The sequence below is a fragment of the Schistosoma mansoni genome (genome assembly GCF_000237925.1).
Source record: "Schistosoma mansoni, WGS project CABG00000000 data, supercontig 0224, strain Puerto Rico, whole genome shotgun sequence".
Taxonomy (NCBI): Eukaryota; Metazoa; Platyhelminthes; class Trematoda; order Strigeidida; family Schistosomatidae; genus Schistosoma; species Schistosoma mansoni.
In genome coordinates, this window is record NW_017386090.1 from 3,782 (window position 1) to 75,870 (window position 72,089).

Genomic DNA, 72,089 nt, shown 5'->3' on the forward strand with positions numbered 1-72,089 from the left:
GCCCATGTACCTTACTCTAGTTTCTGAACTGGGCAATTTATCTATTCTTTTTGAGTAATGTTTTGACCTTGTTAATTATTCACTTATCAATCTTGACTGTTTTTGTATGGGCGTTTGTGTATGTACACTTCTTATCCTATTCATCACATGTCTATAATTCATTTTTATTTGACTATAAATATTGATCAATACTTGATTAAAAAATGGAGTTGGCACACACGCCTTCTCCACCGCGTGTCATTTCTCTCCGCTCTCTTCTATTCGCTTAATCCCTCTTATTTCTTGTCCAGATCAATGAGTGTACAAAATATATTTATTCAATAATCCATCCCCGTATTTGACTTATTTATTTTTTAGATTTGGTGTACTTGCAGACAATTGAAGCATCATTTTTGCTAAAATGGTTTTGTAAGTTTATGAACTTCCTGTAGTTCAAACGGTTTATATTCGATCCATGTATCTTTATTTATTATTTGAATGTGTGAATAGGTCCGAAATAATGTTTTAATGAAAAGCATTGGAAACAAAAATATTAAGAAGCTGTCTTTTATGATATTCGTTGCTATAAATGCCAATTAGTAACTAGGTGAATGTTTTATTAAAGAACAAATGAAGCATGAATGTACTGAAAGCGAAAACAACATTATAGTGTGAAATCATTTATTTTTGATCTTCGATTACCTTCGATTGATTTTGTCTTCTTTATTTCAATACATGAACACTGATTTGTTGTTCATCAGAATAAGGGTAGTGACAAATAAATGATAACTGCCAATTCAATGTTTAATCAAGTATTACCTGTTTTTGCATATGATCATACACAACATGAGCTGCGATTGTGTTACTATTAAGTAGTGTATCTTATTAACCTTTGTAGAAATGTTTCATTATGATTATAATCATCTGGAGTATTCAAAACATCCTATTGAAAGGAAACAATAAATATATGTGTAACTGATAATCGCTACTTATTCAGAATAGGATATTGTTATGATCTGAGATCACAATAGCCTTGACATTCTCATCCTTAGCTAAAAGTATTCACTATCATCTCATTAGCATGTTACATACTACAACTTTTAATTAAAATGACCATAATATCAGAAGTGTCTTTGTGAATATTATAGTCTTCAGTGTCTTCAGTGGGTTACTATCTCACAACAGACGTAGTTGAACTCAAATGGTCACTACTTCTCATTAGAACTCCAGGAAATACCTCTTGAAGCCAGTCACTAGTGAGCATATGTTGATCATGACCAAAAATTACAAACTGGTGATAAACTCCTGATACAGAATGTCCCCTGAGAACACGTATAAACGAATGTCAGAATGGTGATTTTCTTTCATCAAACTGAAAAATTATGTTTAAATTTTGTTGTTAAAAATTGTTTGCCATTTATGCAGGTTCAGCAAAACAACGTTTAACTTCTATTTATTAAAAGTTTATAAGCCAAAAATGAGTGTTGGTTATCTATTTTTATAGGTCGATTCGCAGGAAATAGTTCAGTTTGCAAATGTATGTTGATTTCATTAGTCAGAATATTTTTTTTCTATTATATCATAATGTTTCGATATCATTTGTTGATATGTGAACAAGCCAATTTAATTTTGCAGTATCCTGTATGAGATACCATTTTAGTTTACTGTGCGAATATTTAGTTCAGATGTTTGGTACATGAGAGTGAAGTTAGAAAAAATTAACGTGAACAATCACATATCTGGAAAATTATCCAAGTGGACACATCAATAAGCCTAGAAATACAAATTCTACGAAGTCACATTGTTTAGTTTTGACAGTGAAATATCAATTCTCAGTAATCAAAATTTATTATCAGAAATGGAGTTTTGTGGAGATTATAGTAATTTAATAGTTGAATTCATGAGTCGATTAAATCTAAACTACTATGGGGAGCCTGAAAGCACTGAATGACTGTTTCATCCTAGTATTGAACTCCTCAGCAACTCACACTCACGATCCCTCATGTAGAACTCGAAACCAGGACCTACCTCTAGAACACTGATCTGGCATCCAGCGGTATTAATATCTGACTTCAACCAATTTTATTATCCATTTACGGTTGGATAACAAAATTTAGATTATTTCATATTTTCGCACTATACTACAAAACTACTCAAACATTCAGGACACCGATTTTCTAACTGTACAATTTAAGCAAATGTTCTCATTTGTTTTAGATTTATCTGAACTAATTAATAGTGAATATGAACTCTGAGTACAAGTTATAACGATTAAAAAAACAACAACGAGAAACTCAACCAAGAATATTGTACTATCTATCATATTTCCTTCGTTATTTATCACTTCAAGAAAAGCGAGTCTAATGGAGTGAAGTCAATAGTTCTGGTATGTGATGGGAAGAAATAAAATATTCATGACAACTGAACTGGTAGATAACCATCATGACTGAGAATAGGTGCATATAGGAACTACCTAAAGACAAAGTATTTATTAAGTACTTTTTTAAATAGTTATTCTTCGATTATTGATAATGTTTTCTTTTGCATACTTATTAGTGTTTGAGTTGGTGAATCTGTAAGCTATTTTTGTAATTAATCACCACTATATTCGTCCAATTATATAACTTATAATTCTGTTAAACATGCTCCTTAAAGATACTATAGAAATCTTCGTTTGTTAATCATTTGCATTAATAGGCTTTGCATTCATACTTCTATAAAATATAATTGAAAATATGATTTCCAATAATTCACTTGTTAACTTTAGTAGGTGATGAACATCTCTGTCAAAAATTTATATCTCAGAACCCATGTGAAATATACATCTTTCCTTATGTCATTGTCCGTGTTTATAGTACAGACTGACTCAATGGATAAGCTGGTTTCGAAATATCTGTTCAATATTTCGATGGTCATGATCTTCCACTCCACTATTTATTAGAAAAGCACAACGTCGTAGATCAGAGATAAAGTGACATTTGAAAGGAAAAAATCAACTAAGATGACAATTTAGCTCACGAAGGATGTAAATCAACCATCAATCAACAAATAAACAAGAGGACAAACGTACAAATTCAAGGATTTCAAGTTTCATATGTATAAGTTACTTAATGGCAGTTTAAGAATGTTTATTTTATAATATCATATAGTGGGTTTTAAAAGTAAGACAATGTTCTTCATTTCTCCCCTCCAAAAATAATGGTAAATTTTAACTGTCGTGCATTGATTCCACACTATTCAATCTCAGTTGACTGTTCAAAATGCAAATATTGGATTAAGCCTTGAGATTCACAGTTTATTCATGTGCAACTTCATATGGATTGACCATGTTACATTCTTGTTTTTCTCTAGTGCAAGAAATGGTAAGTTCATATCATTTGGAATTTAACTTGAAATAGATCTTCATTGTTATATATTTGTCTCCATCTTTCATTCTTGATAGTCAGTCATTAATGTCTTTATATTATTACAAACCATCTATTGGATCCATTCATCTCATGAATCGTAAATGACCTACTACATATAAGCACCTTGAAAATGTATGATGGTAGTAATAATCTATTATATAATCTTATTTCAATTTTCAATAATCTATCCGAAAGTTTGAATGACAGTAATCAATTCTGATGGGATATTTATTGCATTTCTTATATTTTCTTTCAGTTTCAGCGCTTCCGCTGTTTACAAGTGTGTAAATTAGAATGTGACAGTATAATTCGAAAAGCATGTTGAATGTCAACCCTATAATGGCATGTAGGATGCTCATATGTTGTACTTCAAAGTTTAATTTTATGTGAAACAAACCATTTAATGCCCAATTATTATTGAATTACTTCAAATCAACTTATAATATACGATTATTACCGTCTACTGAATAATATTCGTACCTATGCATGTCGATTCAGCTCCTTTATCGATAGTCTTTTTCATGAATTAATGAAAATGATTTGTACTTGATTGTATTTTTAGTTTTTGTTTAATATAAAAATGGAAAGAAAAAGGCTTGCTGAATCCTACAATCCTGTTGTCTTCTTCGATGGACACGCATGAATTGTTATTTTTATATTTCAGATATTTACATTCAATGTGAATGCATTGTCTTTAGACTGCACGTTACTGGTTGTAATATTCACCTTAATGTTCTTCAGAGGTAGATGTTGAATTAGGTGGAATTACTCTGACTAAAATAAACACTTGACAGCCTGCTTTTTGTAGGCTAATCCTGTGAAGAATAGCATTTTAACAATCAAGCATATGATAAATGAACAGAGTTTGAACCCTTGGACCTTCAGTCGAGCGCGTGAACGCTGAAGCTATAAACTAATGAACAGGGATTTAATGGTGTGCAAGTCTAACTTCGATCAATCTGAAATGTCACGCAACTATCTCCTATTGTCTTCGTTGGATACTTTCCTCATATATGCTACGGTTGAATTTCACTGTTGACTGTTTCACACTAAAACTGCGCAGATTCCTTGTCGCAAATAGTCACTAGCAAGCACGCGATATCAATTTAAATATATAATTGTCATTCCACAAGTTTTAGACCTCAATAGTTGGAGCAAATAGTAGGAACTATAAATTTCGGAAATAAATAAGATTTAATAATCTAGCTTTAAATTTTACCAAACTGTAATATGAACGAATTCTATATAATTGGATTGGTGGTTTAAATCCTTTAATTAACACTTTGATTGACAAACACATCTTCAATACTCCACGTACATTCAACTCCAAAATAAATGAGCTAATCCAAAAAGCGAACATTCTTCAATAAACGATAAATATGCACGAAACTTTCGAACCCGTTCTCGTAGCTAATAAAAATCAATTTTACTCTAGATGTGCAACGTAAACAAGCTAAACCGTTTCGAAACAAGACACTTAACAAAAATCTCTACCTCAATATGTAAATAATAAACGTAGTTGACCTTCAGATTTGAGGAAAACACCTACTAAGCGGATTATTATCATACTCCAATAAACGCCTCTACTTTTATATCGCCGCTCAATCTTTTGATTAATAAACACATTTCAGTAATGCGACGTCCTTGGGAGCAGTTTGAGTTAAGATATCATCCATTAGAGAATCAAATGTTGTCTTTGTCGGAATCAGAGAATTTACTGTACAACATCTGAGGCTATTTAAATGTTTTCCTTACACTATATGGTGATTTAAATAACATATTGTAATTTGTTGACATTATCTATAAACCTACCTAAAGAATAAAAATCACACTTCTACAAGTCGTTTTACTCTTCTATTGAGCCGTAATTACTGTACACATATTTCAGTGACGTACCGTTTTGTTGAACATTCTCGATTTAGGCAGTGATTAATCAAATGGAAAAAAACCCAGTAACTTTGAAATCCGACAAATGTTTACTCATCGAATCAACAGTAAGTTGTGTGAAAACATGAATGTAGTGTAGCCCAGAATTGATTGGATATTTGCATGTATCTGGGGTGTTTATTATGAATTGTCTGGTAGAAAAATGTTTGAATATGATTATAAAACATTCTGTCGAAACGCAGAAATATGTAGTTACGAATTTATAAACATCCTTCACACAGTGATGATAATATCGATTTCTGATACGACAGTTGATAAAATTCATTCATTAACTCCATTTGAAAACAATGATTAGATTAAAGTTTTTCTGATCATCAATTTCCTTGTTAATTTCATTGGATGAGAATTATGAAGTTTATTTAGAATGATCCGCTTGTCCAGTTACCATATAGAAGTTTGTGATGGAAACTAAATAAAATTATTGTGATTTTTTTTTAATACTATTTACCAATTACAGTAGTATCATGTGATTTTAAGATTATTTATGAATTGTAGGAATACCATATTAATCATGTGCTCACTAGTGACTAGCTTCAAGAGGTATTTCCCGGAGTTCTAGTGAGAAGCAGTGACCACTGGAGTTCAAACCAGGTCTGTTGTAAGATAGTAACTCATTGAAGACAAATGGTGGGCGGCGGCGCAATTTTGTGGATTGGTCGAAGTTAGACATTAATACAGCTGGATGTCAGATCAATAGTCTGGAGGTTAAGCGTTCGTGTGCGAGACCTATAGATCCTAGGTGGAGGATCAACACCACTGAACGCTTTACTTCAATAAAAAATATTGACAGAGTTGTTGAGTGTGATTACACTCAACTAAATGTCTAAGGATTTAATTTTATAACCACTTTCCTATCACCCAAATGTTGAGAGTGATAACTGACTACGGCCTATGTAACTTTAACAGCTGAAGGAGACGAACCGGGAGATATACATGATGACGACCTAACGAAGAAGTTTATCTCTTAAGGAGATTGAAAATAGTTTTCCACTTGTAAAAGATAGTAGTAGGATTGATGGCACATATGTCATTTTAACCCGGAGAAATAAGTGTTAGATATGTAAACCAAATGTTCGTTCATGTTTAGATTTGTGAATAATTTAAAGTTATGCCTTGAGAATAGATTTTTTAAATTCATTGCTTAGCCTTGATTTCATGTTCTTATCGAAAAAACAATTTGAATAGTTCATTTCAAGTTGCGTTATTCTTACACTATCAAGTTCTTCCACAATGTATCCTGCACTAATTTTGTTACATTTTTAGTAATATTATAAACAAGCGATATAAATTACAGACCTAAATATCAATAGCCGGAAAAGTTTGTCCTTCACATGAAAACTGAATTAGTAGTAAGTGAACATATTACTTACTTGGCTGCTGCTACACTGGTCGTCTTCTTCTGCATTCGTTGTTGCGTGTGGGATATAAGAGACAGATCATCTGTTAAGTCTAGATCGTCCAGCTGCATCTTAACTGTCCACTATATCCCGTGTTTCCCTCCAACAGATGTTGACGTCTTCATAATCAAGTCGTTCACCAGGAGAAAGAGAAATGTTGAGAGTAAGCAACCTAGCCTAACAACGGTTTCTACGACGAGCGAGTCAGTGACCTGTCCTCCATGAACGATTTTCCAATTTAATCCATCATAGGAATTCCGTATGATATTGACTATCTTTTCAGATACACTCTAGTGTCGAAGAAGCCTCCACAGTGTTATCCTGTCCACGCTATCAAATGCTTTCTAGTAGTCAATGAAGTTGATATAGAATGATGAATTTCACTCAATTGATTGTTGCACAATGATTCGTAGAGTTGCGATTTGGTCTGTACATGATCGATCCTTACGGAATCAAGCCTGTTCGTCTAGAAGTTGGGCGTCTACGGAGTCCCTCATTCTGTTTAACAATACCCTGTTGAAGACTTTTCCTGATATTGAGAGAAGAGTGATGCTTCTGTGATTCCCACACCTGCTGAGATTGCCTTTGTTTGGTATCTTGATCAGGTGTCCTTCTTCCCAGTCTGTTGGTATCTGTTCTTCATCCGAAATCTTGCTGAAGGGAGTGTTGAGTTTCTTTGCAATTTCTTCTCCGTCTGCTTTCAATGCCCCTGCTGGAACGTTGTCTTTTACTGTTGCTTTGCCGCTCTTGGTTAGTCTGATGGCCATCTCTGCTATGGTGACTGACTACCCATCTTATAACCATTGTTAATTTTAATCTTTTTATTTACTTATTCGTTTATTATTAGCTTTATTCAAAATTATATTTTGGTGCAATATAAACAAAGTATTTTGACAATTTACCGTGGCGAGACTATAATTTATGGACGAGCCGTTTACGTTTCTTACTTCCTAGTGGATCTTGACGATAAATATTGAATGATCGCCAGTTAGAAGTTAGTAGTCCAGTCAATCGACATCTGAACAATGTAAATTCTCTTCTCTGTATATTGCCAACAACCACGATATCTCTGATTGGGCCTTTTGTAACTTGTACAACGAAAGGTTGTACACTTTTCATAAGCGCACCTGAATAGGTATTAAAACAAACAAAGTTAGATAACATGTTGAAATACCGAGATGTCTCTTACACCATCTGACTGATGTTCACATATTTGTTTATTTTATTGCGTTGAGTGACTACCCAATCACTTAATAACTTTATTACTCTTACATAGCCTCTAAATGATTACTTCTTAACATAACTATACGCAGATCTTAACTATGTATATTCACAAACTTTGTATCCCTAATCGTCTTTTTATTATGATTTCGGTTATTTCGAATGTGGCTGTAAATAAATCCCCAAAAGCAATAGCTCTGTAAGTGTTCGACGGGGTGGCGAACTTTCGTGGTTCCATCCGTGTCGTATAACAAGCGGCTATGTTCTCCGGCTACGGTTGGCGTTAACGGGTGCCGGCTGGGAAGTTTCCCGAATTTTTTTCGTGTTGGTGGATTTGAAGTTCGGAGAATTGCAGGGTTTTCTGCAATTTCTGGAGGAGTTTCCATACTGCTTATGATAACAGCACCAGTCGGGGTTATCCTTCTCTCATGGTCTAGAGACAGATCGCCTACGTCAAGTGATTCTTCGAGGAGTATGTGACCGATTACGGTCATTACGAAACCGAAGGAAACGTGTCAGTGTATGACAAAGATCCGAAATTTCATTATGTCTCTCTTGACATTTTTCTTGGACTGAGAATACCTCGAGGTTAGAGGTCTTAGTGATTTCAAGTATGCGGTTGTCAGATGCAGCCAGCTCGTCTACAGCGTTGTTTTGAAACGAGACGAAAACTGATTGCACCTGTTACAGAAGTTTAAATAAGTAAAGTTGTTTGAATAGGCCTTCGTCGAAAGTTCATTGTCCAATCACCTCTCTCAGCCTTAGCAACATATATGTTGCGGAGCTATGTTGTAGGCCGATATTATTAAGGAGTTGATCTAACCTTTGTCGATCGGTTAGCTCTCCGCGTTTAGGAATCGACCGTTTCAGAGATTCGTATGGTTCCAAAACATCACCAGTAAACATACTAGGTGTTACGTGCCCGGTAGTTCCTTGACAACCGTGAGGAACTGTGCGCGTGCATCAGTAATGCCGTACTCATGAAAGTTGGCTTCTGCGTAGTAGAACCAGGCTTCGATATTGTCCGGCCAAAAAGGCATTAGTTGAAAAGAGGGTGGTGTATGAGTCTTAATCTTGGAGTTTGGGAGTCTGACCAGTCATGGTGAGTTTAAATTATAGGAATGAAAGAGGACAAAAATATCTCGAATAACGAAAAATATATCAAAATATATAAAATTAAATAAAGCGAAGTAATGATTTATGAAGTTCCAAAAGGGAGCGGACTAACAGTTTATCATTTGGTGTACCAGATCACGTCGGCCTCACCAATGAAGATACCACTAATATTGTAGTTTGGCAACTCTTAACCAGTAACGACTTCTATAATCGAATCGCGTCCACCCAGTTAAATCAAAAGTCAGAAGCAAGGAGGTGTGAAGATATATTTGAAGGGTTATCAATATATCGAGAAGGCACTGATCTAATCTGGCTTATGATCGTAGGAGATGTTTCTCACGCCATTCTGAAACCTGATCTGGTACGGATGAATGATCGAGCGCCTTCAGCTAAATGAATCCACTAAAACTAATGTGGTAAGCATCCAGTATCGGACACTTAGAGAGCTATTGATTTTGGGGATTTATTTACAGCTACACGAACATTTATGTAAACTTCACCAACTGAAGTATGATAAACATTTGACAATAATAATTTTCGGTTGTATGAAGATGGTGAGAAATCGTGAAAGAGAATAAATTCATTTTATTCTTCAAGCCTCATTGTTCTTGCTCTGTTCAGAATCCAGAAAATCGTGAAGGGGATACTTGGAACTTGTGAAATTATTATAATTCATTATATTACGATACAAACAGACGATGGTTCCACAAATTTTCCAAGGTTTCAGATCTCTCCAATCAGTAGTACGAGTATATGAGACTGAACAACATACGAGCACGTGAAATTCTTGTGTTACGAATATACTACTTACTAGTAACCAGTATTGATCCTACTTTCCTAAAGCTTATTGGTTAAATTAATTAACGACAAGCTGACTATTCTCTGATTGCGTTAACTCAGTTTTATTTTATAGTTGAGTCCATGAGTCAATTGAAGCTAGACCGCCATGGAAAACCTGGAAGCACTAGACGACCGTTTCACCCTAATGGACAATTATTCTATAGCCATATGAGTGGATGAATCACGCGCCAAAATCTAAGACCTACTACCAAATTATAAGCTGATAAAGCAAATACTTTATCTAAATTACTTTTCTTTTTACTCAGATAATGATATTTACGAAATAAAAATATCCTACATGGTATTAAACAATAACAAAACGATTGTTAATAGGCTGCTTGTTATATCCTAGCGAAGACATAAGTACGGGTAACATCTAGGACCTATTAATAGACGATTATTCTATATATATTCTTATGGTTCAACTGATGAGTAGTTAGACTATGTATATCTATATTCATCTTATTAAAAGCTTCATTTTGATCTATAAATTAATATTTTACATTTTACTGTCCATAAATTATATTCAGTTTATTGATTATTGTATCCCACGTTCATAGCCACATTTGGCTGATCTTGTACAAATATTATTTTCTATTTTATGGTGTGATGCGGTCTGTCTGTCCGGTATATAAACAGAGTATGCTTGAAATAAGTGATTCTCATAGATTCGCATAGCAGAAGCTGCGATTGGTGTTTTGAACTCTATTGGAAGGCCTGGGCGAACAAAGGACCAATAAGGACGCTAGACTGCTCATACCGGTCGAAGTCATTGTTTCGGCGCAGATTAGACAAGTTGTATTTCGATTGGTGGATAAATCACGCGGTAAGAAGCTGGGCATAAAATCACCACAAATTGGAGACGGCCCTTTTTAAATTCATAACAAAACTCATCTGATTTCATATGTCAAATAGTTACTAATTCATCCGTTAAACATTAAACTAAACTGTTAACATTAGATTTGTAACTTCCTGATCTCTCGTCTGATTTTTTAATCTGAATTGATTATTTATCAAGCGATCATCTTTATTTTCCACTTACATTACTCGATTTTTAGAATGACAGTTGATCTCTGCATCTTAACTCTTGAGAGAGAGCGGCTGAGGGTTATATCGAAGTAGTAACATTCTGAATTTCGAGAATTAGTTATCCAAACATCTCAAACTGACAATTGTACATTCTAATTCTCAGTCGTTCCTATTCAGTATTTAGTTGACCAATCTCTATCATTTTATGGATACTGTAGTATCGGTTGTCATGTTAAGCCCATATACTTTATTCTAGCTACTGGCCGAGCTAATTCACCTATCCATTATGAGCCATATTTTGATCTTGTTAATTATTCGTTTATTAACCTTGACTATATTTTTATATAAGCGTATATGTGTACCCTTCGTATCCTATTCATCATATGTCTGTCATTCATTTTTGTCTGATTATAAATATTGAGTAATGCTTGCTCATAGCGTGTTGGCTTCCCAGCCATCTTCACTATGCATCATCTTTGCTTCACTCGCTTACACTTGCTCATGTGCCCAAAGCTTTCTGGTCTGCATCATTCATCAATAAAAATGTAGTTGCCTCTTCCTTTTGCCTTCTGATTTTATACACCGTTAAGATTGGTATAATAACGGTTATCAAAGTGAACTATTATTGAAGCACGGCACTACAGATCTGGCGAGCCCGACGATACCTAGATATTGAGATCATTTAATATTTACTTAGATTTTGAATAATGAATGGCAGTAAAGACAGAAATACTCATCTTACGCAATTTAAGATTGACTGTTTTAAGGTATTAGATGACCATCTAGTTATGGAAGCGATATTTACCGGGATTATGTCAAATTAACGAATAAAATACATGTCATAAATTTCGATTGGCAAACACCATTCATATTATATTTAAGTACATTATGCCGTTATTAAGGTGTACCTGTAATCTTGAGGGAACTGATGCTTCCTGACGGATCCAATCCCGTGTCATCCAGCTTCACATTTAGAGACGTTAGCACTGACCTATCTGGGTCACGGCCGAGCTTCTGTAGAATTGAGATTTATTTACAGTTGATTGATCACTAGGCGGTGATAAATGTCATATGTGTCAGGTCCTTCTCAGTGCGAATCGAGTCCTATCAACATTACTTACTTACTTAATAACGGAGCATAGGCCGACGACCACCATTCTCTAAAACACTCTGCCTTGGGCCTTCCTTTCTAGTTCTATCCAATTCTTGTTCATTCTTCTCATGTCTGTCTCCATTTGTCAGAGTAATGTGTTCCTTGGTCTTCCTCTTCTCCTTTGATCTTCAGGATTCCATGTGAGGGTTTGCCTTGTGACGCAGTCAGCTGCTTTCCACAATATGTGTCTGATCCACTTCCAACGCTTCTTCCTGATTTCTTCCTCCACTGGAATCTAAATCGTTCTCTCCCACAGTAGATTGTTGCTGATTAATAATTAAATGCTTTTTGAATATCCGTTAACCTTTTTTCAAAATCAAAGCCAGTTTATAGCATTATACATTAAATAGTTAACTAATACTAATCATATTTTCTAAGTATATTTGTGATTATCAATCGATTCTGTAGAATTTCTTGCCCAATTAACTAACTATATTCATTTAAATTGCGGGTTAATTGCATAATCAAAAAGTTTATTCCATTCAAATGGATAGGAACGTCTACTTAAAAAAAGTAGTTTCTATGTATCAGTAAATGATATGAAAGCTTAAAATTTATAGTCATTCGGTCTTTTAAAACAAAAGAACTTTATTTAACTAAGTAATGAAAATATTAAAATTTGTTATGAATACATTGTACTTCTAACAAACGTTTTTGATTGAGATCATGAACCGATTGATGTTAGACCACCATTGAAAATCTGGAAGCACTGAAGGGCTGTTTCGTCCTATTGTGATGCTCTTCAGCAGTGCGTATCCACGATCTCGCTTGCGGGATTCAAATCCAGTGTCTTCGGTCTCTCGCGTGTACACTTAGACTCTAGTCCACTGAACCGGTATCCAAGGGTGTTAATGTCTAACCTCGACCTATGCACGAAATCGCGCGACCGACTTCCATTGTACTGAAGTACCTGTCTGTCTCTACCTGACATGGATTAGTTCCACTGGTCACGACTTCTCTCTAGAACTCTCACTTTCACGCGCAAGACCGAAGGCTCCGGATTTGAATCACGTGAGCGGGATCGTGGATGCGCACTGCTGAGGAGCCCCACAAAAGGATGAAACGACCGTCCAGTACTTCCAAGTCTTTAATCTCGGTCTAACACCAGTCAGTTCATGATCTCAATCACAAATTAATAATCTCCTGAACCGCTACTGACAATCTAACAAAATCGTTTGATTATTTATTGATGTATTGTTATACTCATGAAATAATTTAAAGTAGCATTTCTGTTCCTTAGCACTTTTTTAAATTGAAATTTGACTCGTGATCTCAACTACTGAAATTACTATAATGTCCACAAAACCACTTCTCATATTATTCAACATGTGCTCACTAGTGACTTGTTTCAAGAGGTATTCCTTGAAGTTCTAGTAAGAAGCAATGACCAGTGTAGTTCAACCGGGTCAGTTGTGAGATAGTAACTCACTGAAGACAATGGTGGATGTGTGGCTCAATTTTGTGGATCGTTTGAAGTTAGACATTAACACTGTTGGATGCTGGCTGTCTCAGTGGTCTAGAGGTTAAGCGCTCGCGCGCTAGTCGAGATCGTGAATGCGTAATGCTGAGGAGTCCCACATTAGGACGAAACGGCCATCCACTGCTTCAAGATTTTCCATAGTGGTCTAGCTCCAATTAACTCATGATCTCAGCTATTAAAAATATAGTGTTATAGCGTCAAATTATGTACACTCATGATCTCATACAAAGGATAATAATAACAATCAGTAACTCGACAAATAAAATTTGAAAACCAAAAAAAGGTTAGGAGTGATTCTGTCTTTTCTGACAGGGCATTCACGTGACTTATGGAATCATATTGAATTCAGCTGTCAATCTTGATAAATCCTAAGTGACGAAAAGGCTGATTAGCAAGGCGAGTTATATGTTATCTTCATCAAGAAATTGTAAACCACATTTAAATAATCTCGGCTATACGAAACAATAAGTGCGTCGGAAAAAAACATATTCCATTCACATGACACTAAACTTTGTTATATAAATGCGGTCACTACTTTCCGAGATTTATCTGAAACATGTAAACTACATCTTAAGTAATGCATTATGATTCATAGTGGTTTCGCGATAGAACTATGTATGGTAAATTGGAAGACTAATCAATATGAATAAGAACATAGCCTATATATTCTTATAATAAAGAACGTCACTTATCGAATACAATGGTGAAGATATAAATTAGTAATTTCGCGGGATTTTTTGTGGTAGCCTAAATCTTATTCCTTTTTGATCGCATGAATGACTGTTGTCAAAATATACATCCTGACTATCTTCGTATGAAATAAATGACTTAATCCACGTTAGTGAATAACAGAATTATATAAGTCAAATACGACAATGGATTTTGAATATATATCGTTTGAACACTCATTGATCTGGACAGGAGATCAGAAGGATGAAGCAAATGGAAGAGAGCGAAGCAAAGATGACACGCATTGGAGATGGCGGGTAAGCCAACTCGCTATTATCAGGCGTTAATCATTATTTATATTCAAACGGACAAGAATAAGTTACAGACATTTGATGAATAGGATAAGAAGTGTACACACACATACGCTCGTGTAAAGAGCAGTCAGGGTTATTAAGTGAGTCAAAACATGACTCAAGATGGGTAGGTACATTGCCTTGTCCTGACGCTATAATAAGGTATATGGTCTTAACATATCAACCGAAAATACAGATTCATCTATGGTCAGTTTGATGGAACTACACTGTTTATTCATACATGAAATTCTTGTATCTAAACCCAGGTGATCTTATGAAATCTCGAGTTATTTTTATACTACTTACTATATTTATATAGTACGTGAATTTTTCTTAATGGTTTTCTTGATATGACATGAAATCGATAATTGGTCTCTGTTAGGATGAAACTCTCATTTCAGGTTTCATCGCTATCCATACACCAAATACACTTGAAGAAACAATTATGATAATTAAACTTCACTTAGTATAAACACTTCTCTATGATTGAAATCATGAGTCAGTTGAAGCTAGACCACCATTGAAAAACCAGGAAGCACTGGACGGCCGTCCCACAATATGACCAAACGACCGTCCAGTGCTTTAAGGTTTTTCATGGTGGTCTACCTTCAATTGACTCATGATTTCAACTATATATAAAAATTACTAAAAATCTCCACAAACGACCCATTTCTCCATGAGTTGTACTGGAAATCTATGAGACAATAATTAATTGCCTTATATAATCTTAGAGTTCTATGTTATGAAAGCTACTAATCTGCCATGGAAACATGAAATCGGAACTTAATTTTAATGGTGGACAGTAACATTATTACTCAAGCAATTTATGCTTAAACACTGGTTTACTCGGAAAGTACAAAGTCTATGGATAACAATAGAATTTCTTTTATGTAACTATTTACTGCTACAAATTGAACTAGTGAATTGTGAGGATTGACATATTAACAGTGGTCTAATATGGTTTGAATTCAAACAAAATAATCAAGACAAAATACAGTGTATATGATCCTTCGTTTCTGTAACATGAAACAGAACAACAATATTACTCTCTGTGAAGTGAAAAGTCAACAATAGTATAGAAATCTATGACAAGACTTAGGGATTACTTTCAGGTTTCTAGTATGAGTGACGTTTTGAATGGACCTCAACTTGTATATACAAGTTTACTTATCATATTCATAATATATAAAACAAGAAATTCAAGTAATAACAGTGTCATGACTTTATAAAAAATATATAGGACGTATGCTAGTTCGTTATTGACTTTTATGTCCGGCGTTTTATCATGTGAATTATCCACCAATCGAAATACGACTTTTCCTTATATTAACACTCACAAATCAATGACGTTCGACCAGTATGAGTAGTCTAGCGTCCTTATTGGTCCCTTGTCCACCTGGCCCTTCCAATTGAGTCCAGAACACCAATTACAGCTTCCGTTATGCTAATCATTTATTTCAAACATACTCGGTTTATATACCATACAGACAGACCGCATCGCACCATAAAACAGAAAATAATATTTGCACAAGATCAAGTTAAATATGACTATGAATGTGGGATACAATAATCAATAAACTGAATATAATTTATGGACAGTAAATCATCTAATAATAATAATAATCGATAGGTCAAAATGAAGCTTATAATAAGATGAATATAGATATACACAATACTCAATAGTTAAACAATAAGAATATATATGAACACACATTGAGGAAGTCACCCAACTGCGTCACAAGACAAGCCCTCACATGGAGTCCTGAAGGCCAAAGGAGAAGTGAAAGATCAAAGAACACATTACATTGAAAAATGGAGACAGACATGAGAAGAATGAACAAAAACTGGATAGAACTAGAAATAAAGGCCAAGGACAGAGTGGGTTAGAGAGTACTGGTCAGCGGCCTATGCTCCCTTGGGAGTAACAGGCGTAAGTAAGTAAGTAGGTAAGAATATATATATATATATATATATATATATATATATATATATATATATATATATATATAGAATAATCGTCCATTATTAGATCCCGGAAGTTACCCGTACTTATGTCTTCGCTAGGATATAACAAGCAGCCTATTAACAATCATTTTGTTATTGTTTAATACCATGTAGGATATTTTTATTTCGTAAATATCATTATCTGAGTAAAAAAAAGAGGGATTTAGATAAAGTATTTGCTTTATCAGCTTATAGTTTATCGAACAGGCTAAGAATATTCTTCATTCTATATGACCATAATGAATAAATAAGACTTATGAAGTAATCACGACGGGACTATAATTTATTGAAGAACCAATCAGATTAAAGGTAGTAGGTCTTAGATGTTGGCGCGAGATTCATCAGCTCATTGGGCTATGTACCATTTCGGCATAATAGCTGATGTCAGTTCCTAATGAAAACATTGAATAAGATTTCTAAACCTAACGCTCAACTATAAATCCTAATCCTAGTTCCTCACACTAATTTATAACCTTCATTTCACCCTAGTAAGTAGATGGACATATTCAAGGTTATTCTAGCGTTGCTCAAAAGTCGTTCATAAATTAAAGTTGCATCATAATTTTTCGTAGCTTAACACTATAAAACCAAATACTCAATAGAAGGTTCACGATGTAAAATTCATCTTATTGGGGTTGTGAAAATAGGAAATAACAGTGCTACAAATAGTATTGGCGTTAAAAAGTTATTTCAGAAGGGGTTTTGTAGAGATTTAGTATTTTCATAGTTGAAAGCATGAGTCAATTAAAGCTAGACCACCAAGGAAAACCTGGAAGGACTGGACAGACGCCGGCTCAGTGGTCTATCAGTTAAGTGCTCTGACGCGAGACTGGTAGGTCCTAGGTTCAAATCTCGCGAGGCGGGATCGTGGGTACGTACTTCTGAGGAGTTCCACAATAGGACGAAACGGCCGTCCAGTGCTTCCACGTTTTCCTTGGTGGTCTAGCTTCAATTGACTAATGCTTTTAACTATGAAAAAGTTATTTGCTTAGCTGAATGAAAGATATTTCATGAATACGATTAATTGAGTAGTAGTTTTCAATAACTTTCAACTATTGATGTCTATAAGTTTTACACCGTAAACATACAACAGTGTTGTGATTTAAAAGTCTACCAATATATCAACAATAATTTTATTGTTGGTTAATATTACAAACAATCCTAGTCTTGTGAATCGACAAAATGCTACTAGACAACAAACATTGAGAAGTAAAAAGGCTATTTTGTTTTTGTTTTGTTACTAACCAAGTAGTTAGTAACCAGTTTTGTTTCTCACCTTGTAAACAAACATAAATTTCTCTAAACACTGTTTTATAATGTGAAAGGAAAGTGTTATTGTGTAACTGAAGTTCTCTCAGTAATTCACTAATTTGTTATATGAACAAATAGTGTTGAGGTGGTGGAGATTTATAGCTCATGTTGATGATTTCGATGAAGTTTCGTTCTCTGAGGTGGATGGTTTGGTCGTGGAGCTTTCATCGTTTTTCTGAACGACATCATCAGCACAAACTTCAGGCAGAAGTGAAGCGTTCGAATTTCTCTACATGTGGTTCACAGCTTGTCCTGGACATTTCGATGTTCATTGATTATTGTTGACCTTAAACCTATTATTGCTTACTTCTTTTGGTTGGTTGTATCTCCCATCGATTTGACTTTTTACCTTTTATTGATTCAAAATTTTCCTAATTGGCTGATAAATTGGATTGATTTCAATATGCCAGTTGATTGCTGGTTGACCTGAGTGCCGAGTTTCCAGAAATTCTCTGGTGTTTTTGGAGTTGCTTCTATCCAAGACCTCCACATTTTCTCAGTCGTATGTGTGTCTGCACTTGTCCACGTGCATTGATATAAGTGAAGACATGTCATTGCGTTTGACCGCTAATTGATGTTCATGCAGGTAGAGATGAAGAGGGCGTCCGCTTTTTCTGATGTAGTGGGATATACAATCTGAAGGTAAAAATGGGCGATTTTAGCGCGAAAATGAGAAATTCAAATTTTCAAATGAAATTTACAAAAATATAAAGTTTACCATATAATTTCTGGAGGTCTAGCATCCTCAACACACATAACAATATTTTTTGTCATGTAAACATAAAAATGAGTAATATTAATGAAATTTCATTAGAAATACTTATAGTGTTTCAATACTTCATATTATATTCAATCATTTGTGGCCACGCGTATACAGTCTCTGCCTTTTCGCACCACGGGTTTTGTTTACGAACGTGAGAGGACGAAAAGCGAATGTCCAGAGCTTCAACCCGGTTGGTGGACACGGAAAGTCCACTTAGGGTAGTTGGAAAACCCTCATTCCAAACCGATGGTGCATATGGGCTCCAGGAGCCTGATGGAACAAATGGTGTATGAACCAATTGTTGGTCACCGGCTACCATGGGACTGCATCTCCTTACGATGCTCCACTACCTTGTGGATCAGACCTCTGGGTCAAAGGCTCCGAGTGTGGCCCGCTAAGAAAACCACCTGCTTCAATTTAGGCACCCGGGCAGTATCATACCTCTCACACAAATCAAATGAGATTTGTGTGGAGCATATGTATCTGGTTCCCCTTTGTACCAATATTTATGTGCTTAAACAAATAAATAAATACAATCATTTGTGGTAACTCATAAACCCAATATGGTTTGTGTAATACAGTAGTACTTTTGTGTTTGCTTTAACACTTTACAAGTAAATATCATAGTTTTGTCGATAAGTTGTCGTCTACGTCACTCACAATATGATATTAACTATACATAGAAACAGTGTTTTATGTTGTTGTTTAAATCTTAGTTGTTTACCTTGTCACATATGACAAGTTATATATAATTGAAATCAATCTAATGGACCTTAACAAGTTTTTATAATAAAATAGATTAGTAAACCTTTTCATTTAAATTAAAGATTCGAAAACATTTTTCTACAAAAATAATTAATAGAACTCAATTCGTTAGCAACTAATGTTCTAGTCGGAGTATCTATGTTCAAGTATATCACATGTCCCCCCTAGTAACCAATTACAAGGTGTATCGAATAAAATATGATGTATAGAAGTGTATAAAAATCATTCAAACTTTTTATTAATTAAGAAATCACTATGGATATTTTATATGCAACAAACCTATTGGTTGTCTTGTGTAAGATGAAATTCCCTATTTATCCTTTTGTGTAACTATTCTGTTTGCTAACTTCATTTCATTATTATGAATATCTGTTCTATATTATATCCACTACAACGTATCTTACTCTGAGATATGTAAAGTATTCTTTATAAGCTTCTCATAATTGTCGTAATGATGATAGTATGATGGTATATTTCAGTTGATATTTGCTTATTTGATGAATAAATGAACCTTCTCTTTTGAACGTATGTTTGGAAGTAGATGAGGATGGAATGTGGCAAGCAGTGGAATTCAGTAAAGATATTTCGTCTTATTTTGGACTCATCAACTGTATAAACCAACATCCAACAGTTGATGTTCACTTCGTGAATTGTAACCAGTACTTTTCACCTCAGATGTCAATACGTTACCCATCTACCTAATGAGTCTGGATAGCCCCTCAGTTGTCTAACGTGTGTAATTTTTAACTTCATTTCTAATTGTTTGAGTTATTCCTTCTTGGATTTCAATACTAGTCAAATTCCATTAATTCTATGTCAATTTGTGTCAAAATGACTATATCGAGGCACAGGATGCACACATACCAAGTAAGACCGATTAAACTTTTGACAAAATATCAATAAAGAGATAATTCAAACCACTGCAAGTTAAATTATAAGTTAAATTTTGTTGTCACGATTGATCAATTCGACAGTGGTTTCGTTATGACTTGTGGCCTAGTGGATGCCCTGTTAACGTATGACGTGATAAGACCGCCAATCAGAGAGCAGCGAATTATCGATTGAAACAGTGACACATGGAAACCGTACGAGCAGTCTAGAGTACGTATCGATCCTGCTTCTGCCTAGCACAACCAGTTAAGTCCAGAAAAGCCTCTGCGGTATAAATCATTGTACTTTAAACATACTGAGTTTATATACCAAACAGATTGACCACATCGTACCATAAAATAGAAAATAACATGTGTCCGAGATTCAGTGAAATGTGGCTGTGAATAAGGGGAACAGTAATCAATAGACTGGGTGTAATTCAGGAATGGTAAATCATATAACAATAGTTTATAGTTCAAAATAAAGCTTGTAATAAGGAGGACATGAATATGAATAGTTTAGTTATTTAGCGACTATACGATAAAAATATATGCACAATATTGGTTCATAAATAGATCCCAAAAGTACCATTCATTATCCTTATCAGGGCATAACAGGTTCTTGTAAATCATTAAAGTTAAACGTAAGCAAAACGTTATATTTTCAGATTTCCTATGCCTTCCGACTTCTGATGCATCTCATTTGTTATGTAAGTTTATTTAATAACCAGATTAATTTGTATATACATATATATATCTTAGGTTGTTGCTACTGCAATTGAGAATTCGATCTGTTTTGGTCGGCTTCCGATATACTTGAGTCTCTAGTTTTTTCTGTGTCGGTTCTGATGAATAATGCATCCAAGAATGGTAGTTTGTTGTTCGACATATAGACATATATATGAATTCAACAGATACCTCAACAAAAAAATGATAAAGCATTCACCGAACCAGAAACCATTTTTTGTCGAAGTTTATTATCATGACAGCTGATATCAGAATAGATTCCTAGTTTTCTGACTAAAAACTCAATACCCAGAAGTATATATATGAATAATATGTTGCTTTTCAGCATTGGACTTTCTAAAGGAATCCATGTAAAATAGTTATTGCTATAACGCTAGGGTTTCTTGTTATAGCGGTCCTTTAACTTTTTACACGTATGTAGGACGTTAATTTACCTTAGATGAATATCTAGACTAGATTCTTTCCCAGTATCTATTCTACAGGACTTCAGTACAACTCAGATCAAGAACACATGATTAGCCTAATTAGAACGTCAATATATTTCCACACCTAAATCCGACACAATCCAACAACAAAGGACAATTAATCAATAATAATCATATGTAATAAGGATAGGGGAATATATAGCACATCCAACACCTGTCACACTATCTACATGCCTCACTCTAAGCAAAGCAACTAATCATTATCATTCTCGCCCATACATCAGTTATCTTAGTGGTATATTAGTACAGATCATGAAATGTATATATATGTAATTCATTAAGGTTTAATCATAGCAAAAGGCTTCACTTACCTTTGTATTATTGAGAAGACATTTTCTTTCTTACCAACTTAGGTGTGTTGGGTTTTACAAGTTTTTGCCCAAGTAAGTTAATTAATTTTTCTTTGTTTACATTGAAACAATTTATTTCAAGTTAGGTTTCAAATGTTTACAACTGCTTTATATGTTCCTTTAAAAAAGATCTCTGTTCATGACATGATGGTAAACATGTATATAAGAGGCCGATGAATTTAATGAAGAAAATGATAAACATGTTAACAGGATAATGTACAAATTAGAAATCTCCTCGAAAAAAAACAATTTACTATGTAATTTTAATAATTGAGATCATGAGTCGATTGAAGCTAGATCACCATGGAAAACCTGAAAGCACTGAACGGCCGTTTCGTTTTATTGTGGGACTCCTTAGCAGTGCGCATCCACGATCCTGTGTGCGAGATTTGAACCTAGGACCTAGTGGTCTCGCCAGCGATTGTTTAACCTATAAACCACTGACCCGGCCTGTATTCAACGGTGTTAATGTCTAACTTCAACCGATTCATGAAATTGAGCGACACATCCACCATTGTCTTCAATGAGTTACTACCTCACAACAGACCTGGTTGAACTATGTAAATGAAAAGAATTTTTATTACTGTTAAATGAAATGAAATCAGATAATTTTGTTTGAATTTCGTTTAATTTCTGAATGATAAGATATTCAGCTTAGAATATATATACATCAGTAGTGAACACAAACACCAGTGGGGATAATCGAATGTATCTAGGTACAATATTACGGAATATCTCTGTAAAATCTGACAACCATACAGTAAACAGTTAATTTGCAAACTATCAGTCAATTGTCTCAATCTTGAACGTTCATTTTACAAATATCAGTCTATCGTCTCCGATTGTTATTGTTCATGCATTTCCATATCAACTGCGCTTCGTTACCGTCCATTTGTTATCAATATTCTACTGAAATACATTCAATGCCCGACTATCATAATATACTACTTATGTGGATATAAGTAACCCACACCACATCTCTACCAAACATTTTATTTCTCAGTATAGAGATTTGTGGAGATTTAAGTATATTTAAAGTTGAATTCATGATCTGATCTAAGCTAGAAAATCATTGAAAACCTGGAAACACTGGACGGCTGTTTCGTCCTGGTATAAGGTTCCCCAGAAGTGTATATCCACGATATTTATTTAGAGACAGTATCAAAACTTAATATTCTATACATAAAACTGTCTTCATGTAAAGTTATAATGAGGAGATAAGTGTAAAAATCTTTCAATTTAAGCATTAATATTTGTCAGTTCATGCAATGAAGATCGGTTATGAACATTTGAAATATAACAAACATGACCTCAATTAAGGTTTCCAAGATATTTTAATGAAGTAAGTCATCATTTGATTGTCATTGATTTAATTCAAGCCCATGAATCTGATTGAATGTTTTTTCATTACAGTTTACTATCTTTGTTATTTGTTCTGAATCAAAAGAGTTTAGCATTATTACTTAGAAAACCTAGAAGTACTTCTTCGAAAGATCGGCGAGACTATAATTTATGGACGACGTTTGAACGAATCTTAATTGACCTTCAGAGATAATAGCCAATCAGTACACAGTCGGTATAGAGTAAAAATATATTATGCAAAACCAAAGAATTAAAGTGGATACACTTCTTTTACATGGTCCAAAAACTTTTCAAAGGTCGAAAGAGGTTAAGATGTTCTAAGAGGAAACCTTCCATACGGCTCCATAATAGTCGGTCTCTGGAGCAATGATAAGGTCACAAAAACGCTCACAGCCCCGACCACATAACTTCAGTGTTGTTTGTGTATGCTCTAGTTGTATAAGTTTATCATTTTTATTATGGGCCTGTCCCTGCAATACTCGTACCACTTAATAGTCGAATCTTCAGTAAAATCTGCGATTATTGCATCCAATGTTACTGGTGCTTTTATCATGCAGTTCGTGGGAACTATTATAGTATGCCTTAGTCTCAATCGGAATCGAGCGAAAAAGGTTCTTATTCTAGAAAACATCTTCCTTCAAAATATGTTACATCGAAGGACAACATCACGGTAGTCTGCACGAAATCTTGAAATCATTTAGTTACCGCAATTACAAATAAAGGAACTTATTACTAGTCCCATTTATTAAAGCTGCCCAAGTGTCAAGTCTACTCTAAAATTCTCTGTAAACCGACCGTACATCAACACCAGGTACTAAAATTGGAGCCGTGACCTTGAAATCCCTCAAACGCTTCTGATTGGCTCATCCATAAATTATAGTCTCGCCGAATGATCTCCTGAAAAAGTAACTTTCATGAACTCAGACAATTTTATTTACTGTATAAAGTTATTTCTGTCAACATTGCATGCTAGGAACCTAACACACTATACTATTTTATCACATTACTAATGGGTACCCTGGATTTGTTTTAACTAATTCATTCCATGGGATATAATTTCCATTCCAACCGTAGAACCTGAAGAGAAACTAATGGAGGTCACTCCTCACTCACCAATACTATAGTATACTGGATTTTAGTTAACTGTCGGAATCACTACTTAAAAAATGTATTGATACATCGTAATTTTGGAAATGTCATCTCAGAAAGCCTAATATTAAAGTATCTACCAGCCGATTTCATATTTGTACACTTCACATGGTGGGACTTTTAGTAATTTGACAACAAAATAGTAAGACAAAGGTTAACTATCCAATGACATTATTTTACATTTACAATGAACTTGACAACTGTTGAATAAAACAATGAAATTTTTGTTCATTTCAATATAGCTTCTTCAACCGTAAGAACTAAATATCACTTTTTATTTGTATACCTATATGCGTAGCACTTAGGAGTTAATAAACACTTGATTGTCTCATGCAGTGGAATCCACGACGCATATCAACTGGATTAACATAAAGTGGAAATAAACTTACTATTCATACAATGAGATATCACACCTGCTAAATAAGTTGTCATTATTATGTAGTAGATAATGTATTCTGAAATTTGAATTGAAGAGTACTAACTTGAAGTCTGAATAACAATACCACTATAGATACAAGTAACTTGACTGAATAGTCTCAAATATAGTAATATGAATGTAGATTTTATTAAAACCCACTGTTAGAGACTAAAGCATCTGTTATTTGTTCTTATCCAAGTTTTCTGTAAATTTCAGCGCAGTTTCATATTTATTCATATAAAATTACATTTACAATTGATTGATCACTGTGTGATGATCAATGTCATGTGTGTTAATTCCTTCTTAATGCAGATCGAATGCTATCGATCGAGTTGCAATGTGACCACTAGTCTAGGTACATCTTGCTGACGAGTGCCAAGTAGCACGAAACCAGGGTCCAAGGTTTCCTGTTGACCACCTCCAACCACCATCTTATCCAAAATAACTTTAAGTTAAACCATTGTTCTCAATACGACAGTAATTGATATAACGAATGTTTCAAGTGATATAGGACAAGGTTTCGACTTTTAGTTTGTACACTTACATAATCTATATACTATTTAGTATAAAATTACATGCAAATGATGCAATAGTAAAATACTTTTTATGAAACTTATATAGATAGATAATCGTGAACCTTTTTTTTATCATATTTCCATTATAGATACAACATTGTTTTCACTTTTAAGAAAGTAGATGTATGAAACCAAATGCATTTGATGAAATATAGACTTATACAATCTTTGTAAAGCTTGTTACCAAGTAAATCTACTTGGCATTAAATGTCTTCAAACAGTTAGTTTTCTGTTGTTATTCAAATTTCTCGTTCGTCATTATTCTAGTCCTTGTCAGTATAACTACCCAGACATGTGACTGATACCTGAAATGTTAGATGTGCGTGTACTAAGCGAAGAAGTCTAGTGAAGATAGCCAATTCTTACTGCTTATTGCTAAATCATAGAAAGCCTTGGTAAAATACGAAAACCATACATCAAATATACCATTCACATATCTTTCATCAGTTTTCCTTTAATTACTTTATGATTCTTTCAATTCTGTTTTTATTCCAATCCCTCTCTTCCTTACCCTCTGTTCTCTTCACCTCGATCTTCTAAGTCTTCTGCTGCCAGGCACTTCACTTCTGATTGTTGTTAAGTACTGATTATATCTGTCAACACAAGTAGCATACACCTCTTGCGTATTTGCACAACGATTATTCTTTCACAATGCATACTAAAAGAGTACTTCTTGAAGTTCCTAATCTTGTAAATGAGTGCATTATGTTGTAGACCAGCAATGTTGATGATCTCTGTCGAATGATTGGAGGCCTACTCGAGTTAGACAGGAATGGTGTGATGAACCAGCTAACTTTGAAGTCACACTTCGCGGTCACCATCTAATGTGGATCACCCCTTCAACTTATTAAAGTACTATGGCTGCTTTGAAGACTGTATAACACAAAGGACGTTATCATGGAAATATATTGATAAGAATGAGTACAGAAAAGATAGCGAGACCATCACCATATGCGCCAGTTCATGATATACAGTTAACTGATGCGCGTTGGTTATCCTTAACTTTGACAAAGATCGATGATCTGTTCGATATTCAGTGACCCAATTGCCGGATGATTTGGTTAGGGCTCAGTGACATTTCACTGCCCCTACAATGTAAATATTTAAAAGTTTTCGTTTGAGTTTTTCGTTATGTATACATATATTACATTTTAGGCTAGGCATACTGTGTTTATACTAAATATAGTGTATTTCAATAGAAGATCCTAAGTCTTCTAAATAAAATATAAAACATTTCTATAAGCAGAGATTCCTTTCGTAGATTCTTCCAAACGTCCACAATAAATGAAGGTTAGAAATAAGTGAAGCAGTCCACTTACAATGCAAAGTACTTTCTTTTATGAGATATATCTGAAGATGTATATCTTTAGCCCCTGAATAATCACATCTTACATCAACTGGATATTTTAGATTACGGCTTCAAACTGATTGCTCATAACCGGAAATTAGGAAATATGTGTCAATTCATAATCATATGATGTCTTAATTGCTCTCCTAGAAACCTACGGATGAAAACGGTTTATCACAGCATCACTCTTATGTCTGCTTATCTCAGAAAAAATATTTCCACTGTTGATTGTAGGACAACTTTTTTCCTTTATGCCCGAACCAAATATAAACTACAACCAATAATTCTAGTACAAATAGACGTGTTACACTTCATCAAGTGGATTGAAGTTATTATAATGACGTACAAGATATCAATGCTGGACACCTGTTTTTCTAATACTTGACTATCGAATGAAAAAGTATTCTATTGGATTGATATACTGAGATAGAACTTAATCACACAAACCTCATAGAAATCTGTCTTGATTCTTATCACATAAAACTCATTGTAAACTCAAAGAGGTTTTCTTAGAATACTTCATTTCCAAGAAATTTTCACTACTCTAATTCATGTGTTAAATGTTTGAATTTGCCACGAAATTATGTATTGCGACAACCCAAGAAAACAATTATGGTACTCATGAGTCGATCAATGTTAAACCACCATTGAAAACCTGGAAGAAGTGAATGACTGTTTCGTTCTAGTATTTGACCCATCAGCAGTGTGTATCCATGGTCCAGCACTCGAAACTCAAACTCATGACTTTTGGTCTCGTGCGTGAACGTCTCACCTTTTGACGAATGACCCGTGATCTAACGATGTTAATGTCTAACTTTAATCAGTCCACGAAGTTGCATAAACGTCTTCCATTGACTTCAGTGGGTAACTGTCTCACACATAGCATGGTGAAACTTCATTGGCCTCGACTTTTCACTAGAGCTGTGAGAATTCACTCTCAAAGCTGGTCACTAGTGACCACATAATAATGTTCAGTGTAAGGTTGTGGTTAAATATTAACACAATGGGATCACAAGCCCAGTGGTCTAGAGGTAAACGTTCGCGCGCAAGACCGAGGTTTCTGAGTTTAACACTAATGCACGGGGTCGTTGATTCCCGTTGTTTAGGAGACCCATACCAGAACGAAACTGTCGTCCAGCGCTTACAGGTTTTCAATGGTGGTCTAACATTGACTGACTCATTATTTCAATGAAACTCAACAATCTCCGCAACCATATATTGATGAATATGATACTGTCACAGTTTGAGTATTCATGTCGAAACTGATAACTGATGCAATGTAATTAATTACTACTGATTGCTAAACCAGAACAAAAGTACAAACATTGATACAGAAACAATCGATATCAACAAATTCAAATGAATGGTACAATAAAATTTGTTTGACCAAAATGGTCGTTTCGATCGTATAAAATAACAATAATTATTACGAAAATTGTCCAAGCTTCATTCGTTATTCTCACTGACTCTGAGCTGTACTACTAAACGCGACAGTAGCTATAAACTGAGCCCCAAATATGGGAATATTAGAGACAATGGATTGGATGCTACTACAACTGAACCAGATGAAGAGTATTAACACTGCGTCGTTATTGACGGATACACCTCAAAGTAGCTCAAAACTAAACAAGCTGATGTCATAACGTAGTGAATGCAAGAGTACACCAAAAAGATATCCAACTATTTTCTAAGGTTATAAAAGCTAGAAGTTTTGAAAAATGTGGTAATTCGTTTGTGAACTTTAATACTTGACTACCTAAGTATTTATGAAAATGACATGTGCACACTGCAAAACCCAAGTGTATCATTGAGTGTTAAACGTGTATACCACCTCACTAAACGTTTTAGTTTCACAATGCGTATAGGAACTGATAAGCTTACCTCAATGTATAATTAAAAGTTTGGAATGAATTTTAAATATTCTCCTAGACACTAGAAGACGAAGGATATTCCGATAACTATAACACTATATGAGTTTTCACTCAATACAAAACTGTGAAGTACACAAATGCTGAAAACTATAAGCCTAAAAACATCTCTTAGACTACTACACAACGTTGGCACTACAGTTATGCTACGAAGATGATAGTATATCTGAAAGGCTAAACTTTCTTCTTAGTGTCAGAAAAGCGATATGATAGTTTTTTATGGTCAGGCAGAGTTGAAGTATACGCTAAATTCCTAATTATTCTGAAACGACTTAATTCAACATCATTACTATCTTTTTTTTCAAGAAACTGAAAGGATCTCACGATCTAATAGTCCAGCACGCTTACAAATCACAATAATAGAAGAAGTAAAATAATGTAAATAAAGAATTGAACTTTTTGAATCTTTCAAAACATCATTGTGAATATTTTGTATATTGTGTCAATGTAAGCAGCAGTTGAAACTGTTAATTCGTTTCCCTTTTGTTGAGTTTCTTACTGGCATTATTTTGCATTGAATAACAACCTCAGAACAATACCTTTTATTTGAAAGCTCCCTGATTAGAATTTCATAAGATTTTAATTAGAAGAACTTAGTCGAACGTGATGCTAAATCTTCACGTAGTCCTAATAACATAATAGAAGTGGTTGTTGTGCAGAGAATAATATTAGAACTCCCGATGCTAATTGTAAACTACACCTTATCACTTTTACACGACGGTCACTCTGTGGTGTGGGTTACTTATATCCACATAAGTAGTATGTAAAGATGGTCAGGCATAGAGTGTATTTTAGCAGAAGATCGATAAGGAAAGAAACAAGAACGGAACGCAATTGATATGAAAATGTATGAACAATGAAATCGGTGACGATTGACTGTTATCTGCAGAAGGAATAGTCAAGATTGAGAAAATTGATTGATAATTTGCAAATTAACTGCGTGGTTGTCAGATTTTAGTGAGATAGTCTGTAATTTGTGTTTAAATACGTTCGATTGTCCCCGCTCGTCTTCTTGTTCACAACAACTCCACTATAAAATGTATGAAAAACGTTTATCACACAAATCGTATGAATGGTTTCTAATGAAAATGTGGCAGAAACGTTCATTAAACTACTGCTGAGTTATTTTACAATTTCGCTCATGACATTCTGACCAATAAATTGTATTCATCTGAAATGTAGCATACAATAAGTGTCAAATTAAACATTCATCTTAGTAGCATTGACAAGATATTAAAAGCCATTTTTGGTCAACTGAAAGAACAGTAGTAGTTATTGTTCAGTGGATAAAATCTGATTCCGGGACTTATCACCTTCAATAGTTACCAGGATCAGAAATTCATGTCAAAAATTAAAAATAGATCTATTCTCATTACTTATTGTCATCTCATTTCAATCAACTAACAATACCAGGATTATTTATGAATGCCAATAATAAATTAAGTGTTTGTAATGAATTCAATTGTACTGTAGTGACCGGCTTGTCTCAATGAGAACACGATTGGAATAATAAAAAACAATTATTATTGTTGTAACCAATTGTACCAGCGATTGTTTTACTGTACTTGTTCAACTGTATCAAAGTCACTTCTCGTTCCGCTATCCGCCTTGTTTTGTTCGAACTTTCTTACGCTCTGCCCTCACTGCCTGTACTCGTAGGCATGTCTCAGTATTCTATCGATACCATGAGATCGCCAATAAATATACTTTATCTGGACTAATTACAGCCTTCTGATTCACGAGTTATCAAAGGGACCAAGTCGTTTTTGGGCACGTAATCTCATTGTAGTGGTATCATAGTCAACCAAAACCCAACTCCATTTACAGTACAATAGAATGATGCAAAGCATAATGAAAACAGTAGCGAATATCAAGACAGCGACAGGTGACAAACCCTTCATCATGTTTTAAAGACAAAACTTAATCTTATTGTAATGATGTAAGACAACCATAAATATTTATCTACTTATCATTAAAATTACCAATATTTTTAATGATGCATGCATGCACAAGTGGCTCAACGGGATGAGGAAATACTGAGCAAAATAGCAAGCAAATACCAACACATCACGGACGACCAAAAGAGGAAGCTAGAGAAAATATTCATATCAGAAGGTTTGGTAATCTTGACAAAGGTGATTGAGATATATGGACCAGAGCTCAGTACATGTGGTCAATTGTGGACATACACTCAACTGGAAGAATGTTCATATCTTAGACAGAAAGAACAGCAAATAATTTTTAGAAGCTTGACACTCAGGTCAATCAGCAATTAGCAGCCACATAGAAATTAATCCAATTTATCAACCAGTCAAAAAACCATGGACAAATAAAGAACCAAAAATCAGATCAGATGGAGATAGAACCAGAATAAAAAGTCAAGTAATGACAGTTTAAAAGGCGACAAGAACCAATCAAGCTCGATGTCGACAAAATTAGTTGTTAGTCATATGTGGAAAAAATTAAATACATCACCCCTACCTGAAGTTTGTGATGGTGATGTTAATCAAAAAACCAATAAAAGCTCCATGATTTGACCATCTAGCACAGGGAATGAAGCCCCACCGAAATTGTGATGAAACTTGAATGGAAATGTGTTAATATGTAAATAAAACATCTGCGAACCATTTGAGCGAATAATGTTTTTCAATAACTTCATCAGGCTTTGCGGTTATAAATCCATAATTATGACATTTTACGAAGGCCAAAATAAGACATACATTAATAAATTTGACAATATTACATGTTAAAAATGGTGAACGTTTGCATCTGTTACAACATAAACACTTTGAAATAGTTTTATAGTTGAGATCATGAGTCAATTGAAGCTAGACCACCAAGGGAAACCCGGAAGCACTGGATGGCCGTTGTGTTTTATGGACCTCAAATCACAAGTATTATAAGCAGAGATGAATTATAGTTGACAGCAGAATCCAGGACGCGTATTTCATACCACCAGGTACTCGTCAGCAGCATTCTTAGTCTAGACGGATAACACGATGGCGTTTGAAGACAGTGGTACTTGATGCAATTCCAGGAGTGAACATCAGCTCTGCGATGGAGCTACATCCAGATGACGGGTTTCGAATACAACGAAATGTAAGTCCTGGATTCCTCTACGAACCACCATTCACCTTTACTTTTAACGTTTAAGAAGACTGTAAAATCCTTGAGTTTTCCAAATCAGTACATCTTGCTTTCCATACATTAGTTTAAAATGTAGATTATATTATATTTCAGCATGTTTATATAATCCTTGTCTTGTTAACTTACTCAGGCTGAAACGGAAAACAAAATTATTTTAATGATTAGTTATACAGTTATATCAATAATAATGATCATAATCGACGTAGGGTAAACTGATTATTGTATAATGTAGTTGTTGGTGCTTGGTTTTTAACAGTGACATTTAGCATATATGAAATAAATATCATCAGTACTTACGAAACGGAGTGTCTGTAGAATCATTAAAAAGTTGGTTCAAGAGACTAACTGTGAAGTTAAATAAATGCTTGTTGAATCAGTTTTTTGTTGTATGATGTCTATAAAGTAGGATACAGTAACCACAATGTTATAAACCAAAATATACCTGGACAGCAGTCAGATTTTTGTTTAATGAACAAAACTATGGGTTCCATTACTTTTCTTCAAGTTCACAAATATTATCACTTTGGTAAAGTAGTAAACCATTTCATTTAGTTTGAATTTATCTCATTTGTTGGGCAAATGTAGAAGAGATGTATGCAATTTATGAACAGTTTTTAAAGTTATACTGATGCAGACGTAAAGGCAATGATTGGCAAAGCAACAACAGCATTCCTACAGTTGAAGAATATATGCAACTCAAAATAGCTGTCTGTCTATCAATTTCAAAGTGAGAATCTTCAATACGACCGTCAAAACAGTCCTACTGTACGGAGCTGAAACAAGGAGAACTACTAAATCCATCGTCAAGAAATTACAAGTTGTCTACGCAATTGTAAATTTACTTTTAAGACATGAAAACATTCTCTAGCCCATTCTACTTACGTTTTGTAAAATACAATCACTATAATGTTAAAGAAAATTGAAAGTACATAATACAGAACTACTTTCCAACCTCTGAATATGAACTATGTAATTGTGCTCATTTTCATTTCATGATCTTATGTAAGAGTTTTCTTGTTTCCTTGCATATGAATAACCTTATTACTGAATAAAACCTGTACACAGCAGAATGTACAATCAGTATGGAAAGTTACTATGTAGTGTCGGTTGATATGTTAAGCTCATATAACTTCAATATTTTGTTTTCAATATACTTGTGTCACTCATGTAGATAAATTTCAGTGATTGATATTAACTATACTATTAAATAGAAGTAATCCAACTCTAATTGTCTTATACATTACTACATATTACTGGCTATTTCAATAGATAAGATGACAATCATCACATAAATAGATATTTTGTATTATTCACTTATATACGAGATACACCTACATAGACAATTATGGTAAACAAGATAATCAAAATATGAAGTGTTGACAAAGCAACATCACTGTGATGTAAACATCTTCATACATGTATGTACTATCAGTTTATTGTTCTCTTTTTTGTTTGTTTTTTTACTGTACCACATCAAATGTCGCGCCTATATTTTATCAATTAAAGCAATAGAATAAAAGAAACTTACAGAACCTTTGATTTTAAAACAAAAAGGTAACCAAATTTGATTATAATCAAGGTTGAAACATGATGGAAAATGATGATACCTGTTTGAGAATGAATATCGACTTTAATCAACAATCAGTAATAATAGTCTGTTGTTCATATAATCTTATAAGTAAAATGATAATTTATTATCAGAAGGGGTTTCTGTTGACATTATATTAACCCCTCCTGATATTATTCAACATATGCTCACTAGTGACTGATTTCAAGAGGTATTTCCTTGAGTTCTAGTGAAAATAATTGACCAGTGGAGTTCAACCAGATCTGTTGTGAAATAGTAACTCATTGAAGACAATGGTGGATGTGTGACTCAATTTCATGGATTAGTTGATGTTAAACATTAACACCGTTGGATGCCGACTCAGTGGTCTGGTGGTTAAGCGCTCGCGCGCGATACTGATATATCCTGTGCTCGAATCTCGTGAAGTGGGATCGTGGATGCGCATTGCTGAGAAGTCCAACAATAAGGCGAGATGGCTGTACAATGCTTCCTGGTTTTCCATGGTGACATAGCTTCAATTGAATTATGATTTCAACTATAAAATTCGTTATTATTGTTGATTTTTCGAAGGTTTTTCTTTTAACGTTTTGCATTCCTTCTCAAATGTTGTCCATGTGCAGTGAACAAGAACACGAGTGGGGACAATCAAAATAAATGTGTCGTGAAACTACAGAACATCTCAGTAAAATCTGGGAACCATGTTGCAAATAGTTCATTTGCAAAATAACAATCCATCGTCTTAAACTTGACCGTTCCTTTTTCAAAAATATCAGTCCATCATCTCCGATTATTATTGTTCATGCATTTTCATACCTATTTCGTTTTGTTCCCTTTGTTTCCTTACCGATCTTCAACTGAAATACATTCTTTGCCTGACCACCGTTATATACTACCTATGTGGATATAAGTAACCCACAGCACACATACATAGTGTATATCGAAATGCTAAGCGACTTAATTCTGATGTTATAGTTTCAAACTTTGCAAAAAATTTATAAATCAACATAAGCTGTTTTATCAGTATAGAATTATGGAGATTGTTGAGTTTCAATTGAGATCATGAACCGATTGATGTTAGACAGCCATTAAAAACCTGGAAGCACTAGACGGCCGTTTCGTCTCATTGTCGGACTCCTCAGCAGTGCACATCCACGTCCTTGCTCGCGGGATTCTTGGATCTATTTTTTGGTCTCAAAAGATTTATACAGAAAATTGTACACTTCATTTTGAAGGTATTTCAACTAATATGATGATTTTAATCATGATAATTTAGTTTTAAATACATATCCCAAGTGCCCTGGTATGGTCAAGAGTGGGGATAGGCATCTCTCGCTCTCGAAATGCTCTCACATGTCCATACGTATACAGTCGTTGCCAGGAAAGTCCTACTCACGGCCTTCTCTAACCAGGGTTGTTGCTTACGAAATTGAGAGGACAAAAAGCGAATATCCGGCACTTTAACTGGAGTAGTGGAAATGGAAGATCCTCCTAGGGGAGTTGGAAAACCCTGATTCCAAACCAGTGGTGCACGTGGACTCTAGGATCCTGAAAGATTAAATGGCATATGAACCAATCGTTGGTCACTGACTACCACGGGACTAAATCTCCTGATGTTGGCTCTACTGCATTGTGAACTATGCCTTTAGATCTAAGGCTCCGGTTGTAGCCCTTTAGGCAAACCACCTTCTTCGTTCATGGCACCCGGGCAGTATCACAATCCACACACAAAAAAAGTGACTTGTATGGCGCATATCTATTTAGTGCCTGTTTGTACCATTATCTATGTGCTCAAATAATAGTACTAATAATAGTAAAATTATTTTCTGATAATTTCCAATGATTTTTATTGTACAGGAAACTAAGGACAACATTTTTTTTATTTGGAGCCCATCCACAATTTTTTATTGGTTGAATTATTCAATCTTATTAGCCAATCAAATTTGTATGTTTCATAAATAAATAACCAATCAAATTGATTATTTAAATATCAGATATTTTATTTAATACCTTAATACTTTAACAATTTGATCATACAGAAATGATTCTATTGTTCATATTGCTGGGTAAGAATATCAGTCATTTTTAGGGAGGTATTTTTAAAATTTATTTATATTTAAAATAAGTTTTATTTTATTTATATCTTATTTCAATTATATGTCAGTTAACTTACTTCCGCCTGTTATCCCTCGTGGAGGAGCATAGGCCGTCCACCAACATTCTCGATCCAACCCTGTCCTTGGTGATCCTTTCCAGTTATTTCCAGTTAACATTCATTCTTTTCATGTCTGCTTCTATTTCCCGACGTAAAGTGTTCTTTGACCTTCCTCTTTTCCGCAACACTTCCTGAGTTTAAAGGGTTAGTCTATGATAAATATCGATGAATTGTATGAGTAACGTGAGTTAACCAGATATACAGAAATATAGGATTTATTACAAAAATTAAAAAAAAAACTTACTTCGCAAAGACGAAAAGGGGTTATATCCTTGAAAAACTAAGCACAACGATATGATATTGTTAACAACGTATTTTATTTTAACTTTACTAGTGTACGAATTTGTGATTGAAGTTCTTCGAACTTTTGAAATGTTATAAAAACACAGTGCCAAAGTTTGACCACAAAGAATTCCACAATATTTGGGTGTTTTTCACTAAACACTTACCAGTAAATTTATGATCTGGTTATTAAAATAATGTATTTATACATTATTTAAATAACCAGATCATAAATTTATGTCACAAGGTAAGCCCTCACATGGAATCCTGGAGGTCAAAGGAGAAGAGGAAGACCAAAGAACACATTACGCCGAAAAATAGAGACAGACATGAGAAAAATGAACAAAATTAGGATAGAACTAGAAAGAAAGGCCCAGAACAGAGTGGGTTTGAGAATGCTGGTCGATGGCCTATGCTCCATTGGGAGTAACAAGCGTAAGTAAGTAATTGAAATAATTATTGAAACCAACAAATAATAATAATTATTATTAGTGGCTTTATTCAATATGATATTTCCGGCAAAATATAGAACTCCTCAGCATTGCGCATCCACGATCCCGCACTCGCGAGATTCGAACCCAGGACCTACCAGTCTCACGCACGAGCGCTTAACCGATAGACCACTGATTCGGCCGGCATCCAACGGTGTTAATGTCTAACTTCAACCAATCCACGATTTTGAGCGACCGTTCACCAATTTTCTTCAGTGAGTTGATATCTCTACAACAGACTTGGTTGAACTCCACTGGTCACTGCTTCCCACTAGAACTCAAGGAAATATCTCTTGAAGTCAGTCACTAGTGAGCATATGATTATAGATCAGAAGGGGTTTTGTGGAGAATATAGTATTTCCATAGTTGAAATCATGAGTCAATTGAAGCTAGACAACCATGAGGAGTCCCATAATAGGACGAAACGGTCGTCCATTACTTTCAGGTTTTCCATGGTGGTCTAGCTTCAATTGAATAATGAATTCAACTATAAAAATATTGTAAAGTTGTTTCATTTTATGAAAGATTCTGGATATTGGAAATGATTTGAAATGTGTTGGTCAATATAATTTATATTGTAAATGCTTGATATTCTATCATATTTATGATTTTAGGTCTTTTAGAAGGATGCACTCATTCATCTGCCATAAAACCAAGTAAACATTCACTCTTCAATTACTTGTAATATATTTACTTACTTACTTACTTACGGCTGTTACTCCCAATGGAGCATAGGCCGCTGACCAGCATTCTCAAACCCACTCTGTCCTGGGCCTTCCCTTCTAGTTCTATCCAGTTCTTGTTCATTCTTCTCATGTCTGTCTCTATTTCTCGGCGTAATGTGTTCTTTGGTCTTCCTCTTCTCCTTTGACCTTCAGGATTCCATGTGAGGTCTTGTCTTGTGACGCGATTGGGTGATTTCCTTGAAGTGTGCCCAATCCACTTCCAGCGTTTCTTCCTGATTTTTTCCTCCGCTGGAATCTGGTTTGTTCTCTCCCACAGTAGAATGTTGTTGATAGTATCTGGCCATCGGATATTGAATATCTTGCGTAGACAACTGTTAATAAATACCTGTATCTTCTGGATGGTTTTCGTAGTTCTCCAGGTTGCCGCCCCATACAGTAGAACTATCTTAAAATTTGTATTAAAAATTCTCATCTTGGTATTGGTTGACAATTGTTTTGAGTTGAAGATGGTTTTCAGTTGTAAATATGCTGCTCTTGCTTTGCCGATACGTGCCCTCACATCACGTTAACCAGAAAATTGTAATATATTGGCTGTTTAATTACTTGGAAGTTCTAGTGATAAATAGTTGGAAAAAGAGTCACAGGTTTGCTTTCGGAGCGTTTATCCTTTGAAACTGTAAAAAACCACCCCTAACTTGATAAATTTATGGATATCAGTGAAACATAACACCTGCATATAATATGAATGTACTTACAACAACCTTATACTTCTCTAGATTTTTACATTTTGAAGTATATTTTAAAGCTTGATTTATCTTTGATGGTCTTAAGTCATTTCGTGTTCAAGACAAGCATTCTAGAAACCAGTTGACTATCACAGTAAACTTTTGATAATGACAGGTAATAATCTGAAGCAATTACGATAATATTCATTGCTAATTATGATGTACCATTTGAGGCAATTTATTAACTTTAAAGCAATTCTGATTTGTACTAAATTCTCTAATATTTTTAAGTTAATAAGATTCATTTTTTAGTATCCCAGGGTTAATATTTCCACAGCCTACATATAGACACAGCTATTCTTCATCTTTTAGTTGTATGGTGACTTTGTCAGCCAGTCAGTCAGCTACAACGTAGGACCAGGCACATATATGCATCGGTCCAAGTTGCCATACCTCGTTAGCACAACAAGATGAACACCGGATTCATAAAAGTAATTAATTGAGTGGTAGTAGTATATAAAGAAAGGTTGTATATAAGGATATAGTATAAGAAGGAAAGAAGTTATGAAGCAATTTTAATCTCAAGGTTTAAGGGAAGATAAAGAGTGTATACACCTACGCCATTGTGATCGATTCTGAGCCATGTCACCCAGAGTCTCCAACCATTGGTTACGATTGTCACGCGGACCCCAGTTTCGAAAAGTTGATCAAAGCAAGTTGTAACACTTTAGCAATGAAGATTATAAGCTTGTTCAACATTCCAATTGTAGAAATATTAATGAACATTTTAAAGGTGATTTCTCAACAGTTATTAGAGTATATTAAAACTTTGTCTTGAACAAATATATTTATCGAATTCGATTTCATGTGTTTGTGTTTAAGCTTCTCCGGTCCTCACAAAAGTGAATAATAGTAAGTTCAACATTTAAAGAATAATACACTTGATGTAAAACTTGAAGTACTTCGATTCATTTGTTGTCAACCAATTCATTGTATTCTACCATAGCTTCCATCTAATTATAAATATGTCTTATCAAATTCTTATATCAATTGCCTGAGTGCCCTGTGAATATATGTGACGTGATGATCCCCGCCAATCAGAGGGGAGTGAATTATCGATCAGAGCAATGATACACAAAAGATGTATGAGTAGTCTTGAGTACTTATCAATCCTGCTTTCTGCCTAGCCCTCTCAGTTAAGTCCACAACACCAATAACAGACTCTGCGACATGGATCATTATTCTCAAAAATTATGGGTTTATATACCAGTCAGACAGACTACATCGTACCATAAAATAGAAAATAATATTTGTACAAGATTTAGCCAAATGTGACTGTGAATATGGGGAACAGTAATTAGTGGACTAGGGATAACTTATGAATGGTAAATCGTATAATAATAGTCAATATGTCAAAATAAAGCTTATAATAAGGGGGACACGAATATGAGTAGTTTAGTTACTTAGCAATTATACGATAAAAATATATACACAATATTGGTTCATAAATGGTCCTCAAAGTTACCATTCGTAATTCTCCACCGGATATAATACAAATTATTCAATACAGTAGCTAAATAAACTATAGGGGATCAGATGATACTTTCTTTTTGTCACTTTAAAAACACAGATCAATAATGGTTTGTATAGAAAGGACTTTTTGATTCTTATACAGTTATCAAATACAAACAAGGAACATTTAATACTGGTCAATAATTAAAGCGTAATTTATTAATCTAAATATAGGCACAAAGTCAGAGTAAGTACAGTACAGAATTGACTTCTTTGATGTCCTTTTGTTATAGGTCCGATAATAATGAAACTGTTCCACATAGTACTTCTTTACTTATTCTTTAACAATTCACTTTTAACTATTGAAATCAATTAGACTGAATTAACACCATCCAGTGATATCAAAAAACTATTCAAAAAAACCTTCAATATGATGGCTGAGGACGCTGTAGGAGTTTATATTTGAAAGTAGATTACATAATTGATCAATTAAATATCTATTAAATGTAAAAACTCCGTCTGTAGCTCCTCCGGGGGCTGCTGTCATTCCCAAGCCTAGATAAAGGAGGAGAGTTGGGCATGAGATTAACGACCCTATCCCGTAGAAAACCAACTCGCTAAAAAAAACGCTAACCAGTAAACATTACTCAGAGAATTTACATAAAGCACATAAATCTTGCATCATATAATGTATGTGTACTTATATTCTAAAAGATTTTGTACAAAGCTAATTCATGCCGCTTCATAACAGCCAACATTGGAGGTATTTATACGATGGCAATGCAACTTTGTAGACTTCTTCACATCATTTTGATATATTGAGGTCGAATCCCTCTAGCGGAGTTTACAGAGCAACCCCTGTAAGTAACAGATTCATTGTACTGTCCATACAATTGAAAGCATCTATACGTCGTTCGTGTATATTGTAGTTGGTTGAAGTATGTCTGCCATATAATCAAGAATCTTTATAAAATGTCTTTACTTGAGTTCTCTATGCTTAATTCAAAACATTTACTACAGTTAAATAAAACAACTCCTTAGGTTGCATTCTTTTACTTTTGCGCTCCTAACATAATTCCATTACTTATGACAAATTCATCGATTTTAACTATTCTTCAACACGACGAAATATTCAGGACTTTAGTAGCAATCTTTCTGAACTATATTCATAACTAGGATGTTACACTCTTCTAAAGCAACAATCATTTGTACTTTCATCATCTGTCAACCAGTACATGACTAACAACATGGTTTATTTCAGTATCAACGTCAAAAGATGGAAAATGACCAAAATCTAATATGTTTCTTGGTTTAACGTTTATAGATTATCATCATGTATATAGAGCTATCTCAGTGATACAATAATAAATCATTATCCTTTTAATCAAACTACCGATTTTCAAGTATGTTAAGATCTTTATCTGATTGAAATTATTGATTGTAAAATCAATAATTCGTCAGAAAAACCGTTGGTTCAATCAGTGACCCAGTGATTTAAATCAAAGTACTAGAAAGTTTTGGGATCATTTAGATATTTATGGTTTATTAATGACTAAGTAATGAATAGATTTACTGTATCACAAGGAGGTTTTGTGGAGATTTTAGTAATTTTATATAACTAAGATCATGAGTCAATTGAAACTAGACCACCATCGAAAACCTGGAAGCACTGGACGGCCTTCTCGTCCTATTATGAGACTACTCAGCAGTGCGCATCCATGATCCCGCCCCACGAAATTCAAACCCAGGACCTACTTGTCTCGCGCCAAGGCACTTAACCGATAGACCACTGAGCCGGCCGGCATCCAACGGTGTTAATGTCTAACTTCAACCAATCAATGATTAACTTTAATATGCTAATTATGTTTCAAATGTATGGATTCATAATAAGGAATACGAATCTTCAAAATGTTTACCAGTGAAATTTATGTGTTATTGTAAAATGAAACAGTTAGTGACCTAGTAGAAATAATGAACAAAGATGATGTCTTTGGATGTAACATCACTATTCACAAATGTTTCACTGATAGAGACCGTAAATTGAAGATCTCACAATATTAAATGTTTGATTGTATCTTCCAATCGATGTGTTAGGACTGCAAATGGTCAGTCTCTTATTGGCATATGTACATTCTGAGCGTATTGCCTCGATATAGCCTTAATTCACAAGCATGGTAAGCAAAGATGGATAGTGGCTAGCAGTGGAATCCAGGACGCGCGTTTCATACCTGCATCTTAGAGTTGATGTTCACTCTGGGACTCGAACTCAGTACCGTTCGCTTCAAACGCCATCGCGTTATCCGCTCGGCCAACTAATACAGTTATTTACTGATAAAAGTATTGATTTTTTTTACATAATGTTATTATAATCATCAGATATTGTACTGTACATCAGTAAACTCTATAAACACGTGAGATCATGAATACTACAGTTTGAACTAAAGTCATATTAACTAAATATAATTGTTTTTGTTATGAACCTATCCAGTAAACGTGAGTACTTTTATCTCTACAATATTTAAATTACTATTTTACATATCAGTCAGTCAGCTACAACGTAGGACCCAGCATATGTACAAATTATAATGATTGCTATGTAAGCGATTAATGGGTTAAAATTGATTTAATGTGTATGCACTCATAAAGAATACTGGAAGAGATATATTGCGGACACTTGGTTTCTTTCACATCGATTTATCCAATGATCAGTTAATAATAACCTAAGCATCATTGATGAACAAGGAGGATGTGATACAGATGTAAAGGCGAGGAATGGCAAAGCAACAACAGCATTCCTACAGTCGAAGAATATATGCAACTCAAAGCAACTGTATTTCTACCAACATCAAGGTAAGAATCTTCAATACGAACGTCAAAACAGTCATACTGTACGGAGCTGAAACGTGTAGATTTACCAAAACCATCATCAAGAGAGTACACGTATTTATAAACAATGATCTGTGTAGAATACCGAATGTCCGTTGACAGGATACCAACAGCAACAGCCTACTCTGAGATAAGAAAAACCAACTTTTAACTGAAGAGGAGATGATTAGAAGACGTTTGAAGTGGATAAGAGAAAATCATCAAACTGCATCACGAGGCAAATGTTAAATTGGAATGGTAAAAGGAAACGGAAAAGAGGAAGGTGAAAGAATACATTGTGCCGGGAAATTGAAGCAGATATGAAAAGGATGAATGTTAATTGGAAAGAACTTGAAAGGATTACCCAGGGCAAGGTTGGATGGAGAATGCTGGTGGGCGGACTATGCTCCTCTACAACGGGTAACAGGAGTAAGTAAGTAATCCCAACAACATATGATGTCGAAAATGGGATTTGTGTAAAGATCTAATTACTTAACACAGAAGTTTAATAAATGTATAAGGCATTTGATGATGGTTTCATCAAGAAATTATGGTTAAATTATAGGTGTTTATTATATGTGTATATAATAGCTACATTTTTTACAACATTCAAACCTAAACAAATAATGCTTACTGGCGGTTATTCACTCGTATTTTGCTCAATAATGGAATTTCAGCTGAAGTTACACCTACTGTGAGTTCAAGGTGAGTCAACTCCATGTAACTCCATGTAACTTCTTGTGTTACATAATTATAATTGCTCTATCCCATATCAATCTATGAGACAATATTAGTTGTATACTAAATCGTATTGTTTGGATTATTATCACATCAAAGCTATATCGGTCATTAATAACTGTATTCTTTTTACTTATTATTTGATTAGACATTGTAAGTGCTTGCATTTGTATTCAATTAAATCTATCCTTGTAAATATATCTTTAGTATAATTATTATTATGAAACAATCATTTCATTGGATTACAGAACAGTTCGTATAGTTAACAAATGTGAAGTTATATAATATAGTATACCCTTGTGGGTCAGGGTAATTTTGCATTGGTTTTCAGGAGAACAAGACACTACCCAGACTTTCACGTGGCAACCCAAACAGTACAGCTCAATCCCGTTAAACAGGAGAGCCAGACACCATATAGGCTTTGACACTACAATCTAAATAGTACAGCTTAATCTTGTGCCGCAGCCGCACAGGTACCAAGCACTCTGGTGAACCATTCACACCATTTATATACACATTCATATCAAATGTATAATTATTCTGATCAATGATCGCGTAAATCAATTATGCACAGCATGAACAGGCCAAATTTGACCCATTCCACTTGCACTACAGTCAAACTCATTACCGTTAGCAATTGCGACATACCTTACAATGACCATGATCCTCAAGAACACTGAAAAGCAACCACCATCAGTTAACCAGTAGACCAGTTTTGAGCATGAACAGTCAGCAAAACTTGCCAAAGTAATGCCGAACCGTCCATAATGTCAATGGCGAACCTCCCGTTTGATGATGATCTCTACTATTCAGCAAATGAATTAGATATTTTCTGCAGAAGAAAAATGACTTTTGATCTGTCAGATTGATTTCATATTCAATAAATTATGAATTTTGGTTGTTTTTGAAGAGGTTTAACATACAAATATGTATGCGATTAGATAAACTTTTACATTGTAAACATTACAATTAAAATTCTGTTAAGGCATAAAATGGACCATGATAATTGACTTGACTAACATCTGATTTAAACTATAACCCAATGATGTTAATTAACGTTAGTTGAACTGAATAAAATAAATGGTTAAATACACTTGGTATTGTTTGGTTGATTCTTCTCATTCGATGTTTAGGATTGTAATTGATCAGTCTCTTATTGGCATATGTGCATACTATGCGTAATGCCTCGATTTGCCCTTAATTCACAATTATCATATGCAATGATGGATAGTGGCTAGCAGTGGAATCCAGGACACGCGTTTCGTCATATTTGAGACTCGTCAGCTGGATGTACCTGCATCTCAGATTTGGCGTTCACTCTGGGATAACGTGATGATGTTTGAAACGAACGGCACTGAGTTCGAGTCCCACAGTGAACATCAACCCTGAGATGCAGGTACATCCAGCTGACGAGTACCGAATAGGACTTGACGCGCTTCCTGGATTCCACTGCTATCTAATATCCATCTTTCTTTAAAATAAATCGTTGTTACTTAAAATAAATTGTTTTCAATACAGGGAGTTCCAAATTTCGTAGCTGGCTCATTTATTTCCTTGGTAAGTTCAGTTTTTGTAGACAAGTTTTAAAATATTTTGTAACTATTATTTCTATGAAAATTTAATTCAAAAATATATCAGGACTCAGATGGTTATGTGAGTAGATTGAATGACATTAGTCAACCAGCCAGTACAAGAAAGCTATTTCATCTTAGTATGGAGTTATTCAATACTAAGTGTTCAGTACTCTTTTGTATTATTTTGTTTAGAATAAGATGGTTAAAAAGAATTACTAAATATATAAGACATTCTTTCATTTTGAATGTTAAATCAGCTGCAGAAACTGTTATAACGGTCCATTTTCCTTGTTTACATCAATGAGACGTTAACTTACCTTAGACGAATATCTATACTCGATAACCTCCCAATGTTTATTATACAGGACTTCAACACAACTTTGATCAAGAAAATGTGATTGGACTGACTAGAACGTCAATATATTTCCACACCAAAACCCGACACAATACAACAACAATCAACAATCATTCAATAATAGTAATAAATGATAAGGATAGGGGAATATATAACTCATCTAACACCTGTCAGAATATCCACATGTCTGACGAAGCAGACAATCAGTCATTATCATTCCCAGCCATACATCAGAAACTTATGTTATTACAGTATTCACAATAATTGATAACTAAGAAAATTTCTGAGAACAAACTTAAATCTTAACTTATTACATTTCAAAACAATCAATATTACAATATTAACACCACTGGATGCCGACTCAGCGGTCCAAAAGTTAAACGTTCGTGTGAGATCAAAGGTTCTGCGTTCGAGTTCCTTGTGTGGTATCGTGGATAATCACTTCTGATGAGTCTTATACTAGGACGAAACTGCCATACAGTGATTCAGTGTTTTCAGTTGTGGTCTAACATTGATCGGTTGGTGATCTCAATCAAAACTCAAAAAGCTCCACAACTCCAAACTCATGGTTAAAGTTAACAGTTTACAGATGTTTATTGTTGAAAGTTTATTATCTGATAAAACAGTAGTTTGATGAAATTATAACTCGGATTTGTAGGTTGTTGACTTATTCAAGATTACTATCATTTAATTACTTGAATCTTAAAATGTAGTTTGTTGAAATACTGTTGGTGAATTTTACTCATGAAAGATAAATTTTATGTTTTATCATTATTGCAAGAGCAGATCTCTGAGTGCCATAGGAGTTTCACTGTTGCATTCCTTCCTTCAATCTAAATAATAAAATAATGTGACATGCATTTTGTACTGCTGTATTGTCATCTAGAGCTGCTGAGAACTCTCTTCGGTCTTAAAAGTAAGAAAGATTAGTATTAATCCTTGGTTGTTCTTTGAATCAAATGATTGTGTTTTTATCTACTTACCGTCTCAGTTAATCTAAAATAAAATCTTTGAATACGTTTTATGCTCATAAGAATTCACTGTAGTAAATTAAGGATGTTCTTTGGCATTCAACTGAGATTGACTTTCTATGAGGTTTGCATTGTTTTTTTACATATTACCGAAATCTTGGTCAGAGGACACTATACTTCAATGGAAGGATTAATCCAAGATGTTTGATTATGATCCTTTATAGAACCATTATTAATTAAATCGAGATTAATAAAATTAACCCGTGCACACATAACATATTTGTATTCTAGAATACGTTCAGTCACAAGAGAAAGTACTTGTGATTTTTGAGCTCACACGAAACAAGATATTTTGGTCGTTATAACGACCATTATGTTCATTGAATGACCTAATTCGTGAACTTCATGGTACTTCGTTGAGATATATGATATCGAATTTAAATTTCTGATTGTAAATTATGACAAACTTTGTACGACGCAATCGGTGTTCGGAAGCAGTTTCATCTTTAATCGGATATAACACCACTGTCTCAGCAAGGAAATTACTTAATATGATTAGACTCGTAGGTTATCAACATTTTAAAACAGAAACGAAATGGTGATTCATAATCGGTCAATAATCTATCATGAATCATGTAATTTTAAACCGATCACAATCTGATCAGTATTTAGTGATTATCAACCCTCAGACTATGGTGAAGAAGAGTTATTTCTTCAGAAACACAAACTGTGCGAATAATGTGCCACAAACCTTAACATCATGTCTAGGATCTTATCAGATTTTCTTTTACGAAAAGCAAGAATAACAAATTATATCCATTAATTCGTTCACATAAGCCTTAGTAAGATGTTTGATATCGTTAGTATCTTGATGATTCTAAAGAACGGTTGAAAGTTTCAACAAACTGAGTTCCTCACAGACAGTTTCAGATTGGTTGGGTTTTGATTATGAATTAACTAAATTATGACTATGTGAATCTTTTCCCTAATCCTGAGTATTCAGTATACAACACTGAATAGCCTTAGTGAAATATTGTGAGTGTCAACATAGGTGATAAGAGTTTCGATATTGGTGGTTATCTGAGTAAATATTAATGTATTTGAATTTCAACATTTTAGATGACTTAATGGAAAAGTAAGTACAAATCCGTGTTAAGATGTTATGACCCGTTGAAAATGTATTGTGTTTAAAATAAAGCACTAGGAAAAGATGATTTGATTGATACAATTTATGATGATGCAATGAGAAAATGAAGACTATCAGAATTATGTAATATATTTGTGGAATACATTTCGAACAATCTGATCATACATATACTTGTTAGGAACATGCCCCCAAATGTCCTGATACGGCCAAGAGTGGGGAGAGTCTGCTCTCCCTCTCGAAATGCTCTCATATGGCCACGCGAATATATAGCCTCTGACAGGGAAGTCCTACTCACTGCCTTCTCACACCAGGGGTGTTGTTCACAAAAGTGAGAGGACGAAAAGCGAATGTCCGGCTCTTTAACCAGGTTGGTGGATGTGGAGGATCCACCTAGAGGGGTTGGAAAACCCTGATTCCAAACAAATGGTGCACATGGGCTCCAGTATCCTGAGGGAACAATTGGTGTATGAATCATTCGTTCGCCATCGGCTACCATGGGACTGCATCTCCTTACGATGCTCCACTGCCTTGTGGATCAGATCTTTAGGTCAAAGACTCCGGGTGTGGCCCCCTAAGAAAACCACCTGCTTCAGTTTGGGCACCTGGCAGTATCCCAGCCCTCACACAAATCAAATGAGATTTGTAAGGCGCATGTGTATCTGGTGCTTCCTTGTACCAATATTTATGTGTTTAAATAATAAATAATAAAATAATGTTAGGAACATTTATGTATAAAGATAAAAGGTCAACTAAATGGTTAGTGGTTAACCGTAACGAGGTGGATCGATGCCGACTCGGTGGTCTGGAGTTTAAGCGTGGCGGTCCAGTGAATCCAGGTTTTCCATGGTGGTCTATTTTCAATTGAATCATGAATTCAACTTCAAAATTACTAAAATCTCTATAGAAAATCGCTTCTGATAAAAACAAAGTACACAAAAACAATGTGATAACCACATTGAATAATAAGTCAGCAGTATAATCAGAGTTGGTTAGGATGAGAACAAATTGTTTTTGAATGCACAAATTATTTATGAAAAAATCTCGGAACATCAGCTTTATGAATTAAACCAATAAATAATTTTTGATAGTTTAGATCAGGAATCAATTGAAGCTAGATCACCATGGAAAACCTGGAAGTACTGGACAGTCGTCTTGTCCTATTGTGGGACTCCTCTTTAGACTTCACAAAATAGTACCCAATAATCTAAAAAGTGGTCAGGTTTAAGGCAAATACATCACTGAAAATAGTAGTATTTGATGTTACGATTAATTCATTTTTGTATTGGTTATTTAAATATTCATACTGATGTTTATGACTGCAGTTACTTAGTTTCATATTGTCATATGTGCAACTTATGTGGATTGCTTTGATATTGCTTTAAGTCACAAGTATTATAAGCAGAGATGAATGATGACTAGCAATGGAATTCAAGACGCGTATTTCATCCCATTTAGGACTCATCCATCAGTTGGACTTAGGACTATTCATAAAATGACATAAGGTTGTCAGTGTGAAGATTCTAATCTGAATGAGTCCATATGTTAAATGAAATTGTGAGATCGAAAGTCAAAATGAAGATGCGTAACATATGATGAGAGAGATAATAATATAATTGCAAATGGAAATGAATAGTTGTTCAACCGTTTAGAGGATTGTAAGTTTGATGGATTTAAGTAGATAACTGTCAACACGATATATTACTATAGATGATTGCTATATATAAACTGTATCGTCTGTTTGTACTGAATGAGGTAGAATTGAAGTGTTAACAGTTTTAACAATGCTTTTGCTTGACCATAATTGAAGATGCTCTTAAAGACAAAAATACACATTGCTACAACTTCTGCCAATAAAACTTATGTGATAACATCAGTTGAATTGATAAATTTAGGAAGAAGAGATTACTCGAGACAATTTATCTTTCAACATTATAGTGACAATTGGACATATAGAAAACAGTAATTGCAATTTCTTTGTATTGATGGTTTATTAAATTGCTCTGTACAACTTTAGCGTTACCATTTCACTGAATTCATCACTTTTACATTATAGGCGTTACCCACGTTACCCATCTTTATTCCAATCAATTATCTTACAATTCACATAGTACACATTTAAATGTCGTATTTAACTGAAACCTGGTCACTTCTAGGATTATTTTTTTGAACACATAATTGTAAAATATGATAAGAAATACTAGAAACGAATACTGTTGATTTGTATATCTGTGTTGTGAATCAGATATATGTAAAATATAACATACCTACTACAAATGATAAAGAAACCAATGCTTCTGTAACAAATAACATAAAAAGGCTGGAAACACAGGATGGCCGTTTAGTCCTATTGTGGGACTCCTCAGTACAGCGCACATAGGCTCCCGCTTCGTGAGATTCGAACACAGGACATATCAGTATCGCGCGCGAGCGCTTAACCACCAGACCACTGAGTCGGCATCCAACGGTGTTAATGTTTAACATCAACTAATCCATGAAATTGAGTCACACATCCACCATTGTCTTCAATGAGTTACTATTTCACAACAGATCTGGTTGAACTCCACTGGTCAATTATTTTCACTAGAACTCAAGGAAATACCTCTTGAAATCAGTCACTAGTGAGCATATGTTGAATAATATCAGGAGGGGTTAATATAATGTCAACAGAAACCCCTTCTGATAATAAATTATCATTTTACTTATAAGATTATATGAACAACAGACTATTATTACTGATTGTTGATTAAAGTCGATATTCATTCTCAAACAGGTATCATCATTTTCCATCATGTTTCAACCTTGATTATAATCAAATTTGGTTACCTTTTTGTTTTAAAATCAAAGGTTCTGTAAGTTTCTTTTATTCTATTGCTTTAATTGATAAAATATAGGCGCGACATTTGATGTGGTACAGTAAAAAAACAAACAAAAAAGAGAACAATAAACTGATAGTACATACATGTATGAAGATGTTTACATCACAGTGATGTTGCTTTGTCAACACTTCATATTTTGATTATCTTGTTTACCATAATTGTCTATGTAGGTGTATCTCGTATATAAGTGAATAATACAAAATATCTATTTATGTGATGATTGTCATCTTATCTATTGAAATAGCCAGTAATATGTAGTAATGTATAAGACAATTAGAGTTGGATTACTTCTATTTAATAGTATAGTTAATATCAATCACTGACACAATTCAGCATATCAGAATATATATAGCAAAATTACAACCTAAAAATGAATGAAAGATCGTAGTGTAGTTGTGGGGTCTACAATCTGACTCCAATAAGATCGTATGAACGATTGTTGTCAAATTAAACATCCTGTCTATCGTTGTATGTAATACGTCACTTAATCCGCATTCGTGAATAAAGGAATTAAATAAGTCAAATACGAGAATGGATTTCGAACACATATATTTTGTACATTCATTGATCTGGACAAGAAATCAGAAGGATGAAGTGAATGGAAGAGAGAGAAGCGAAAACGAACCGCATTAGCGATGGCGGGTAAACCGACTCGCATTAATCAAGCGTTAATCGATATTTATATTCAGACAAGAATAAGTTACAGATATGTGATGAATAGGATAAGAAGTGTACATACACATATGCTCATATGAAAACAGTCAGGGTTGATAAGTGAATCATTACCAAGGTATTTTCTTTATTTATTGTGTAAGTTATAATCCGAAAACATTCGAATATATAAGTTTTCTATTATGTACCAAAGTTTGATATACTCCTCCTGATACTTCCAATTTTCTTTAACATTATAGTGAGTCTATTTGACAAAACGTAAGTAGAATGGGCTAGAGAAAGTTTGAATGTCTTCAATGTAAATTTACAATTGTACAAACAGTACTGTTTTATTGTGGTGCATGCTACTTGTGCTGATAGATATGAGTAGTATATAGCAGCAATCAAAAGTGAAATGCCTACCAGAAGAAACTTGAATTAAAGTGAATAGGAAAGAAAACAGACAGCGTTTGTAATAACAACAGAATTAGAGGAATAAAAAAGTATGTGAAGGACAACTGAAGGGAGATGTGCAAATAATGTATTTAATGTATGGTATTTGAGGCATCCAGGAATTTCCTTAATTGAATCTTCATTCTTTTAATTGTATGAGTTTTGAAAGAATGTTTTATCCATGTTTTATGGAAAGTGGAGATTCAAGCTATATGTTGAATGTTTTCAATCATTGTCACAGTGAATTGTTGTAAATGTATTAAAGGATATCGGTTAATATCTGTAAGATATAGAGATTGGTCTTCGTTGATATTGACCAACTAAATACAAGAGCTAAGAAAAGCATGAACAGCTTTGTACAAAAAGAGATATCTAGCTAAATGCTTATGTATAAAGATATATCTATGTCATCAACGAATGGTTATTTCTTTGCCGTTGTTTAGCTAATCTCGTCTTCAACGACGAGGGTTTCAACTAATCAAGCTTCAATCATTTAGCTTAATATATGCAAAACATGTAATCATCATTTTTATTAACTGTGAACTGCTGTATCATTGTCAGACATCTTTCTAGTATATACACAATCATGTTTAACCAATGCAATAAACCTAAACATGTTTAAATGTATTTAACCTGACGGTAACTAAAAATCATGACTTCAGCAGTTGATATTCATGGTGTTTGACATTAGCCTGATGTCAAAATTGAAGCTATGAAACAAGTACAATAAAAGCCTATTCAGATAGACCTAACACTGAATGTCGAGATTTTTAAAAATCAAGCTGAATATTGATCTTGAGGCAATTTACCAAGTCCTCTAATTTTTGTACAATATACATAAAATAATATCTATAATATTTTAACTTCCTTATGCCTGTTACCCATCGTAGACGAGTATAGGCCATCCACATGCACTCTCCATCCAACTCTGTCCTGGGAAATCCTATCCACTTCTTTTCACTTGCTATTCATCCTCTCAATGTCTGCTCCCGATACTCAACGTAGTATGTTCTTTGGTCTTTCACATTTCCGTTTACCTTCACGATTGCAAGTTAACGCTTGCCTCGTGATTCAGTCTGATGATTTCCTCAATGTATGTCTTATCCACCTCCAACGTCTTTTACTCATCTCCTCTTCAGTTAAAAATTGGATTTTTCTCACTCAGAATAGGTTGTGGCCGATGGTATCCGGTCAACGGACATTCAGTATATTACGCATACCGTTGTTTATAAATGCTTGTACTCTCTTGATGATGGTTTTAGTAGTTCTCCTTGTTTCAGCTCCGTACAGTATGACTGTTTTGACGTTCGTATTGAAGATTCTCACTTTGAAATTGGTAGACAGACAGCTGTTTTGAGTTCCATATATTCTTCAACTGTAGGAATGCTGTTGTTGCTTTGCCAATCATTGCCTTTACGTCTGCATCAGTATAACTTTAAAAACTGTTCATAAATTGCATACATCTCTTCTACATTTGCCCAACAAATGAGATAAATTCAAACTAAATGAAATGGTTTACTACTTTACCAAAGTGATAATATTTGTGAACTTGAAGAAAAGTAATGGAACCCATAGTTTTGTTCATTAAACAAAAATCTGACTGCTGTCCAGGTATATTTTGGTTTATAACATTGTGGTTACTGTATCCTACTTTATAGACATCATACAACAAAAAACTGATTCAACAAGCATTTATTTAACTTCACAGTTAGTCTCTTGAACCAACTTTTTAATGATTCTACAGACACTCCGTTTCGTAAGTACTGATGATATTTATTTCATATATGCTAAATGTCACTGTTAAAAACCAAGCACCAACAACTACATTATACAATAATCAGTTTACCCTACGTTGATTATGATCATTATTATTGATATAACTGTATAACTAATCATTAAAATAATTTTGTTTTTCGTTTCAGCCTGAGTAAGTTAACAAGACAAGGATTATATAAACATGTTGAAATATAATATAATCTACATTTCAAGCTAATATATTATATGTAGAGCAATATGTACTGATTTGGATAATTTAAGGATTGTACAGTGTTCTTAAACCTTAGAAATGAAGATGAAAGGTGGTTCGTAGAGGAATCCAGGACTCACATTTCGTTGTATTTGAAACCCATCATCTGGATGTAGCACCATCGCAGAGCTGATGTTCACTCCTGGAACCGCATCCAGTACCATCCTCTTCAAACGCCATCGCCTTATCCGCTCAGTTTAGGGATGCAGGTACATCTAGCTGACGAGTAGCAAGTTGGACAAGATACGCGTCCTGGATTCAATTGCTAGTCATCATTCATCTCGGCTTATAATACCTGTGATTTAAGGTAGTATTGCGGCGATCCGTAAAGGATCCACATATGCCTATAAGAGATTGACCAACTCCAGTCATAAACATCAATGGGAAAATTCAAACAACCAATACAAAAACAAATTTCTTCAAAAGTACTTCAAGAGCTTTTGAACAATTATCAGTCAAATTAAATATTGAAAAACTTGAAGAGAAACTTAATCAGTTTGGAAGAAACTGATTTGTATAGTACTATTTAAGAATTTTTTAATTCAATTCCCATATTCATGTGTTCATTGTGAAATACAAAATATGTGTAGATACTAGAACGAAACAGCCATCCAGTGCATTTAGGTTTTCAATGGTGTTCTCGCTTAGTTCGTCTCATGAATTCAACTGTTGAAATTACTACAATTTGCACAAATCCACGTTCTGGTAATCAATTTAGTGTTTAACAATACATAAAACAATAGAAATCTATTGACAAGTAGGTCTTATAAAATGTCTAAACCGGAAGTTGACCTTCACTTTTAGAAAAGATTATAGTTAATATTGAACAGACTGTCAAAAATCCACTAAAGTTTATCCAACGATCAGTACTCTGTTGGAAATTTAAAGGATTCAAGGATAAAATCTTCATCAAGACAAAATGAATTATCATCATTCATTGATGAATAGCTAAGTTCATCTTCAGATTGCATACAAGCTAGAAGGTTTCCCAAAATGTCTTATTCTAACTGAAGACGGATTACGCTAATGAAGATGGTAAGGTCTACTTATAAATAGAATATCTTGCTTGTTTAAATGTATAAACGAACCATAGAAATAGTTTCGTAGAGAATCTCAAATGTCCCATTATTAAAAATCTACATTTATGTAATAAATGTCCATATGTATCTACCGACACCTAGTTGGTATTGGATAATAACGAAGTTATTTGATCACAATGTATAAGGTGATCATTGTTTGATATGGAAAACAAAATGTCTCGTAAATTGACTGTTAGATTATAAAGTGGAAGTGTTTAACTGGTAAATTTGATTTGCAAATGATTTGATTCGATTTTGCAAATGAACCAGGGAAACATCTACCTTCTTTTGGAAAGACAATAAGTTATAATGTGTAGATTACATCCTGCGAAATTGCTTACTTCTTTATCCTGTTTATTCTAGCTTTCCATGTAAGTTCTTCATAAGTTGGTGCTTATCATAAAAACTAGTCTTATATATACATACGTATATGATGAATAATTAACTTTGTCTATATACATAGGGAGAAGTAATCGAGCAATGCAATTAAGGGTCATTGAACATGCGCCTAGATGTCTTCAAAGTCATTTAGTGTCAAATGATTCGATCAACGTGGGAGATGAAAAACCATGTTCATCAATGGCGAAGCATATAATTGAAACGGGGCACAAAATTGATATCAATACAGCGTTTAAAATGTTGTATAGAACAAATTGTCGAGGACCAATTTTCAGGTTTATTTAAGCCTTGGCTATTAGTAAATATAAAACCCCCCTCTTATGTGTACAAAAACAATTTGTCTTAAAGTTGAAACCATGAGTCGATTGAAGCTAGACCACCATGGAAAACCTGGAAGCACTGCTCACTAGTGACTGACTTCAAGATACATGTCCTGGAGTTCTAGTGGGAAGCAGTGACCAGTGGAGTTCACCCACGTCTGTTGGGAGATATCAACTCACTGATGACATTGGTGAATGGTTGCTCAATTTCGTGGATCGGTTGAAGTTAGACATTAACACCGTTGGATGCCGGCCGGCTCAGTGGTCTATCGGTTAAAGGGCTCTGGCTCGAGACTGGTAGGCCCTGGGTTCGAATCTCGCGATGCGGGATCGTGGATGCGCACTGCTGAGGAGTCCCATAGTAGGACGAAACGGCCGTCCAGTGCTTCCAGGTTTTCCATGGTAGTCTAGCTTCAATCGACTCATGATTTCAACTTTGAAAAATACTGAAATCTCCACATAACCCCTTCTAATTTGTCTTAACCTTGAACTTACCCTGGTAATCCCTAAATCATTCTATGGCCTAGGATAACGCAACAATTTCTTGTTTTTTTCTATACGATGTAAAAAAATGTTTTTCTCCCCTGTAATACCTTTCTCCACATGAACTTTCATTTAACTGACCTTTATTAATCTTCATATAAAATGCCCTGACAAGTATATGTGTGACCAGGTTGTTCGAAATGTATAGCCCAAATACATCACATTTTTCAGATCAACTCCGTCTTCATATTGTTCTATCGAAACTATGTGATGGTTTCATATTAATAGGACATTGAATGTTCAAGTCACAATTAAAAAAGATAATTTAAAACTTCTTACAGTTAAACTGATTGTATTTAATAATTTTAATAGTTGAGATCACGAGTCCATTGAAGCTAGACCATCATGGAAAACCTCAAAGCCCTGGACAGCCGTCTCGTCCTAGTATGGAATTCTTCAGGTCCTGGGTTCGAATCCCGCATGAGAGATCGTAGATATGCACTTCTGAAGAGCCCCATTTTAGGACGAAACAGTCATCCAGTGCTTCCACGTTTCCAATTGTGGTCTAGCTTATATTGATTTGTGAACTCCACAAAACCCCCTTCTGATAATAATTAAAATTATCTACCTTTTGTGTTCAACTTGGTATCAAGTTTGTTAAACGTATTGAACATTTTGATTTATAGTTGACTTAAGCATCGGAAGAGGTAAGTTATATCAACATTATTACTATATTGCTATTTGACTGAGTCTCCATAGATTTCAATGACTTTGTAACTTGTAAGGTTTTTCATATTGTAGACTGAATTTGCAAAGAATTAAAGAAATATGTAGTTAATTATTTACTTCAGTACAAATTATCTTTTCACCAATATATAACCACAATGAGTTCTGATTGAAAGGAAGAATTTCTAGGATTGTTTAAACAGAATAATAAATATGAGTGTTACTTACTAGAATGTAGAAATGAAGGGGATGTTGTGTGATTGTGAGTAGTAGTAGTAGTATGATAATAATGTTGGCGAAATTCCATGTATAAGGGTATGAAGTGTTTACCAAGCTGTTATTATAGAAACGTGTAGATGATCTATTGACAAGAACCTTCTCTTTCAAACAACGTTACGTAACTTTATGTTATCAATTTATACATTGTTGTGTAGAGGCCATGAACCATGAAATTCAGATAATGCAGCATAGTGAATAATTAAATGGTTTAATGTTAGATTGTATGTTTACAAACAAATGTATTCAGAAAGTACTATATATATCTGCTAACAATGACTTTAGTGACACTATTCAGTATACGACTATTATGAGAGCTTCCGCTTTCGAATATCATACTCAATTTTTACGGAGAATGATGATGGGAGTCCACAAAAAGGATCTGTGGTGCTTCTTCAGTCAGAATACATCATCCTAATGAAAGATTTTTTAAAAATCTCGTTTAGCACATATTGTGATCTCTGATAGTTTATTATAAGTATACAAAGTACATCTGAAATGATGTTTCGAAGTTATTAACGTTACGATGAATAGAAAAAACACTATTCGCTCAGACACCAACATAAATTCCTGTGTTGTCGTATCCAAACTATAAACTGATACGTATACAGGAATACTCTCTAATGAGAAAATCACACTCGTTTGTGTAATTACTGATGAACCTGGCCCATATATTTGCAGAATGATCCATAAATGTTATAGCTTATCGTGCGCTGCTCATTTTCATTTCAGGAAGACGAACAACGTGCAATATAAAAGTTTTCAGGAATGATTTGGATATAATTGAAATAATTGTAATTACGGTCATTAAACTACACGTTTTTATATCCTACATTTTGTTAAACTTCCTACATGTTTCAATATGCAACGACGTTAATATAAACCAATGTCTGTGATGAGGATTTTTTTATTACAAACTATAATAAGATAAAAAGAGATCTGTTATAGTTAACTAAATAGAGGATTTCAAGTTCACTACTTGATCAACGCAGAATACGGTATACTACTACGGCGCTCGTACGTATAGAACCCCACAGTCGCAAATCAGAAAACAGAAGAAGACTTGAGAATTCTCTGTTGGGTGATAACCAAAATGTACAGAAAATCATGGCCATTTTATTAATATTAGCGTTTGTTATACCAACATTATAACCCAGCCAATCCACAAAGGGATATGTTGTGCTGCTGTCTAATATTAGCATGCTACGTTGATATTCTAGAAAGCCCCATCACATTCTGACTGGATGGAAACTCTTCGCCTCCTTTAGGGCCTCTGAGGGTTCCGTCGTAGTTTTCGGAAGTCGTCCAACAGAGGACATAGCATAGTTTTTTCAATCTCATCTGGTATGCAATCTTTAAATCCAAATCACAAAATTGTATTTACTTTCGTTAACCGCTTTCTGGTGCAGATTTAGCGATGATCAATGAAATAAATTGTCTGGACTGCTCATCATCAATATGCTAACTAACTTTCATGCCACCTGGATAATTTAATGATCACAGTTTTACCATTAATCTCCAAATGTGAAATATTTGTGTTCAGTTATGAGAATATTAAAAACCAAAAATCATTTATCAGTATGAGGTTGTTGAGACTGTTGAGTTTTTAATTGAGATCATGAATCGATTAAGGTTAGATCACCATTTAATAAACCTCAAAATGTTATAAAACATGAAATATATTTCATTTGAAGCGAAAGGTACTGGGTTCGAGACCCAGAGTGAACATCAACTCAGATGCAGGTACATCAGCTGACGAGTCCCAAATAGGACGAAACGCGCGTCCTAGATTCCACTGCTAGCCATTATCCATCTTTGCTTACAATGAATTATATATTTCATCAGTTTCAAAATTATAAAACACTATGAATAGTCTACAAATATGTGTTGTGTCACCCACCCAAAATATCAAACTTTAAATGTCATCCAATCTTTCGTTCAAAATAAGCATACTTCTTAACAGAAGTGAAAAATAAGGTTAGAAACTGAATGTTGAATTTTGAAATATCTAGGATCCGAAGGGTAGTTAAGGACTAACTTATATTAGTTCTGAGGGATAATTGGATGTGAAGTAATCTTCGATTTTATGGAAGATAATAACAACACAGAGAGACCAGTTGCTGGTCATGACACACTTCTACACCAGAAAGTCGAATAATTTGTGCTAGAGCTACAATTAGATTTATAATTATTTCCGAGATGTAAAACACATCTAGCGTATTTCTTATTACTAACTATCCACATTAACGGAAGAAAAGATTGTAAACAGTTGCCAGATTATATAGAAAATCAGTATATCCCTGTTTAAATGATGATTTCACCTAATTAAAGGTTTGAAAATGGAATTCGTACGAAATTCATAAATTACCTTGAATACTCTTCGAACAAATCCAAATAAATAAAAATGGGATATAGCTGGTGATATTTTAACACGTCGACTGAAAAGACCTGTTGAAAGGACATTTCAATTCGCCGAGCTACATATAATTTTAGCAACTGAACAAGTACTCACACAACTAATCAAGGATGGATTACCGAAGATGGGCTCCTCTATGTGTGTGTACCGATCCAACTGCTCCTGTGAAGCTAGTTATATAGGCCGTACTCAGAGGGATTTATCCTTGCGTGTTCATGAACCTGTAACAGCATGGTTGGGAAAAAGAGTTACTAAATCGATCAATCGCACTATTCCTCCTCACTTGGCAGATAGTGAACATATTAAATAGAAGAATTTTTCCCTGTTTATCATCAAGTTCCAGAAAATCCACCTCAGGAAGCTAGATTGCGGTTACTCTACATAACCGAAGTCATCTAAATCAAATCCAGGAAACCTGACTTATGTATTCAGAAAAGGTATATCCAGTCTCTACGTATAACTTGGCCTACGATCAGAACACCGGATACCTAAACTGAATATTATAAACCTCTTACCCGCTACCTATTATTTTTTAATACATTTATCTTAATCTTCACTTTCATCATTCCTAATTGACATGAATTCCTTTTTGTCATAATTACTTTGATAACACCCTTCTTATTACGTATTATATTCACACAACAGTATTATTATTATTATCAGAAGGAGTTTTGTGGATAGTATAGTAATTTTTTAATAGTCGAATTCATGAGTCGATTGACGAGTCAATAGGACGAAACGACCATCCAGTGTTTCGAGGTTTTCCATGGTGGTCTAGCTTCAATTGACTCATGACCTCAACTATCAAAAATATTATTATTATTACTACTACTATTTTGATTACTGTGCATTTTATTCACACAATTGTTTTTCATTTTTGTTATATTACTATTACACTGATTGTAATTGGGCAATTTACTCCCAACCATTCTGACCTTCATTAAGTAACCTTTCTAATATACAATTAACACTATTTTGAGGCTTCAATTGACTCATGATCTCAACTATTAAATTACAATAATATCCACAGAAACCCCTTTCATAGAATAATAATCATATACCCACTAGTGACTGGCTTCAAGAGGTATTTCCTGCAGTTCTAGTGAGAATCAGTGACCAGTGGAGTTCCACCATGTTAGGTGTGAGACAGTTACCCACCGAAGACAACGAAAGACGTTTATGCAACATTGTGGACTGATTATAGTTAGACATTAACATCGTTAGATCACGGCCCATTAGTCAAAAAATCAAACGTTCGCGCGCGAGACCGAAAGTCATGAGTTTTAGTCCCGAGTGTGGTGCCGTGGATACATACTGCTGAGGGGTCAAATACTAGGACGAAACAGTCATTCACTGCTTCCAGGTTTTCAATATTGGTTTACATTGATCGACTTATGAATACCATAATTGTTTTCTTGGGTTGTCGCAATATATAATTTCATGACAAATTCAAACATTTAACAGATTGATTAGAGTAGTGAAAATTTCTTGGAAATGAAGTATTCTAAGAAAACCTCTTTGAGTTTACAATGAGTTTTATGTGATAAGAATTAAGACAGATTTCTGTGAGGTTTGCGTGTTTACGTTCTATCACACTATATCACAAATAATGGATCAATCCAATAGAATATTTTCTCATGCAATAGTCAAATATTAGGAAAACAAGTGTCCAACAATAATATATTGTACGTCTTTATAATAACTTTAATCCAGTTGATGAAGTGTAACACGTCTATTTGTACTAGAAGTATTGGTTGCATTTTATGTTTGGTTCGAGTATAAAAGAGAAAATTGTCCTACAATCAGTAGTGGAAATACTTTTTCTGAGATAAGCAGACATAAGCATGATGCTGTGATAAAATGTTTTCATCCGTAGGTTTCTAGGAGAGCAATTAAGACATCATATCATTATGAATTGATACAAATTTCCAAATTTCCGATCATTAGCAATCAGTTTGAAGTCGTAATCTAAAATAACCAGTTAGTGTAAGCTGTGATTATTCAGGGGCCAAAGACATACATCTTCAGATGCAGCACATATAAGAAACTATTTTGTATTGTAAATGGACAAGTGGGCTTCACTTGTAAATATCTAAAATATAAAAAGAACAATTCATTCGTGTCCATTGAAGAAGACAACAGGATTGTAGAATTCAGCAAGACTTTTTCTTTTCATTTTTATATTAAACAAGAACTAAAAATACAATCAAGTACAATCACTTTTATTAATTCATTAAAAAGACTATCGATAACGGAGCTGAAGTGACATACATAAATACGAATTATTATTCAGTAGACGATGACAATCGTATATTATAAGTTGATTTGAAGTAATTCAATAATAATTGGGCAATAAATGGTTTGTTTCATATAAAATTAAGCTTTGAAGTACAACATGTGAACATTCTGCATATCATTATAAGGGTGACATTCAGCATACTTTTCGAATTATATTGTCACACCCTAATTTGCATACGTTATTCCATAGATAAAGAAAGCTGCGTAACTGGAAGAAAGTGTAAGAAATACAATAAATATCCCACCAGAACTGATTACTGTCATTCAAACTTTAAGATAGATTGTTGAAAATTGAAAGAATATATAATAGATCATTACTACCATTATAAATTTTCAAGGTGCTTATATGTAGTAAGTCATTTACGATTCATGAGATTAATGAATCCAATGGATGTTTTGTATTAATATAGTGGCTAGAAGTGGAATCCACGATGCGAGTCTCGTCCTATTTGGGACTCGTCAGCTGGATGTACCTGCATCACAGAGTTGCTGTTCACCCTGGGACTCGAACCCAATAACTTTCGCTTCGAACGCCATCGCGTTATCCACTCAGCTACTGAGTCCTTTTGTAATAATATAAAGACATTAATGACTGACTATCAAGAATGAAAGATCGATGACAAATATGTAACAATGAAGATGTATTTCACATTAAATTCCAAATGGTATGAACTTACGATTTTTTGCACTAGGGAAAACAAGAATTTAACATGGTCAATCCATATGAAGTTGCACATTATTAGACTGTGAATTTCATGGCTTAATCTAATATTCACATTTTGAACAGTAAACTGAGGTTGAATAATGCTGAGTCAGTGTACGACAGTTCAAATCGACCATTATTTTTGGTGGGGAGAAATGAAGAACATTGTCTTACTTTCAAAAACCACCATATGATATAAAATAAACATACGTAAACTGTCATTAAGTAATTTGTACATATGAAACTTGAAATCCTTGAATTTATACGTTTGTCCTCTTGTTTATTTGTCGATTGATGGTTGATTAACATCCTTCTTGATTTAGATTGTTTATTGGTCATCTTAGTTGATTTTTTTCCTTTTAAATTTCACTGTATCTCTGATCTACGACATTGTTCTTTTCCAATAAATAGTGGAGTGGGAGATCATGACCATCAAAATATTGAACAGATATTTCAAAACCAGTTTATCCGTTGAGTCAGTCTGTACTATAAACACGGGCAATGTTATATGTATGAAAGGGAAAATGTACATTTCACATGGGTTTTGAGATATGAAATTTCACAGAGATGTTCATCACCTACTAAAGTTAATAAGTGAATTATTGGAAATCAGATTTTCAATTGTATTTTATAGAAGTATGAATGTAAAGTTTACTAATGTAAATGATTAACAAACGAAGATTTATATAATATATTTAAGGAGCATGTTTAACAGAATTATAAGTTATATAATTGGACGAATATAATGGTGATTAATTACAAAAACAGCTTACTACTCCATGAAGCGTCGCCCTTGTAAGTATGGAAAAAAACATTATCCTTATCATAAGTATCATTGAAGAAGGAATTTCCAGTACTAATTATTCAATAATCGAATCATAATTCTCTCATGTACTAAGCATCTAAACTGAATATTTCCACAGTAGACTAAAGTGCTATCTCATGCTGAATAATCTAAGATTAAATCGCCTTGTTCACAAATCGATAAATAATGCCGAAACATTATGAAATAATAGAAAATAATGTTCTTAACGCTTCTTTGTTTCCAACATTTTTCATTGAAACATTATTTCGGACCTATTCACACATTCAAATAATAAATAAAGATACATGGATCGAATATAAATCGAAAGTTCATAAACTTACAAACACATTTTAGCAAAAATGATGCTTCGGTTGTCTGCAAGTACACCAAATCTAAAAGATACATAAGTCAAATACGAAAATGGATTTTTAAATAGATATATTTTGTACACTCATTGATCTAGACAGAGAGGAACGACACGCGGTGGAGAAGGTGTGTGAACCAACTTCATTTTTTAATCAAGCGTTAATCACTATTTTATAGCCAGATAAAAATAAATTACAAAATTTGTGATGAGTAGGATAAGAAGTGTAGATGCACACACGCTCATATCAAAACAGTCAAGGTTGATAAGTGAATAATTAACAAGGTCAAAACATTACTCAAGAAGAATAGATAAATTGCCCTGTTCAGAAACTAGAGTAAGGTACATGGGCTTAACATAGCAACCGACACTACAATATTACTGTAATCAATCAGTCAGATACTTTCATATACAATGAAACAGTTAAAAAATATGTATATTAATCAATAAATTATGATTCCTTACTTAGAATAAACAATAAAGCTGCCAAATAGAAAATATTCATTGTGATGGTTCAATTTGAGTACAGACTACAATCTTCATGTGTTCTATTTATATACCCCTTTTGTTATTCCAAATCTAATTTGGGTATCATCTTAATTGGTTCAGTAAAGAAAGTCAACCTTTTTTCATAAACATTCAAGTTCAAATACAATACTACTCAAAAATAAGTAAACGCAATTTATTTACAACCACTTTATGCTTAACAAGATTTTAGATCTACTGTGAATGGATTTCCATGACATACATCCCTGATATAAACATTAAAATGTTTATCCGAAAATAAAGTTACAAGCTTATTATCTCAATGAAAATGGTGAATGTGTGCAGTGTGTGCGTGTGCGGTAATATTAATTATTATCATTAGCATTACATTACGCTTTGGACAAGTTTTCATGGCTCGTGATTATGTATCATCCAGATGTATATTACATTTCAGCTTACTAGTATATCGGAAATTATTCACCTGTAATCTTCAATCATTTCACCAAGTTCTCGTTGATAATCATAAAGAAATTAGATTATTAAAAATACAAACACATACTACTTATAAATGTGATGAACAACCCAAAACAAAATTATATAATACAAGATTAAGAATACTAAATTGTACAGTTTAAATAAGAACACCGTGTGATAGATTTCATGTTCATAAGATATGTAATTCAACTCCGCCTGTAGCCCGCTCCTCCGGGGGCTACTGCGGTCCCAAGCCCGGATAAAGGAGAAGGGTTGGGCATGGAGTTAGCGATCACATCCCGTAGAAAACCAACTCGCTTAAAAAAACGAAACCAGAAGATATGTAGTTCAGATATCTTTTATGAGGGATATTTGACAAGTAACTAACCCACTTATTCACATGATTTTCAAGAAGGAATTTTGAATGTCCTGTAAAATGTTAAATTAACTTTTAGCAAGTTGAGTACTACATAGTTCTAATCAAGAGGATATACTATATCATCATTCAAATTTGTGAAAATTTGTCTAATTGTTGGTACAAAACTTTCGAAGCTTATGGAGATTCAGAGTAACTCTTTTTAGAAAATTATCTTTCTTCTGATTAACTTGCTTGTTCTCAATTACTATGGAATTTTCAGTATGGGGTTGTTGTGATTGTTAAATTTCATTGAAATCATGAACCTATCAATGTTAGACCATCATTAAAAACCTGGAAGAACTGGACGGGCATCTCGTTCTAGTATAAACGTCCTCAGCAGCGCGAACCACCCATCCTTCACGAAGTGATCTGATCCAACACCTTCAGTCTCGCGCGTAAACTCTGAACCTGTAGACCACTGAGCCAGCATCCAACGGTGTTAATATTTAATCTCAGTCAGTGCAAGCCATTTCGCGAGCACTTTCGAATGTCTTCGGTGGGTAACTGCCTGACACCCAACACGTGCTAGCTCCACTGGTCACGTTAAAAAGTTTGTGCGCAATATCAAAGGTTTTCAGTTGGATTCTTGCATACAGCATTGTGGATGTTCAAGAGTCAGATACTAGAATGATGCTTCCAGGTTTCCAACGCTGATCTAACTTAGGTTGGTTCATGATTCTAATGAAATTATTATGCAATGCTTTTAAATCCTTCATTGTGATTTATCTAATTGCATACGACAACTATACTGCAATTAACTTTCATTCAGTTTACAAATCTTAAGCATCTACTAAAGAACCTATCCCAAATCCATTCAATAAAACAGCCATCTACTTTGTTTATTCTGAAGAAGTGGCTTACATTAAATAACGAAACATGAAGAATACAATCTCTACTCATCGGGATATCAATAAACAATTTTATTAATCTACATTTTGCTTCAAACCAGTTAACAGCTTCGATAGATCAGAATATATGTAATATCTATAGTGAGAACATCAGTAAATGATGAAGATCATTTCCACATTTTTCAATTTTTATTGTTTATTGAATCCTTTCAGTCATTTTTCACATCATTTCACTATTATGGTCTGTGTAGTTTCGTGTAAATAGAAGACTTTATCATTAAAGAAGGAGTATACAAATATATCTGAATGCAGTTTGATGAAATATTTCTAACACTAATAGACGATAAACCAAGATTATTACATTATTGAGACCGAACATCAGTTACTTTGTTTCCTATGCAAATACATCGTGGTTTATTTTCATTATTCAGTAGTGCAGGCATTTTTAGAGGCAGTAAAAACGTAACGGAAGTGAAAGTTATGTTTCAAAATAGTCAGTGACTGTTACGAGTGATTGTGATTGGATTTTATTCAGACGCTAGATGTATGAAGATAGTCTATGGGAAACACCACATCTAGCTTTTATGATATTTAGAACTCATCAGAAAATTGTTTCTGTAATCTTGATGGAACTGGTGCTCTCTGGTAATGTCAACATCTCAGACAGGAAAACTGAGTGACTCTATCTGGTATCCATCAGGTAGTACCAGTTTATTCCAAGTACAGGTATACACCATAGGGAAGTGTCATATAGAACAAAATCTAGGTTCATTGTTTCCAGTCCACTACTTCCAGCCAGGGACAGTTTGATGATTATAACCTTTCTTCCTAGTTCCATTCATTTGATTTGTTTTATGAAAGGTCTATCATACGAACTTCTTTTGTATTCTGTTTCGACTGATTTTTCTCAGAAAATTGAGGGTTATTGAATGAAAACATTTCAACATGGCCAATAAAAAAACATCATACTATTTAACGTAGAAAATGTGGTATTCGTTTACTTTAATTGTATCAAATTATTATTGTGGATCGGTTGAAGTTAGAAACTAACACCATTGGATGCTGACCAGCTTATTAGTCTAGATTTTGAGCGCTCGCGCGCGAGACTGATAGGTCCTGGCTTCGAATCTCGAGAGGAGGGATCGTGGATGCGCACTGATGAGGAGTCCCATAATAGGACGAAACGGCCAACCAGTGCTTCCAGGTTTTCCATAGTGGTCTAACTTCCATTGACTCACGATCTCAACTATTCAAATTATTTGGTTTATAAACAACTTAATTTATGAACAAATATGTTCACACTGATAGAAATCAAACTTAGAATATGCCGATTTTATGTTTTGATATGTTTATCAAAAAACCACAAGTATTATTCAAGTGAGTCTGCTAACAACGGAGTTCAGTTCAAAGTGATTAAAACGTCTAAATTTGACATTTTACTAAATTACTGTTTACTTTATAGTTTGTCAAACTTTTTTCCGACCTTCACAACTAGTAAACATTCTTTCAGAAATGTTATGTAGGATTTAATTTGTACTACAGATATACTACTAGAACTATAAACGCGATACTGACGATCCCACAGTCTATGTGGAAGTTATAGTCAGAACAAGGACAATTTGGCTCTAAAATTTATCTGCTTCTAAACGTAGAATCAATAGAATGCAGAGATGGATAGTGGCTAGCAGTGGAATCCAGGATGCGCGTTTCGTCCTATTTGGGACTCGTCAGCTGGATGTACCTGCATCTCAGAGTTGATGTTCACTCTGGGACTTGAACCCAGTACCTTTCGCTTCAAATGCCATCGCGTTATCCATTCGGCCACTGAGTCCTGATAGCCATGCTTGTGAATTAAGGCTATATCGAGGCAATACGCACAGTATACACATATGCTTATTAGAGACTGACCAGTTGCAGTCCTAACAAATCGATGGGAAGATTCAAACAAACAATACTGAATGAATTTAAACTTCACCCCATCGCACAAACAAGTAGCTATCAGGACTCAGTGGCCGAGTGGATAATGTGATGGCGTTTGAAGCGAGGGTACTGGGTCCGAGTCCCAGAGTGAACATCAACTCTGAGATGCAGGTACATCCAGCTGACGAGTCCCAAATAGGACTTGACGCGCGACAGACTGGATTCCACTGCTAGCCACTATCCATCTCTGCTTACCATGCTTGAGAATTAAGGCTATATCGAGGCAATACGCACAGTATGCACATATGCCAATTAGAGACTGACCAGTTGCAGTCCTTACCTATTGATGGGAAGATTCAAACAAATAATACTGAATGAATGTAAAAACAATTAGATCAGCACAATAATTAAGGGGATTAAGATCATTAAACGAAACACACAAACATACTTACCAGTATTGCTTGTCTTATTGAAATGAATAAAAATTGTAAGTCAGACTGATATAATAGGATAAGAATATCCTTCAATTGATAGGTCACATACAACAGGGATAGTTTACAGACACACCAGACCTGATTAACGTGAGGAGAGCTCAGGCAACAATTTGATTGGTTAATTATGTCCATTACCAACATGCTACTCATTAGACCTTTATTATTATGGAGTGTATTTCAGAGTCGATGAATGAAAATGTGCTTCTGGTTTCTCAATTAGTTAGGATGTGATGAACACTACTCTTGTCTTAAGGATAAGATCAGTTACATGAATAAATTGTTTCTTAATGTTGTCTATGCAAAATACTTTGGATCCGTTGGCCAGACACTATCAACAACATTCTACTGAACTACGTAGAAGCTACGGTACAGCATTGACTACAAACGCCTTCCCTTCGACTCTTTTGTGTATTGTTTTTACTACTTATTATTATTCAGTAAATTGTTTTATACCTAGCAATTTCTACGCATATGTTGTAACGCAAGTTTGTCGAGTAATGTTCTGAAATATTTACACATTGAGCCGAGAAATGGAGACAGACATGAGGAGGATGAACAAGAATTAGATAGAACTAGCAAGGAAGGCCCTGAACAGAGTGGGTTTGAGAATGCTGGTTGGCGGCCTATGCTTAATTGGGAGTAACAGGCGTAAGTAAATAAGTACATGTAATAAACTATCATTATCGATTCACTTCGTCCAAACAACAAAATATCACTTTGGACCTGTTAGTTAGAGTATAGACTTACTTAATAAAGAACTTTTTGATTATCTACACACAATATGCTTAACAATATAATCAAAGTCATTCACTAATGAGCTTCAAAATGATTATGTAAACAGAATCATACTTTATTTACAAAGTCACTAACTTTGCGAATAGTCTTCATATGATCATAAGTCTGTAATGAGAACAATGTTTATCTTATCGGTAAGAACGAAATATACTTAACAAAAGTAATAATAACCAACTTATAAGTCAATGAGTTTGATTTTTGTTACCTCGTAGCTTATTATGCTAAAACAAACACAAAGGATGAGACGTTTGAGTTCTGACTGAAATATAGAAGATTTATTCAGTAAAACGAATGCACGATCAGTTAGCCAAATGAGAAAACTCATGTAAGAAGATAGAGTTTTGTTTCTCATTTAAGGACAATCTCTTTAATTCAGTCAGTAGTAGAACAAAACGATAAACAAGTAATATGCCGATTATATATGTATAATATGTAATGATCCTTTTGTTTAAACTTATCAATGTGACACTTAAGATTATGGTAACCTTCATATCTTGCTTAATTTTCTTTGTAAACAAAGTACAAATTAGGATAGTAGAAGGAATACAAAGCACATGGATTAGGAAAACATACATTTTTGGTAAATGAGAAAAATAAAGATATTGTTTTTGATGACTAAACATGATCATTTAAATCTTAACACCAAGTTGGCCTGCTCCTGCCATCTGGATATTTCTACAAATCATCTGTTTTTTTTGTTGTTTGTTTTAACACACAATTATATCTATTAATTGCATAGCCTATTCAGGAGAGTTTATGAAAAGTTTACGACCTTTCGCTGTACAAGTTACAAAAATGTACAATCAGAGACATCGTAGAGGTTAGGAATATTCATTGGAAAGAATGAACATTATTCAGACGTCGGTTCCTGAACTACTAACGTCCAACATGATGAACACAGAATTCATAGTAGTTAATTTAGTGGTGGTAATATATAAAAGAAAGGTTGTATATAAGGATATAGTACAGGAAGAAAGACAGATATGAAGCAATTTTAATTTTCAAGGTTTAAGGGAAGATAAAGAGTGTATACACTTGCACCATTGTGATCGATTCTGAGTCATGTCACCTAGAGTCTCCAAACATTGGTTACGATAGACAGGTATATAACCTATATGTTATGTTCAAAGTAGTAACATTTTGATATGTAGCATTAGTTATCATAATCAAACAGGCAAATAAATATGGTGTATCGAAATTTAAACACCTTTATCATATTATTCGAACGATCAATGCAAATAGGAACTTAAACCATCATCAAATGTGTATTGATAAAAAGGATTATGAAATGTGGGGTTATTCTTTTATACTACTTACTGATTCTTGAGTAGCACTGTATGTCGCTCATTATATTTCACTACCTTATCACAAACTTAAAAACGGATTGAAGAAAAGTGATCACCCTTCTTGAATTTTATGAAATAAAGTGATAGTATTATATCTGTTTTTTCTGTGATCACACTGACTAGGTGGTTGTATTTAAATCAACGACACACTATTGATCGATCATATCTGTGTGTTTACATATTGAATACTCACACTATCGATTAAGTTATGAGATTCAACTTTAAAGTATTTTTCAATCACATAGAAAGCATCGTTTTTGAAACTTTCATCACAGTGATCCTTAGAAAGATTTATTTTCATTCTTAGCTCATCATATTGCTTCACCAAACCTCATCACCTTTTTTGTTTTGTATTAAAACAATCAATACTGCATATCTTGATCAGCTCACAAAACATACAAAAAGCAAACAAGTGCAGGATCGTGGATGCATACTGCTGAGGAGTCCCACAATAGGACGAAACGGCCGTCAAGTGTTTCCAGGTTTTCCATGACGGTCTAGCTTCAAGTGACTCATGATTTCAACTATGGAAATAAAAAATGATGTCCTTTAGTATTCATTTTGATCTTGGCCCTATGAAACAACTCTTTGGAACTTTTCAGACATTCGACACTGTTATTTCATCTCTATGATAGCAAGAAAACTCCGCCAGTAACTTTTCTAGAATTACTCTGCTTCCAAGTCCAAGTGAAGGAGTAGGGTTGGGTATGGGGTCACCAACCATATCTCGTAGAAAACTACCTTAAAAATAAAAACGCTAACCAGAATGAACATTTTGAACCACTTGAACTCTCAACTGAGAATTGAAGGATCTTCATTCAAAAGATTTATGACGCCTCATGGTGAAAGCCGATATTCTTCGGAAGTCACGAGGCTGATGCCCCTTCTAACAACAAAAGCAACAATTAATATAGGTACATGGAATGTCATACAATATGGGAGACCAGGAGGACCAACCGGATAGGTGACGAAATGAGGAGATACAACTTGGAAGTTCTCGGAATCAGTGAAACTTATTCGACCCAACGTGGACAGGAAAATGTTGATGTTTCTGAGGTTACGAAGAAGAAAATGATCTTAGCACTCAGAGATTCCCTCTGATGCTCTCCAAACAATCACTTAAAGCACTTATAGGATGAGAATCTCATGGATCCATAATCATCAAAGCATCCTTCAGAACAAAGGAGGATGGAATCACAATGAATGTTATCCAATATTATGCACCCACCAATGATAACAACGACGGTGATAAAGATCAATTTTATGAGAGGCTACAGTCAACCATAACGAAGTGCCCATGAAAGGACCTGACCATCCTGATGGCAGATCTAAACTGCAAAGTCGGGATGGACTAGGGAGAAGTTGAACACACAGAAGCAAACAAGAAAGTGTAGAGGTGCATCAGAGACACGAAGTAGAAATACGTAGGAGATCTAGCAGTGACAACGGAAAAAGCTGTAAGAGAAAGAAATATGAGACAAATATTTTGCAACAAAGAAACTAGTAGGGAAATATTAAAACCCAGTGCGCCCATTCGAAGATAGGGAAAGCAAGCCAACCACAGAGATTCAAGAACAGGAGAACGTGTGGGTAGAGCGCTTTGAAGGACTCATAGATAGACCAGACCCACTGAACCCACTGGATATCGAAGCAGCACCTACAAACCTTCCTATAGATATCACTCCACCAACGATGGAAGAAATCAGGATGGCCGGTCATCAGACAAACCAGGAGCGCGAAAATAGCAGGACCTGACAATATACCAGCCGAAGCATTGAAGTCAACAGATAAGCGATTGCGAACATGCTCCACGTTCTATCCAAGAAGATTTGGGGGGAATAACAAGCATATGTTGTTTCCTAACAATAATTCAAAACACAACTCTCATCTGAGTTAGATACAACAAAATACGATTTTGAAACATCGCCATTCGAATTCAGAACCTATCGGTCTCGCGCGCGATTACTTAACCTCTAGACCACTGATTAAACATCCAACGGTCTTATTGTTTAACTTCAACCAATACATAAATTGCTTCACCGTCCAACATTGACTTCAATGAGTTACTATTTCATAACAGACCCAATTGAACTCCACTGGTCACTGTCTCTCACTAGAACTCAAGGAAATACCTCTTGGAGCCAGTCACTAGTGATCACAAAATCATTATTATGGTGTTTCTACAATTCATCAGAAACAATCTTAAAATCACATAATACTACTATGTAATTGGTAAATAGTATTAAAAAGAAAACCACAATAATTTTAATTAGTTTCCATCACAAAGTTCTATTTGGTAATCGGAAAAGCGGACAATTCTAAATAAACTTCATAATTCTCATCCAATGAAATTAACAAGGAAATTAATGATCAGAAAACTTAAGTCTGATCATTGTTTTCGAATGGAGCTAATGGATGAATTTTATTAACTGTCGTATCAAAAATCGATATTATCATCACTGTGTAGAGAAGATGTATAGCTCAAGTGAGAGATTC

At 34.3% G+C, this 72,089-nt stretch overlaps 1 protein-coding gene and 1 non-coding gene across 2 annotated transcripts, besides 3 other annotated features; one reads left to right on the forward strand and one right to left on the reverse strand.

Moving 5' to 3' along the window:
* Positions 1-35,417: 35,417 nt before the first annotated feature.
* Positions 35,418-57,121, forward strand: Smp_166860 (hypothetical protein; the record flags this gene model as incomplete). Its single annotated transcript, XM_018791843.1, has 10 exons — positions 35,418-35,442; positions 36,979-37,020; positions 38,658-38,687; positions 42,830-42,857; positions 45,706-45,735; positions 46,910-46,929; positions 50,725-50,743; positions 52,662-52,673; positions 55,911-55,931; positions 56,959-57,121. 5 exons carry the CDS (start codon positions 35,418-35,420, stop codon positions 45,731-45,733), a joined length of 153 nt encoding a protein of 50 aa, XP_018647284.1. The 3' UTR covers positions 45,734-45,735; positions 46,910-46,929; positions 50,725-50,743; positions 52,662-52,673; positions 55,911-55,931; positions 56,959-57,121.
* Positions 41,534-41,606, reverse strand: Smp_tRNA_01452_Pseudo_TTG.1.1. Its single transcript has one exon. It is a non-coding gene (tRNA).
* A 3,998-nt stretch (positions 57,122-61,119) lies between the features above and the next one.
* Positions 61,120-61,148: a sequence feature (Short protein (Smp_166870, CCD60939.1) was converted to a misc_feature.).
* A 1,261-nt stretch (positions 61,149-62,409) lies between these two features.
* Positions 62,410-62,435: a sequence feature (Short protein (Smp_166870, CCD60939.1) was converted to a misc_feature.).
* A 354-nt stretch (positions 62,436-62,789) lies between these two features.
* Positions 62,790-62,815: a sequence feature (Short protein (Smp_166870, CCD60939.1) was converted to a misc_feature.).
* Positions 62,816-72,089: the final 9,274 nt, after the last annotated feature.